This window comes from Odontesthes bonariensis, chromosome 20 (genome assembly GCF_027942865.1).
Source record: "Odontesthes bonariensis isolate fOdoBon6 chromosome 20, fOdoBon6.hap1, whole genome shotgun sequence".
Lineage (NCBI taxonomy): Eukaryota > Metazoa > Chordata > Actinopteri > Atheriniformes > Atherinopsidae > Odontesthes > Odontesthes bonariensis.
The window spans coordinates 1,710,763-1,771,710 of NC_134525.1; the positions used below are offsets into that span (position 1 = coordinate 1,710,763).

General features: G+C 38.0%; 3 protein-coding genes across 4 annotated transcripts; 1 reads left to right on the plus strand and 2 right to left on the minus strand.

Annotated features, from left to right (window-relative positions):
- Nucleotides 1–34,899: 34,899 nt before the first annotated feature.
- Nucleotides 34,900–38,232, minus strand: LOC142369761 (uncharacterized). Its single transcript, XM_075452128.1, has 6 exons — nt 38,132–38,232; nt 37,530–37,959; nt 37,132–37,205; nt 36,761–36,815; nt 36,596–36,651; nt 34,900–36,442 (listed from the first exon to the last, which is right to left on the minus strand). Exons 1-6 carry the CDS (start codon nt 38,139–38,141, stop codon nt 35,877–35,879), a joined length of 1,191 nt encoding a protein of 396 aa, XP_075308243.1. The 5' UTR covers nt 38,142–38,232; the 3' UTR covers nt 34,900–35,876.
- A 4,488-nt stretch (nt 38,233–42,720) lies between these two features.
- LOC142370250 (GTPase IMAP family member 1-like) lies at nt 42,721–45,428 on the minus strand. Of its 2 annotated transcripts, XM_075452732.1 has the most exons (5): nt 45,339–45,428; nt 44,775–45,210; nt 44,616–44,671; nt 44,405–44,455; nt 42,721–44,180 (listed from the first exon to the last, which is right to left on the minus strand). In XM_075452732.1, exons 1-5 carry the CDS (start codon nt 45,346–45,348, stop codon nt 43,615–43,617), a joined length of 1,119 nt encoding a protein of 372 aa, XP_075308847.1. In that variant the 5' UTR covers nt 45,349–45,428; the 3' UTR covers nt 42,721–43,614. The 2 variants fall into 2 exon arrangements, with proteins under 2 accessions (XP_075308847.1, XP_075308848.1); XM_075452733.1 differs by lacking the exon at nt 44,405–44,455.
- A 92-nt stretch (nt 45,429–45,520) lies between these two features.
- LOC142370096 (GTPase IMAP family member 9-like) lies at nt 45,521–46,621 on the plus strand. Its single transcript, XM_075452528.1, has 2 exons — nt 45,521–45,583; nt 45,714–46,621. Exons 1-2 carry the CDS (start codon nt 45,565–45,567, stop codon nt 46,409–46,411), a joined length of 717 nt encoding a protein of 238 aa, XP_075308643.1. The 5' UTR covers nt 45,521–45,564; the 3' UTR covers nt 46,412–46,621.
- Nucleotides 46,622–60,948: the final 14,327 nt, after the last annotated feature.

Below are 60,948 nucleotides of genomic sequence, written 5' to 3' on the forward strand. Positions count from 1 at the left end.
CAGATAACTTAAGGACAGATAACTTAAGGGCTGATAACTTAAGGGCAGATAACTTAAGGACAGATAACTTAAGGACAGATAACTTAAGGACTGATAACTTAAGGACAGATAACTTAAGGGCAGATAACTTAAGGGCAGATAACTTAAGGACAGATAACTTAAGGACAGATAACTTAAGGGCAGATAACTTAAGGGCAGATAACTTAAGGACAGATAACTTAAGGACAGATAACTTAAGGACTGATAACTTAAGGACAGATAACTTAAGGGCAGATAACTTAAGGACAGATAACTTAAGGACAGATAACTTAAGGGCTGATAACTTAAGGACAGATAACTTAAGGGCAGATAACTTAAGGGCAGATAACTTAAGGGCAGATAACTTAAGGACAGATAACTTAAGGGCAGATAACTTAAGGGCAGATAACTTAAGGACAGATAACTTAAGGACAGATAACTTAAGGACTGATAACTTAAGGACAGATAACTTAAGGGCAGATAACTTAAGGACAGATAACTTAAGGACAGATAACTTAAGGGCTGATAACTTAAGGACAGATAACTTAAGGGCAGATAACTTAAGGACAGATAACTTAAGGACAGATAACTTAAGGGCAGATAACTTAAGGACAGATAACTTAAGGACAGATAACTTAAGGACAGATAACTTAAGGACAGATAACTTAAGGGCTGATAACTTAAGGGCTGATAACTTAAGGGCAGATAACTTAAGGGCAGATAACTTAAGAACAGATAACTTAAGGGCTGATAACTTAAGGGCAGATAACTTAAGGACAGATAACTTAAGGGCTGATAACTTAAGGGCAGATAACTTAAGGACAGATAACTTAAGGGCTGATAACTTAAGGGCAGATAACTTAAGGACAGATAACTTAAGGGCAGATAACTTAAGGACAGATAACTTAAGGGCAGATAACTTAAGGGCAGATAACTTAAGGACTGATAACTTAAGGGCTGATAACTTAAGGGCTGATAACTTAAGGGCAGATAACTTAAGGACAGATAACTTAAGGGCAGATAACTTAAGGGCTGATAACTTAAGGGCTGATAACTTAAGGGCAGATAACTTAAGGACAGATAACTTAAGGGCAGATAACTTAAGGACAGATAACTTAAGGACTGATAACTTAAGGGCAGATAACTTAAGGGCTGATAACTTAAGGGCAGATAACTTAACTTAAGGGCAGATAACTTAAGGACAGATAACTTAAGGACAGATAACTTAAGGACTGATAACTTAAGGACAGATAACTTAAGGACAGATAACTTAAGGGCAGATAACTTAACTTAAGGGCAGATAACTTAAGGACAGATAACTTAAGGACTGATAACTTAAGGACAGATAACTTAACTTAAGGGCAGATAACTTAAGGACTGATAACTTAAGGACAGATAACTTAAGGACAGATAACTTAAGGACAGATAACTTAAGGACAGATAACTTAAGGACTGATAACTTAAGGACTGATAACTTAAGGACAGATAACTTAAGGACAGATAACTTAAGGACTGATAACTTAAGGACTGATAACTTAAGGACAGATAACTTAAGGGCTGATAACTTAAGGGCAGATAACTTAACTTAAGGGCAGATAACTTAACTTAAGGACAGATAACTTAAGGACAGATAACTTAAGGACAGATAACTTAAGGACTGATAACTTAAGGACTGATAACTTAAGGACAGATAACTTAAGGACAGATAACTTAAGGACTGATAACTTAAGGACAGATAACTTAAGGACAGATAACTTAAGGACAGATAACTTAAGGACAGATAACTTAAGGACTGATAACTTAAGGACAGATAACTTAAGGACAGATAACTTAAGGACTGATAACTTAAGGACAGATAACTTAAGGACAGATAACTTAAGGACAGATAACTTAAGGACAGATAACTTAAGGACTGATAACTTAAGGACAGATAACTTAAGGACAGATAACTTAAGGACTGATAACTTAAGGACAGATAACTTAAGGACAGATAACTTAAGGACTGATAACTTAAGGACTGATAACTTAAGGACAGATAACTTAAGGACAGATAACTTAAGGGCAGATAACTTAAGGGCAGATAACTTAACTTAAGGGCAGATAACTTAAGGACAGATAACTTAAGGGCAGATAACTTAAGGGCAGATAACTTAACTTAAGGACAGATAACTTAAGGGCAGATAACTTAAGGGCAGATAACTTAACTTAAGGACAGATAACTTAAGGACTGATAACTTAAGGACTGATAACTTAAGGGCAGATAACTTAAGGACAGATAACTTAAGGGCAGATAACTTAAGGACTGATAACTTAAGGACTGATAACTTAAGGACTGATAACTTAAGGACAGATAACTTAAGGACAGATAACTTAAGGGCTGATAACTTAAGGACAGATAACTTAAGGACAGATAACTTAAGGGCTGATAACTTAAGGACAGATAACTTAAGGACTGATAACTTAAGGGCAGATAACTTAAGGACAGATAACTTAAGGACTGATAACTTAAGGACAGATAACTTAAGGACTGATAACTTAAGGACTGATAACTTAAGGGCAGATAACTTAAGGGCAGATAACTTAAGGACTGATAACTTAAGGGCTGATAACTTAAGGACTGATAACTTAAGGACAGATAACTTAAGGACAGATAACTTAAGGACTGATAACTTAAGGACAGATAACTTAAGGACAGATAACTTAAGGACTGATAACTTAAGGGCAGATAACTTAAGGACAGATAACTTAAGGACTGATAACTTAAGGACAGATAACTTAAGGACTGATAACTTAAGGACAGATAACTTAAGGACAGATAACTTAAGGACTGATAACTTAAGGACAGATAACTTAAGGACAGATAACTTAAGGACAGATAACTTAAGGACAGATAACTTAAGGACAGATAACTTAAGGACAGATAACTTAAGGGCAGATAACTTAAGGACAGATAACTTAAGGGCAGATAACTTAAGGGCAGATAACTTAAGGACAGATAACTTAAGGACAGATAACTTAAGGGCAGATAACTTAAGGACAGATAACTTAAGGGCTGATAACTTAAGGACAGATAACTTAAGGACTGATAACTTAAGGGCTGATAACTTAAGGACAGATAACTTAAGGACAGATAACTTAAGGGCTGATAACTTAAGGGCTGATAACTTAAGGACAGATAACTTAAGGACAGATAACTTAAGGGCTGATAACTTAAGGACAGATAACTTAAGGACAGATAACTTAAGGACAGATAACTTAAGGGCTGATAACTTAAGGGCAGATAACTTAAGGGCTGATAACTTAAGAGCAGATAACTTAAGGACAGATAACTTAAGGGCAGATAACTTAAGGGCTGATAACTTAAGGGCAGATAACTTAAGGGCAGATAACTTAAGGACAGATAACTTAAGGACAGATAACTTAAGGACAGATAACTTAAGGACAGATAACTTAAGGGCTGATAACTTAAGGACAGATAACTTAAGGACAGATAACTTAAGGGCAGATAACTTAAGGGCTGATAACTTAAGGACAGATAACTTAAGGGCAGATAACTTAAGGGCAGATAACTTAAGGGCAGATAACTTAAGGACAGATAACTTAAGGACAGATAACTTAAGGGCAGATAACTTAAGGACAGATAACTTAAGGGCAGATAACTTAAGGGCAGATAACTTAAGGGCAGATAACTTAAGGACAGATAACTTAAGGACAGATAACTTAAGGGCAGATAACTTAAGGACAGATAACTTAAGGGCAGATAACTTAAGGGCAGATAACTTAAGGACAGATAACTTAAGGACAGATAACTTAAGGGCTGATAACTTAAGGACAGATAACTTAAGGACAGATAACTTAAGGACAGATAACTTAAGGGCTGATAACTTAAGGACAGATAACTTAAGGACAGATAACTTAAGGGCAGATAACTTAAGGACAGATAACTTAAGGACAGATAACTTAAGGACAGATAACTTAAGGACAGATAACTTAAGGACAGATAACTTAAGGGCTGATAACTTAAGGACTGATAACTTAAGGGCTGATAACTTAAGGACAGATAACTTAAGGACAGATAACTTAAGGGCAGATAACTTAAGGACAGATAACTTAAGGACAGATAACTTAAGGGCAGATAACTTAAGGACAGATAACTTAAGGGCAGATAAGGGCAGATAACTTAAGGACAGATAACTTAAGGGCAGATAAGGGCAGATAACTTAAGGACAGATAACTTAAGGACTGATAACTTAAGGACTGATAACTTAAGGGCAGATAAGGATTGATAACTTAAGGACTGATAACTTAAGGGCTGATAACTTAAGGGCAGATAAGGATTGATAACTTAAGGACTGATAACTTAAGGGCAGATAACTTAAGGGCAGATAACTTAAGGACAGATAACTTAAGGGCTGATAACTTAAGGGCAGATAACTTAAGGACAGATAACTTAAGGACAGATAACTTAAGGACTGATAACTTAAGGACTGATAACTTAAGGGCAGATAACTTAAGGACTGATAACTTAAGGACTGATAACTTAAGGGCTGATAACTTAAGGGCAGATAACTTAAGGGCAGATAACTTAAGGGCAGATAACTTAAGGACAGATAACTTAAGGACAGATAACTTAAGGACAGATAACTTAAGGACAGATAACTTAAGGGCTGATAACTTAAGGACAGATAACTTAAGGACAGATAACTTAAGGGCAGATAACTTAAGGGCAGATAACTTAAGGACAGATAACTTAAGGACAGATAACTTAAGGACAGATAACTTAAGGACTGATAACTTAAGGACTGATAACTTAAGGGCTGATAACTTAAGGACTGATAACTTAAGGGCTGATAACTTAAGGGCTGATAACTTAAGGGCAGATAACTTAAGGGCAGATAACTTAAGGGCAGATAACTTAAGGACAGATAACTTAAGGACAGATAACTTAAGGACAGATAACTTAAGGACTGATAACTTAAGGACTGATAACTTAAGGGCAGATAACTTAAGGACTGATAACTTAAGGGCAGATAACTTAAGGGCAGATAACTTAAGGGCAGATAACTTAAGGACTGATAACTTAAGGGCAGATAACTTAAGGGCAGATAACTTAAGGGCTGATAACTTAAGGGCAGATAACTTAAGGACTGATAACTTAAGGGCAGATAACTTAAGGGCAGATAACTTAAGGGCTGATAACTTAAGGGCAGATAACTTAAGGGCTGATAACTTAAGGACAGATAACTTAAGGACAGATAACTTAAGGACAGATAACTTAAGGGCAGATAACTTAAGGGCAGATAACTTAAGGGCAGATAACTTAAGGGCAGATAACTTAAGGGCAGATAACTTAAGGACTGATAACTTAAGGGCAGATAACTTAAGGGCAGATAACTTAAGGGCTGATAACTTAAGGGCAGATAACTTAAGGACAGATAACTTAAGGGCAGATAACTTAAGGGCAGATAACTTAAGGGCAGATAACTTAAGGACAGATAACTTAAGGGCAGATAACTTAAGGGCAGATAACTTAAGGACTGATAACTTAAGGGCAGATAACTTAAGGGCAGATAACTTAAGGGCTGATAACTTAAGGGCAGATAACTTAAGGACAGATAACTTAAGGGCAGATAACTTAAGGACTGATAACTTAAGGGCAGATAACTTAAGGGCAGATAACTTAAGGGCTGATAACTTAAGGACAGATAACTTAAGGACAGATAACTTAAGGACAGATAACTTAAGGGCAGATAACTTAAGGGCAGATAACTTAAGGGCAGATAACTTAAGGACAGATAACTTAAGGGCAGATAACTTAAGGGCAGATAACTTAAGGACAGATAACTTAAGGGCAGATAACTTAAGGGCAGATAACTTAAGGGCAGATAACTTAAGGACAGATAACTTAAGGACAGATAACTTAAGGGCAGATAACTTAAGGGCAGATAACTTAAGGGCAGATAACTTAAGGGCAGATAACTTAAGGACAGATAACTTAAGGGCAGATAACTTAAGGGCAGATAACTTAAGGACAGATAACTTAAGGGCAGATAACTTAAGGGCAGATAACTTAAGGGCAGATAACTTAAGGGCTGATAACTTAAGGACAGATAACTTAAGGACAGATAACTTAAGGGCAGATAACTTAAGGGCAGATAACTTAAGGGCAGATAACTTAAGGGCAGATAACTTAAGGACAGATAACTTAAGGGCAGATAACTTAAGGGCAGATAACTTAAGGACAGATAACTTAAGGGCAGATAACTTAAGGGCAGATAACTTAAGGGCAGATAACTTAAGGGCTGATAACTTAAGGGCAGATAACTTAAGGGCAGATAACTTAAGGGCAGATAACTTAAGGGCAGATAACTTAAGGGCAGATAACTTAAGGGCAGATAACTTAAGGACAGATAACTTAAGGGCAGATAACTTAAGGGCAGATAACTTAAGGGCAGATAACTTAAGGGCTGATAACTTAAGGGCAGATAACTTAAGGGCAGATAACTTAAGGGCAGATAACTTAAGGGCAGATAACTTAAGGGCAGATAACTTAAGGGCAGATAACTTAAGGACAGATAACTTAAGGGCAGATAACTTAAGGGCAGATAACTTAAGGGCAGATAACTTAAGGGCAGATAACTTAAGGGCAGATAACTTAAGGGCAGATAACTTAAGGACAGATAACTTAAGGGCAGATAACTTAAGGGCAGATAACTTAAGGGCAGATAACTTAAGGGCAGATAACTTAAGGACAGATAACTTAAGGGCAGATAACTTAAGGGCAGATAACTTAAGGACAGATAACTTAAGGGCAGATAACTTAAGGGCAGATAACTTAAGGGCAGATAACTTAAGGGCTGATAACTTAAGGACAGATAACTTAAGGGCAGATAACTTAAGGGCAGATAACTTAAGGGCTGATAACTTAAGGACAGATAACTTAAGGGCAGATAACTTAAGGGCAGATAACTTAAGGACAGATAACTTAAGGACAGATAACTTAAGGACAGATAACTTAAGGGCAGATAACTTAAGGGCAGATAACTTAAGGACAGATAACTTAAGGACTGATAACTTAAGGGCAGATAACTTAAGGGCTGATAACTTAAGGGCAGATAACTTAAGGACTGATAACTTAAGGGCAGATAACTTAAGGGCAGATAACTTAAGGACAGATAACTTAAGGACTGATAACTTAAGGGCAGATAACTTAAGGGCTGATAACTTAAGGGCAGATAACTTAAGGGCAGATAACTTAAGGACTGATAACTTAAGGACAGATAACTTAAGGACTGATAACTTAAGGGCAGATAACTTAAGGACTGATAACTTAAGGGCAGATAACTTAAGGGCAGATAACTTAAAGACAGATAACTTAAGGACAGATAACTTAAGGACTGATAACTTAAGGGCAGATAACTTAAGGACTGATAACTTAAGGGCAGATAACTTAAGGGCAGATAACTTAAGGACAGATAACTTAAGGACTGATAACTTAAGGGCAGATAACTTAAGGGCTGATAACTTAAGGGCAGATAACTTAAGGGCAGATAACTTAAGGACTGATAACTTAAGGGCAGATAACTTAAAGACAGATAACTTAAGGACAGATAACTTAAGGACAGATAACTTAAGGGCTGATAACTTAAGGGCAGATAACTTAAGGGCTGATAACTTAAGGGCAGATAACTTAAGGGCTGATAACTTAAGGGCAGATAACTTAAGGACAGATAACTTAAGGGCAGATAACTTAAGGGCAGATAACTTAAGGGCAGATAACTTAAGGACTGATAACTTAAGGGCAGATAACTTAAGGACAGATAACTTAAGGGCAGATAACTTAAGGGCAGATAACTTAAGGGCTGATAACTTAAGGGCTGATAACTTAAGGGCAGATAACTTAAGGGCAGATAACTTAAGGGCTGATAACTTAAGGGCAGATAACTTAAGGGCAGATAACTTAAGGACTGATAACTTAAGGGCTGATAACTTAAGGGCTGATAACTTAAGGGCTGATAACTTAAGGGCAGATAACTTAAGGGCAGATAACTTAAGGACAGATAACTTAAGGACTGATAACTTAAGGGCAGATAACTTAAGGGCTGATAACTTAAGGGCTGATAACTTAAGGACAGATAACTTAAGGACAGATAACTTAAGGGCTGATAACTTAAGGACAGATAACTTAAGGACAGATAACTTAAGGACAGATAACTTAAGGACAGATAACTTAAGGGCTGATAACTTAAGGACAGATAACTTAAGGACAGATAACTTAAGGACAGATAACTTAAGGACAGATAACTTAAGGGCTGATAACTTAAGGACAGATAACTTAAGGACAGATAACTTAAGGGCTGATAACTTAAGGGCTGATAACTTAAGGGCTGATAACTTAAGGACAGATAACTTAAGGACAGATAACTTAAGGGCAGATAACTTAAGGGCTGATAACTTAAGGGCTGATAACTTAAGGACAGATAACTTAAGGGCTGATAACTTAAGGGCTGATAACTTAAGGACAGATAACTTAAGGGCTGATAACTTAAGGGCTGATAACTTAAGGACAGATAACTTAAGGACAGATAACTTAAGGGCTGATAACTTAAGGGCAGATAACTTAAGGGCTGATAACTTAAGGGCAGATAACTTAAGGGCAGATAACTTAAGGGCTGATAACTTAAGGACAGATAACTTAAGGACAGATAACTTAAGGGCAGATAACTTAAGGACAGATAACTTAAGGGCAGATAACTTAAGGACAGATAACTTAAGGGCAGATAACTTAAGGGCTGATAACTTAAGAGCAGATAACTTAAGGACAGATAACTTAAGGACAGATAACTTAAGGACAGATAACTTAAGGGCTGATAACTTAAGGGCAGATAACTTAAGGACAGATAACTTAAGGACTGATAACTTAAGAGCAGATAACTTAAGGGCAGATAACTTAAGGGCAGATAACTTAAGGGCAGATAACTTAAGGACAGATAACTTAAGGACAGATAACTTAAGGACAGATAACTTAAGGGCAGATAAGGACAGATAACTTAAGGACAGATAACTTAAGGACAGATAACTTAAGGGCTGATAACTTAAGGACAGATAACTTAAGGGCAGATAAGGACAGATAACTTAAGGACAGATAACTTAAGGGCAGATAACTTAAGGGCAGATAACTTAAGGGCTGATAACTTAAGGACAGATAACTTAAGGACAGATAACTTAAGGACAGATAACTTAAGGACAGATAACTTAAGGGCAGATAACTTAAGGGCAGATAACTTAAGGACAGATAACTTAAGGGCTGATAACTTAAGGGCAGATAACTTAAGGACAGATAACTTAAGGACAGATAACTTAAGGGCTGATAACTTAAGGGCAGATAACTTAAGGGCTGATAACTTAAGGGCAGATAACTTAAGGGCAGATAACTTAAGGGCTGATAACTTAAGGACAGATAACTTAAGGACAGATAACTTAAGGGCAGATAACTTAAGGACAGATAACTTAAGGGCAGATAACTTAAGGACAGATAACTTAAGGGCAGATAACTTAAGGGCTGATAACTTAAGAGCAGATAACTTAAGGACAGATAACTTAAGGACAGATAACTTAAGGACAGATAACTTAAGGGCAGATAACTTAAGGACAGATAACTTAAGGACAGATAACTTAAGGGCAGATAACTTAAGGACAGATAACTTAAGAGCAGATAACTTAAGGACAGATAACTTAAGGGCAGATAACTTAAGGGCTGATAACTTAAGGACAGATAACTTAAGGACAGATAACTTAAGGACAGATAACTTAAGGACTGATAACTTAAGGACAGATAACTTAAGGACAGATAACTTAAGGGCTGATAACTTAAGGACAGATAACTTAAGGACAGATAACTTAAGGACAGATAACTTAAGGGCTGATAACTTAAGGGCTGATAACTTAAGGGCAGATAACTTAAGGACAGATAACTTAAGGACAGATAACTTAAGGACAGATAACTTAAGGGCTGATAACTTAAGGGCTGATAACTTAAGGGCTGATAACTTAAGGGCAGATAACTTAAGGACAGATAACTTAAGGACAGATAACTTAAGGACAGATAACTTAAGGGCTGATAACTTAAGGGCTGATAACTTAAGGGCTGATAACTTAAGGGCAGATAACTTAAGGGCAGATAACTTAAGGACAGATAACTTAAGGACAGATAACTTAAGGACAGATAACTTAAGGACAGATAACTTAAGGGCAGATAACTTAAGGGCAGATAACTTAAGGACAGATAACTTAAGGACAGATAACTTAAGGACAGATAACTTAAGGGCTGATAACTTAAGGGCTGATAACTTAAGGGCTGATAACTTAAGGGCAGATAACTTAAGGGCAGATAACTTAAGGGCAGATAACTTAAGGACAGATAACTTAAGGGCTGATAACTTAAGGACAGATAACTTAAGGGCTGATAACTTAAGGACTGATAACTTAAGGGCTGATAACTTAAGGACAGATAACTTAAGGGCTGATAACTTAAGGGCAGATAACTTAAGGACAGATAACTTAAGGGCAGATAACTTAAGGGCTGATAACTTAAGGGCAGATAACTTAAGGACAGATAACTTAAGGACAGATAACTTAAGGGCAGATAACTTAAGGACAGATAACTTAAGGACAGATAACTTAAGGGCAGATAACTTAAGGACAGATAACTTAAGGGCAGATAACTTAAGGACAGATAACTTAAGGACAGATAACTTAAGGGCTGATAACTTAAGGGCAGATAACTTAAGGACAGATAACTTAAGGGCTGATAACTTAAGGGCAGATAACTTAAGGACAGATAACTTAAGGGCTGATAACTTAAGGACAGATAACTTAAGGACAGATAACTTAAGGGCTGATAACTTAAGGGCAGATAACTTAAGGACAGATAACTTAAGGGCAGATAACTTAAGGACAGATAACTTAAGGGCTGATAACTTAAGGGCAGATAACTTAAGGACAGATAACTTAAGGGCAGATAACTTAAGGACAGATAACTTAAGGACAGATAACTTAAGGGCAGATAACTTAAGGACAGATAACTTAAGGACAGATAACTTAAGGGCTGATAACTTAAGGGCAGATAACTTAAGGACAGATAACTTAAGGGCTGATAACTTAAGGGCAGATAACTTAAGGACAGATAACTTAAGGGCTGATAACTTAAGGGCAGATAACTTAAGGACAGATAACTTAAGGGCTGATAACTTAAGGGCAGATAACTTAAGGACAGATAACTTAAGGGCAGATAACTTAAGGGCTGATAACTTAAGGGCAGATAACTTAAGGACAGATAACTTAAGGGCTGATAACTTAAGGGCAGATAACTTAAGGACTGATAACTTAAGGGCTGATAACTTAAGGGCTGATAACTTAAGGGCAGATAACTTAAGGACAGATAACTTAAGGGCAGATAACTTAAGGACAGATAACTTAAGGGCAGATAACTTAAGGACAGATAACTTAAGGACTGATAACTTAAGGGCAGATAACTTAAGGGCTGATAACTTAAGGGCAGATAACTTAACTTAAGGGCAGATAACTTAAGGACAGATAACTTAAGGACAGATAACTTAAGGACTGATAACTTAAGGACAGATAACTTAAGGACAGATAACTTAAGGGCAGATAACTTAACTTAAGGGCAGATAACTTAAGGACAGATAACTTAAGGACAGATAACTTAAGGACAGATAACTTAAGGACAGATAACTTAACTTAAGGGCAGATAACTTAAGGACAGATAACTTAAGGACAGATAACTTAAGGACAGATAACTTAACTTAAGGACAGATAACTTAAGGGCAGATAACTTAACTTAAGGGCAGATAACTTAAGGACAGATAACTTAAGGACAGATAACTTAAGGACTGATAACTTAAGGACAGATAACTTAAGGACAGATAACTTAAGGACAGATAACTTAACTTAAGGGCAGATAACTTAAGGGCAGATAACTTAAGGACAGATAACTTAAGGACAGATAACTTAACTTAAGGACAGATAACTTAAGGACAGATAACTTAAGGACAGATAACTTAACTTAAGGGCAGATAACTTAAGGGCAGATAACTTAAGGACAGATAACTTAAGGACAGATAACTTAAGGACAGATAACTTAAGGACAGATAACTTAAGGACAGATAACTTAAGGACAGATAACTTAAGGGCAGATAACTTAAGGACAGATAACTTAAGGACAGATAACTTAAGGACAGATAACTTAACTTAAGGGCAGATAACTTAAGGGCAGATAACTTAAGGACAGATAACTTAAGGACAGATAACTTAAGGACAGATAACTTAAGGACAGATAACTTAAGGACAGATAACTTAAGGACAGATAACTTAACTTAAGGGCAGATAACTTAAGGGCAGATAACTTAAGGGCAGATAACTTAAGGACAGATAACTTAAGGGCAGATAACTTAAGGACAGATAACTTAAGGACAGATAACTTAACTTAAGGGCAGATAACTTAAGGGCAGATAACTTAAGGACAGATAACTTAAGGACAGATAACTTAAGGACAGATAACTTAAGGACAGATAACTTAACTTAAGGGCAGATAACTTAAGGGCAGATAACTTAAGGGCAGATAACTTAAGGGCAGATAACTTAAGGGCAGATAACTTAAGGACAGATAACTTAACTTAAGGGCAGATAACTTAAGGACAGATAACTTAAGGACAGATAACTTAAGGACAGATAACTTAAGGACTGATAACTTAAGGACAGATAACTTAAGGACAGATAACTTAAGGGCAGATAACTTAACTTAAGGGCAGATAACTTAAGGACAGATAACTTAAGGACAGATAACTTAAGGGCAGATAACTTAACTTAAGGGCAGATAACTTAAGGACAGATAACTTAAGGACAGATAACTTAAGGGCAGATAACTTAACTTAAGGGCAGATAACTTAAGGACTGATAACTTAAGGGCAGATAACTTAAGGACAGATAACTTAAGGACAGATAACTTAAGGGCAGATAACTTAAGGACAGATAACTTAAGGGCAGATAACTTAAGGACAGATAACTTAAGGACAGATAACTTAAGGACAGATAACTTAAGGGCTGATAACTTAAGGACAGATAACTTAAGGACAGATAACTTAAGGACAGATAACTTAAGGACAGATAACTTAAGGGCAGATAACTTAAGGGCAGATAACTTAAGGGCAGATAACTTAAGGGCAGATAACTTAACTTAAGGGCTGATAACTTAAGGACAGATAACTTAAGGGCTGATAACTTAAGGACAGATAACTTAAGGACAGATAACTTAAGGACAGATAACTTAAGGACAGATAACTTAAGGACAGATAACTTAAGGGCAGATAACTTAAGGGCAGATAACTTAAGGGCTGATAACTTAAGGGCTGATAACTTAAGGGCTGATAACTTAAGGGCAGATAACTTAAGGACAGATAACTTAAGGACAGATAACTTAAGGACAGATAACTTAACTTAAGGGCTGATAACTTAAGGACAGATAACTTAAGGACAGATAACTTAAGGACAGATAACTTAAGGGCTGATAACTTAAGGGCAGATAACTTAACTTAAGGGCTGATAACTTAAGGACAGATAACTTAAGGACAGATAACTTAAGGACAGATAACTTAAGGGCTGATAACTTAAGGGCTGATAACTTAAGGACAGATAACTTAAGGGCAGATAACTTAAGGGCTGATAACTTAAGGGCAGATAACTTAAGGGCAGATAACTTAAGGACAGATAACTTAAGGGCAGATAACTTAAGGACAGATAACTTAAGGGCTGATAACTTAAGGGCAGATAACTTAAGGGCAGATAACTTAAGGGCTGATAACTTAAGGGCAGATAACTTAAGGGCTGATAACTTAAGGACAGATAACTTAAGGGCAGATAACTTAAGGACAGATAACTTAAGGGCAGATAACTTAAGGGCTGATAACTTAAGGGCAGATAACTTAAGGACAGATAACTTAAGGGCAGATAACTTAAGGGCAGATAACTTAAGGACAGATAACTTAAGGACAGATAACTTAAGGGCAGATAACTTAAGGGCAGATAACTTAAGGGCAGATAACTTAAGGACAGATAACTTAAGGACAGATAACTTAAGGGCAGATAACTTAAGGGCTGATAACTTAAGGGCAGATAACTTAAGGGCTGATAACTTAAGGACAGATAACTTAAGGGCAGATAACTTAAGGGCAGATAACTTAAGGGCTGATAACTTAAGGGCAGATAACTTAAGGACAGATAACTTAAGGGCAGATAACTTAAGGGCTGATAACTTAAGGGCTGATAACTTAAGGACAGATAACTTAAGGACAGATAACTTAAGGGCAGATAACTTAAGGGCAGATAACTTAAGGGCAGATAACTTAAGGACAGATAACTTAAGGGCAGATAACTTAAGGGCAGATAACTTAAGGGCTGATAACTTAAGGGCAGATAACTTAAGGGCTGATAACTTAAGGACAGATAACTTAAGGGCAGATAACTTAAGGGCTGATAACTTAAGGGCTGATAACTTAAGGACAGATAACTTAAGGACAGATAACTTAAGGGCAGATAACTTAAGGACAGATAACTTAAGGACAGATAACTTAAGGGCAGATAACTTAAGGGCTGATAACTTAAGGGCAGATAACTTAAGGACTGATAACTTAAGGGCAGATAACTTAAGGACAGATAACTTAAGGGCTGATAACTTAAGGACAGATAACTTAAGGACAGATAACTTAAGGACAGATAACTTAAGGACAGATAACTTAAGGGCAGATAACTTAAGGACAGATAACTTAAGGGCAGATAACTTAAGGACAGATAACTTAAGGGCTGATAACTTAAGGACAGATAACTTAAGGACAGATAACTTAAGGGCAGATAACTTAAGGACAGATAACTTAAGGACTGATAACTTAAGGACAGATAACTTAAGGACAGATAACTTAAGGACTGATAACTTAAGGGCAGATAACTTAAGGGCAGATAACTTAAGGACAGATAACTTAAGGGCAGATAACTTAAGGACAGATAACTTAAGGACAGATAACTTAAGGGCTGATAACTTAAGGACAGATAACTTAAGGGCAGATAACTTAAGGGCAGATAACTTAAGGGCTGATAACTTAAGGGCTGATAACTTAAGGACTGATAACTTAAGGGCAGATAACTTAAGGACAGATAACTTAAGGACAGATAACTTAAGGGCAGATAACTTAAGGGCTGATAACTTAAGGGCTGATAACTTAAGGACAGATAACTTAAGGGCAGATAACTTAAGGGCTGATAACTTAAGGACAGATAACTTAAGGGCAGATAACTTAAGGGCAGATAACTTAAGGGCTGATAACTTAAGGGCAGATAACTTAAGGGCTGATAACTTAAGGACAGATAACTTAAGGGCAGATAACTTAAGGGCTGATAACTTAAGGGCTGATAACTTAAGGACAGATAACTTAAGGACAGATAACTTAAGGGCAGATAACTTAAGGACAGATAACTTAAGGACAGATAACTTAAGGGCAGATAACTTAAGGGCTGATAACTTAAGGGCAGATAACTTAAGGACTGATAACTTAAGGGCAGATAACTTAAGGACAGATAACTTAAGGGCTGATAACTTAAGGACAGATAACTTAAGGACAGATAACTTAAGGACAGATAACTTAAGGACAGATAACTTAAGGGCAGATAACTTAAGGACAGATAACTTAAGGGCAGATAACTTAAGGACAGATAACTTAAGGGCTGATAACTTAAGGACAGATAACTTAAGGACAGATAACTTAAGGACAGATAACTTAAGGGCAGATAACTTAAGGACAGATAACTTAAGGACAGATAACTTAAGGACTGATAACTTAAGGGCAGATAACTTAAGGACAGATAACTTAAGGGCTGATAACTTAAGGACAGATAACTTAAGGACAGATAACTTAAGGACAGATAACTTAAGGGCAGATAACTTAAGGGCAGATAACTTAAGGACAGATAACTTAAGGACTGATAACTTAAGGACAGATAACTTAAGGACAGATAACTTAAGGACTGATAACTTAAGGGCAGATAACTTAAGGGCAGATAACTTAAGGACAGATAACTTAAGGGCAGATAACTTAAGGACAGATAACTTAAGGACAGATAACTTAAGGGCTGATAACTTAAGGACAGATAACTTAAGGGCAGATAACTTAAGGGCAGATAACTTAAGGGCTGATAACTTAAGGGCTGATAACTTAAGGACTGATAACTTAAGGGCAGATAACTTAAGGACAGATAACTTAAGGACAGATAACTTAAGGGCAGATAACTTAAGGGCTGATAACTTAAGGGCAGATAACTTAAGGACAGATAACTTAAGGACAGATAACTTAAGGGCAGATAACTTAAGGACAGATAACTTAAGGACAGATAACTTAAGGGCAGATAACTTAAGGGCTGATAACTTAAGGGCAGATAACTTAAGGACAGATAACTTAAGGGCAGATAACTTAAGGGCTGATAACTTAAGGACAGATAACTTAAGGGCAGATAACTTAAGGGCTGATAACTTAAGGACAGATAACTTAAGGGCTGATAACTTAAGGGCTGATAACTTAAGGACAGATAACTTAAGGGCAGATAACTTAAGGACAGATAACTTAAGGGCAGATAACTTAAGGACTGATAACTTAAGGACAGATAACTTAAGGGCAGATAACTTAAGGACAGATAACTTAAGGACTGATAACTTAAGGGCAGATAACTTAAGGGCAGATAACTTAAGGACAGATAACTTAAGGGCAGATAACTTAAGGACTGATAACTTAAGGGCAGATAACTTAAGGGCAGATAACTTAAGGGCAGATAACTTAAGGGCAGATAACTTAAGGACAGATAACTTAAGGACAGATAACTTAAGGGCAGATAACTTAAGGGCAGATAACTTAAGGACAGATAACTTAAGGACAGATAACTTAAGGGCTGATAACTTAAGGACAGATAACTTAAGGGCAGATAACTTAAGGGCTGATAACTTAAGGGCAGATAACTTAAGGACAGATAACTTAAGAGCAGATAACTTAAGGACAGATAACTTAAGGGCAGATAACTTAAGGACAGATAACTTAAGGACTGATAACTTAAGGGCAGATAACTTAAGGGCTGATAACTTAAGAGCAGATAACTTAAGGACAGATAACTTAAGGGCTGATAACTTAAGGGCAGATAACTTAAGGGCTGATAACTTAAGAGCAGATAACTTAAGGACAGATAACTTAAGGGCAGATAACTTAAGGGCTGATAACTTAAGGGCAGATAACTTAAGGACAGATAACTTAAGGGCAGATAACTTAAGGGCTGATAACTTAAGGGCAGATAACTTAAGGACAGATAACTTAAGAGCAGATAACTTAAGGACAGATAACTTAAGGACAGATAACTTAAGGGCAGATAACTTAAGGACTGATAACTTAAGAGCAGATAACTTAAGGACAGATAACTTAAGGACAGATAACTTAAGGGCAGATAACTTAAGGACAGATAACTTAAGGACAGATAACTTAAGGACAGATAACTTAAGGGCAGATAACTTAAGGACAGATAACTTAAGGACAGATAACTTAAGGGCAGATAACTTAAGGACAGATAACTTAAGGACAGATAACTTAAGAGCAGATAACTTAAGGACAGATAACTTAAGGACAGATAACTTAAGGACAGATAACTTAAGGGCAGATAACTTAAGGACAGATAACTTAAGGACAGATAACTTAAGGACAGATAACTTAAGGACAGATAACTTAAGGGCTGATAACTTAAGGGCAGATAACTTAAGGACAGATAACTTAAGGACAGATAACTTAAGGACAGATAACTTAAGGGCTGATAACTTAAGGGCAGATAACTTAAGGACAGATAACTTAAGGACAGATAACTTAAGGACTGATAACTTAAGGACAGATAACTTAAGGACTGATAACTTAAGGACAGATAACTTAAGGGCAGATAACTTAAGGGCAGATAACTTAAGGACAGATAACTTAAGGACAGATAACTTAAGGGCAGATAACTTAAGGGCAGATAACTTAAGGACAGATAACTTAAGGACAGATAACTTAAGGACTGATAACTTAAGGACAGATAACTTAAGGGCAGATAACTTAAGGACAGATAACTTAAGGACAGATAACTTAAGGGCTGATAACTTAAGGACAGATAACTTAAGGGCAGATAACTTAAGGGCAGATAACTTAAGGGCAGATAACTTAAGGACAGATAACTTAAGGGCAGATAACTTAAGGGCAGATAACTTAAGGACAGATAACTTAAGGACAGATAACTTAAGGACTGATAACTTAAGGACAGATAACTTAAGGGCAGATAACTTAAGGACAGATAACTTAAGGACAGATAACTTAAGGGCTGATAACTTAAGGACAGATAACTTAAGGGCAGATAACTTAAGGACAGATAACTTAAGGACAGATAACTTAAGGGCAGATAACTTAAGGACAGATAACTTAAGGACAGATAACTTAAGGACAGATAACTTAAGGACAGATAACTTAAGGGCTGATAACTTAAGGGCTGATAACTTAAGGGCAGATAACTTAAGGGCAGATAACTTAAGAACAGATAACTTAAGGGCTGATAACTTAAGGGCAGATAACTTAAGGACAGATAACTTAAGGGCTGATAACTTAAGGGCAGATAACTTAAGGACAGATAACTTAAGGGCTGATAACTTAAGGGCAGATAACTTAAGGACAGATAACTTAAGGGCAGATAACTTAAGGACAGATAACTTAAGGGCAGATAACTTAAGGGCAGATAACTTAAGGACTGATAACTTAAGGGCTGATAACTTAAGGGCTGATAACTTAAGGGCAGATAACTTAAGGACAGATAACTTAAGGGCAGATAACTTAAGGGCTGATAACTTAAGGGCTGATAACTTAAGGGCAGATAACTTAAGGACAGATAACTTAAGGGCAGATAACTTAAGGACAGATAACTTAAGGACTGATAACTTAAGGGCAGATAACTTAAGGGCTGATAACTTAAGGGCAGATAACTTAACTTAAGGGCAGATAACTTAAGGACAGATAACTTAAGGACAGATAACTTAAGGACTGATAACTTAAGGACAGATAACTTAAGGACAGATAACTTAAGGGCAGATAACTTAACTTAAGGGCAGATAACTTAAGGACAGATAACTTAAGGACTGATAACTTAAGGACAGATAACTTAACTTAAGGGCAGATAACTTAAGGACTGATAACTTAAGGACAGATAACTTAAGGACAGATAACTTAAGGACAGATAACTTAAGGACAGATAACTTAAGGACTGATAACTTAAGGACTGATAACTTAAGGACAGATAACTTAAGGACAGATAACTTAAGGACTGATAACTTAAGGACTGATAACTTAAGGACAGATAACTTAAGGGCTGATAACTTAAGGGCAGATAACTTAACTTAAGGGCAGATAACTTAACTTAAGGACAGATAACTTAAGGACAGATAACTTAAGGACAGATAACTTAAGGACTGATAACTTAAGGACTGATAACTTAAGGACAGATAACTTAAGGACAGATAACTTAAGGACTGATAACTTAAGGACAGATAACTTAAGGACAGATAACTTAAGGACAGATAACTTAAGGACAGATAACTTAAGGACTGATAACTTAAGGACAGATAACTTAAGGACAGATAACTTAAGGACTGATAACTTAAGGACAGATAACTTAAGGACAGATAACTTAAGGACAGATAACTTAAGGACAGATAACTTAAGGACTGATAACTTAAGGACAGATAACTTAAGGACAGATAACTTAAGGACTGATAACTTAAGGACAGATAACTTAAGGACAGATAACTTAAGGACTGATAACTTAAGGACTGATAACTTAAGGACAGATAACTTAAGGACAGATAACTTAAGGGCAGATAACTTAAGGGCAGATAACTTAACTTAAGGGCAGATAACTTAAGGACAGATAACTTAAGGGCAGATAACTTAAGGGCAGATAACTTAACTTAAGGACAGATAACTTAAGGGCAGATAACTTAAGGGCAGATAACTTAACTTAAGGACAGATAACTTAAGGACTGATAACTTAAGGACTGATAACTTAAGGGCAGATAACTTAAGGACAGATAACTTAAGGGCAGATAACTTAAGGACTGATAACTTAAGGACTGATAACTTAAGGACTGATAACTTAAGGACAGATAACTTAAGGGCAGATAACTTAAGGACTGATAACTTAAGGACAGATAACTTAAGGACAGATAACTTAAGGACAGATAACTTAAGGACAGATAACTTAAGGACAGATAACTTAAGGGCTGATAACTTAAGGACAGATAACTTAAGGACTGATAACTTAAGGGCAGATAACTTAAGGACAGATAACTTAAGGACTGATAACTTAAGGACTGATAACTTAAGGGCAGATAACTTAAGGACAGATAACTTAAGGGCAGATAACTTAAGGACTGATAACTTAAGGACTGATAACTTAAGGACTGATAACTTAAGGACAGATAACTTAAGGGCAGATAACTTAAGGACTGATAACTTAAGGACAGATAACTTAAGGACAGATAACTTAAGGACAGATAACTTAAGGACAGATAACTTAAGGACAGATAACTTAAGGGCTGATAACTTAAGGACAGATAACTTAAGGACTGATAACTTAAGGGCAGATAACTTAAGGACAGATAACTTAAGGACTGATAACTTAAGGACAGATAACTTAAGGGCAGATAACTTAAGGACTGATAACTTAAGGGCAGATAACTTAAGGACTGATAACTTAAGGGCTGATAACTTAAGGACTGATAACTTAAGGACAGATAACTTAAGGACAGATAACTTAAGGACTGATAACTTAAGGACAGATAACTTAAGGACAGATAACTTAAGGACTGATAACTTAAGGGCAGATAACTTAAGGACAGATAACTTAAGGACTGATAACTTAAGGACAGATAACTTAAGGACTGATAACTTAAGGACAGATAACTTAAGGACAGATAACTTAAGGACTGATAACTTAAGGACAGATAACTTAAGGACAGATAACTTAAGGACAGATAACTTAAGGACAGATAACTTAAGGACAGATAACTTAAGGACAGATAACTTAAGGGCAGATAACTTAAGGACAGATAACTTAAGGGCAGATAACTTAAGGGCAGATAACTTAAGGACAGATAACTTAAGGACAGATAACTTAAGGGCAGATAACTTAAGGACAGATAACTTAAGGGCTGATAACTTAAGGACAGATAACTTAAGGACTGATAACTTAAGGGCTGATAACTTAAGGACAGATAACTTAAGGACAGATAACTTAAGGGCTGATAACTTAAGGGCTGATAACTTAAGGACAGATAACTTAAGGACAGATAACTTAAGGGCTGATAACTTAAGGACAGATAACTTAAGGACAGATAACTTAAGGACAGATAACTTAAGGGCTGATAACTTAAGGGCAGATAACTTAAGGGCTGATAACTTAAGAGCAGATAACTTAAGGACAGATAACTTAAGGGCAGATAACTTAAGGGCTGATAACTTAAGGGCAGATAACTTAAGGGCAGATAACTTAAGGACAGATAACTTAAGGACAGATAACTTAAGGACAGATAACTTAAGGACAGATAACTTAAGGGCTGATAACTTAAGGACAGATAACTTAAGGACAGATAACTTAAGGGCTGATAACTTAAGGGCTGATAACTTAAGGACAGATAACTTAAGGACAGATAACTTAAGGACAGATAACTTAAGGACAGATAACTTAAGGACAGATAACTTAAGGACAGATAACTTAAGGACAGATAACTTAAGGACAGATAACTTAAGGGCAGATAACTTAAGGGCTGATAACTTAAGGACAGATAACTTAAGGGCAGATAACTTAAGGGCAGATAACTTAAGGGCAGATAACTTAAGGACAGATAACTTAAGGACAGATAACTTAAGGGCAGATAACTTAAGGACAGATAACTTAAGGGCAGATAACTTAAGGGCAGATAACTTAAGGGCAGATAACTTAAGGACAGATAACTTAAGGACAGATAACTTAAGGGCAGATAACTTAAGGACAGATAACTTAAGGGCAGATAACTTAAGGGCAGATAACTTAAGGACAGATAACTTAAGGACAGATAACTTAAGGGCTGATAACTTAAGGACAGATAACTTAAGGACAGATAACTTAAGGACAGATAACTTAAGGGCTGATAACTTAAGGACAGATAACTTAAGGACAGATAACTTAAGGGCAGATAACTTAAGGACAGATAACTTAAGGACAGATAACTTAAGGACAGATAACTTAAGGACAGATAACTTAAGGACAGATAACTTAAGGGCTGATAACTTAAGGACTGATAACTTAAGGGCTGATAACTTAAGGACAGATAACTTAAGGACAGATAACTTAAGGGCAGATAACTTAAGGACAGATAACTTAAGGACAGATAACTTAAGGGCAGATAACTTAAGGACAGATAACTTAAGGGCAGATAAGGGCAGATAACTTAAGGACAGATAACTTAAGGGCAGATAAGGGCAGATAACTTAAGGACAGATAACTTAAGGACTGATAACTTAAGGACAGATAACTTAAGGGCAGATAAGGATTGATAACTTAAGGACTGATAACTTAAGGGCTGATAACTTAAGGGCAGATAAGGATTGATAACTTAAGGACTGATAACTTAAGGGCAGATAACTTAAGGGCAGATAACTTAAGGACAGATAACTTAAGGGCTGATAACTTAAGGGCAGATAACTTAAGGACAGATAACTTAAGGACAGATAACTTAAGGGCAGATAACTTAAGGGCAGATAACTTAAGGACAGATAACTTAAGGACAGATAACTTAAGGACAGATAACTTAAGGACTGATAACTTAAGGACAGATAACTTAAGGACAGATAACTTAAGGGCAGATAACTTAAGGGCTGATAACTTAAGGACAGATAACTTAAGGACAGATAACTTAAGGGCAGATAACTTAAGGGCAGATAACTTAAGGACAGATAACTTAAGGACAGATAACTTAAGGACAGATAACTTAAGGACTGATAACTTAAGGACTGATAACTTAAGGGCTGATAACTTAAGGACTGATAACTTAAGGGCTGATAACTTAAGGGCTGATAACTTAAGGGCAGATAACTTAAGGGCAGATAACTTAAGGGCAGATAACTTAAGGACAGATAACTTAAGGACAGATAACTTAAGGACAGATAACTTAAGGACTGATAACTTAAGGACTGATAACTTAAGGGCAGATAACTTAAGGACTGATAACTTAAGGACAGATAACTTAAGGGCAGATAACTTAAGGGCAGATAACTTAAGGACTGATAACTTAAGGGCAGATAACTTAAGGGCAGATAACTTAAGGGCTGATAACTTAAGGGCAGATAACTTAAGGGCTGATAACTTAAGGACAGATAACTTAAGGACAGATAACTTAAGGACAGATAACTTAAGGGCAGATAACTTAAGGGCAGATAACTTAAGGGCAGATAACTTAAGGGCAGATAACTTAAGGGCAGATAACTTAAGGACTGATAACTTAAGGGCAGATAACTTAAGGGCAGATAACTTAAGGGCTGATAACTTAAGGGCAGATAACTTAAGGACAGATAACTTAAGGGCAGATAACTTAAGGGCAGATAACTTAAGGGCAGATAACTTAAGGACAGATAACTTAAGGGCAGATAACTTAAGGGCAGATAACTTAAGGACTGATAACTTAAGGGCAGATAACTTAAGGGCAGATAACTTAAGGGCTGATAACTTAAGGGCAGATAACTTAAGGACAGATAACTTAAGGGCAGATAACTTAAGGACTGATAACTTAAGGGCAGATAACTTAAGGGCAGATAACTTAAGGGCTGATAACTTAAGGACAGATAACTTAAGGACAGATAACTTAAGGACAGATAACTTAAGGGCAGATAACTTAAGGGCAGATAACTTAAGGGCAGATAACTTAAGGACAGATAACTTAAGGGCAGATAACTTAAGGGCAGATAACTTAAGGACAGATAACTTAAGGGCAGATAACTTAAGGGCAGATAACTTAAGGGCAGATAACTTAAGGACAGATAACTTAAGGACAGATAACTTAAGGGCAGATAACTTAAGGGCAGATAACTTAAGGACAGATAACTTAAGGGCAGATAACTTAAGGGCAGATAACTTAAGGGCAGATAACTTAAGGGCAGATAACTTAAGGACAGATAACTTAAGGGCAGATAACTTAAGGGCAGATAACTTAAGGACAGATAACTTAAGGGCAGATAACTTAAGGGCAGATAACTTAAGGGCAGATAACTTAAGGGCTGATAACTTAAGGACAGATAACTTAAGGGCAGATAACTTAAGGGCAGATAACTTAAGGGCTGATAACTTAAGGACAGATAACTTAAGGGCAGATAACTTAAGGGCAGATAACTTAAGGACTGATAACTTAAGGACAGATAACTTAAGGGCAGATAACTTAAGGGCAGATAACTTAAGGGCAGATAACTTAAGGACAGATAACTTAAGGGCAGATAACTTAAGGACTGATAACTTAAGGGCAGATAACTTAAGGACAGATAACTTAAGGGCAGATAACTTAAGGACAGATAACTTAAGGGCAGATAACTTAAGGACTGATAACTTAAGGGCAGATAACTTAAGGACAGATAACTTAAGGGCAGATAACTTAAGGACTGATAACTTAAGGGCAGATAACTTAAGGGCAGATAACTTAAGGACAGATAACTTAAGGACTGATAACTTAAGGGCAGATAACTTAAGGGCTGATAACTTAAGGGCAGATAACTTAAGGGCAGATAACTTAAGGACTGATAACTTAAGGGCAGATAACTTAAAGACAGATAACTTAAGGACAGATAACTTAAGGACAGATAACTTAAGGGCTGATAACTTAAGGGCAGATAACTTAAGGGCTGATAACTTAAGGGCAGATAACTTAAGGGCTGATAACTTAAGGGCAGATAACTTAAGGACAGATAACTTAAGGGCAGATAACTTAAGGGCAGATAACTTAAGGGCAGATAACTTAAGGACTGATAACTTAAGGGCAGATAACTTAAGGGCTGATAACTTAAGGACAGATAACTTAAGGGCAGATAACTTAAGGGCAGATAACTTAAGGGCTGATAACTTAAGGGCAGATAACTTAAGGACAGATAACTTAAGGGCAGATAACTTAAGGACTGATAACTTAAGGGCAGATAACTTAAGGGCAGATAACTTAAGGGCTGATAACTTAAGGGCTGATAACTTAAGGACTGATAACTTAAGGACAGATAACTTAAGGACAGATAACTTAAGGACAGATAACTTAAGGACAGATAACTTAAGGGCAGATAACTTAAGGGCTGATAACTTAAGGGCAGATAACTTAACTTAAGGGCTGATAACTTAAGGACAGATAACTTAAGGACAGATAACTTAAGGACAGATAACTTAAGGGCTGATAACTTAAGGACTGATAACTTAAGGACAGATAACTTAAGGGCAGATAACTTAAGGGCTGATAACTTAAGGGCAGATAACTTAAGGGCAGATAACTTAAGGACAGATAACTTAAGGACAGATAACTTAAGGGCAGATAACTTAAGGGCTGATAACTTAAGGGCAGATAACTTAAGGGCAGATAACTTAAGGGCAGATAACTTAAGGGCAGATAACTTAAGGGCTGATAACTTAAGGGCAGATAACTTAAGGGCAGATAACTTAAGGACTGATAACTTAAGGGCTGATAACTTAAGGGCTGATAACTTAAGGGCAGATAACTTAAGGACTGATAACTTAAGGGCTGATAACTTAAGGACAGATAACTTAAGGGCAGATAACTTAAGGGCTGATAACTTAAGGGCAGATAACTTAAGGGCAGATAACTTAAGGACTGATAACTTAAGGGCTGATAACTTAAGGGCTGATAACTTAAGGGCAGATAACTTAAGGGCTGATAACTTAAGGGCTGATAACTTAAGGACAGATAACTTAAGGACAGATAACTTAAGGGCAGATAACTTAAGGGCTGATAACTTAAGGGCTGATAACTTAAGGACAGATAACTTAAGGACAGATAACTTAAGGGCAGATAACTTAAGGGCAGATAACTTAAGGACTGATAACTTAAGGGCTGATAACTTAAGGACAGATAACTTAAGGACAGATAACTTAAGGGCAGATAACTTAAGGGCAGATAACTTAAGGGCAGATAACTTAAGGACAGATAACTTAAGGGCAGATAACTTAAGGACAGATAACTTAAGGGCAGATAACTTAAGGGCTGATAACTTAAGGGCAGATAACTTAAGGGCAGATAACTTAAGGACAGATAACTTAAGGACAGATAACTTAAGGGCAGATAACTTAAGGACAGATAACTTAAGAGCAGATAACTTAAGGACAGATAACTTAAGGACAGATAACTTAAGGACAGATAACTTAAGGGCAGATAACTTAAGGGCTGATAACTTAAGGGCAGATAACTTAAGGACAGATAACTTAAGGGCAGATAACTTAAGGGCAGATAACTTAAGGACAGATAACTTAAGGGCAGATAACTTAAGGACAGATAACTTAAGGACAGATAACTTAAGAGCAGATAACTTAAGGACAGATAACTTAAGGACAGATAACTTAAGGACAGATAACTTAAGGGTGTTGTGGAGAAATTAGAGTCGAATCCCGCGTTGGTCAGCCGTCCATTGGGGAGTTTATTGAACAAACCGTCACAGCAAAACGTGCATTCAGAATGTACAAAATGTCCGCCGTCTTCCTTCTGTGATCTCTCTTTATGCTGGTCCTTATCAAAACAAGCGTACGTGGCACTCTCTGGAGGTGCCTAATGTGAAACAACTCATTCTAACTATCAACAATATTCTGAACCAGTCAACAAGGCCCAGGATGTAACTAGGCCAGAAGTCATGAGCATGTCATGACATCCTTCTCCCACATAGTCCCCCCTGAAATCACTTATCAGTGATTTAATAAAGAAATAATCTAAAATAAAAGAAAATCATCCCACATAGTTAATTAAGAATTAATTAACATAATCAACACTAAATTATTCTAATAATTCTACAATATCAATCAACGGAACCATTTTGAATACATGAAAAGGAATATATATATATGTGTCTACTCGAATCATATTAAATGATTAAATTAAATTACACGATATTGATTTCAACAACACTACAAGTTTTACATTGCCATCACACTTGTCCACTGTTCGCAGTGCATAGGTGCGAAAAACCCACCGGCTGCTACTTTCGTAACTCATGTTCTTATCTTGGGAAAATTCACCTACGGCCCCCCCCACTGGCGACCGACCACTTTACCGAGGTCGCACTCCGAACAGTTGACTGACACAATTGGCAATGGACATATCAGTGATCAGTTTTGATTGATAATACACATAGACTGAATACACCACCTTCAAATCAGTTAATCACCGTTTTGTATCAAGTACAATACATAAAATTATGGATTATCACACAACAACAGTAATAAAATGCAATGTAATGCAGCTCCTCCAGTCCCGTCCCATCTCCTGTGCTCTGGTGTCATCTGCTCCTGGCCGAACATCCGTCCGGCTGGGTCTGGCACTGCTAAGCTAACTCTGGGAGGAGAGGTCACCAGTACATCACTCCCAATCAAAGAGATCTTCAGCATCTCTTCTCCCTGTCAGACTATACTTGGTTCCACCCTCGAAGAAAGAAACTTGTGAACTGTCCGTTGATAACCTTCATTCGTTGACCTGCTCTCCCATGCGTTGGACCTCAGACCTGGTCTCGCATGGTCATCTGCCTCCTGATTCCTTCCACTGTTTGTTTGAACATCACTTGCAGCAAACACCTTCTCAGAATGGGTATAATGCAACACACCAATAGGGAGACCATCCTCACTATCAACAATATTGGTATTCCCGCCTTAACTGTCATCGCTCCCCCTTCTCCCAAAATCCCAAACAGACCAGTCCACCACCGTTCACCTCCACCAGCATCACGTATTAGCTCCTCTCTCCGTTCTCTGAACTCCTTCACGGCCGTTGTAAACGTTCTATCAGCTGCAGTGTTCCCGGGTGTAAATGTACAACATTTTCCCAACCATCTGGCACACACCATTTTCCCTTCTAATATACATTCTAAAACTTGTCTGTTCTACCAAGCCATCATACTCGTCTCATGTAGTTGTTCTCCAAAGCCTGCAAACCCTTCACTCGTGTAGCTAAGAATTCCCTGTCGGTTGTATTATATGTAATTAGTCCATTCCCCATTTTGTTAAATATGATCCACGGCAAAATAGACTCAAATCCAGCTGCAATCTCCCTGCGTGCTTTGAGCTCAAAGGGAATCCCTCTCGGCTGTAATATAGCATCCAAGTAAACGTGCTTATCCCTGATGTAGCCATCACTAGATCTTTTAACTCTCCCTTTTTCCACATCCAACCCTCGCATCTCGTTTACCTTGTCATACACTAACACAACTGATGTGTTCCTCCTCACCAGTGCCCAAAGACCTATCCACCTGTTGGGTAGCACATTTAACAAAACATCATCTCCACACATCCAGTAACTCTCAGCTATCGGGTGTGTCTGATCCCCAAAAAGATATAGAGTTAAAATGATCATTTCTATATTTTCACAATTTGATCCAAATAAATAAATCCTAATAAATCTTGTTTTCATTTAACAGTAGTACTACCTACGCGAGTTCCAAAAGCATCCAAACTCACCATCGTAATCTGCTCTATAATCAGTGGGAGGCCCATCCTGTGATGTACTCAGATTAAATTCAGCACAAGAAGACTCCAATTTGTGGCCCTCCCTTATTTTGAAAACAATTCCGTAATTTATTTGGCCCAAACATCAATCTGCATTTAATACCACACATAGGAAACAATAACCATTTATCCTCTGCCGATGTGAACCTACCTTCTCTGCATTCCCGTTGCTGGACCACCGCACAGTCCCTGAAGGTGTGTGGCTCTGGAACAACAACAGGCAATGCCCCCGGAGCGTCTGCGCATATGAGACACTCCGTCGCTGTCAGTTCCCTCGTAGTGTATCATGCCCATCTATACCACATATTCTGTGCTGCCTTAACCCATCTCCCACAGTTACACTGTTTTCCCGACTTTACCTGTGCATGTACACTCCGTCTGTTCTTGGATTAACATGATTATTCTGTCCTGTAGTGCTAATGGTATCAAGTCCCCCTAGTCTTCCCCAAAAAAAAATCTTTCTATTCTTACAACCATTGTGAACAACTCCTTCTGACCCGATCTGACATGATCTTACCAGATTGCCCCTTTGTCGTGGCGTCCAGAGGCGGTGATTTGGTCGTCTCCTCCACCGGACCCATGATCCACACTTCCTCAAATCGTTTATTCCATGACCTTAAATTCAAGCTTAGCAGATACCTCTTCACGACTAGCTCTAGTGTGTATTGCTGGCAAACTTCGTGGCGTGGCATGGTCTGAGTGGGTGTGTATTGTTGCATCATACTCATCTGACCCAGGCTGGCTACTTCCCTGCGGGGTGGCTTCATCACGGGACCCTTCCAGCCTCTCCTGTCTGCGGGATCCCGTCCAACATCTCCAGGCTTCGTTCTCCTGAGCCCATGCTGTCGGCCAACACCCACACCTGGATGCTCACAGTGTCAGAAATCTTAACCTCTTCCTTTCGTTCATCCTTTCCCTCGGACTTAACTCCGTCTGTGTCTTTAGTCCGAACCTTAGTGCAGTGATTCAAATGGTACCATGTGTTGCCACCTTCCACTTGAACTGCTGTTGACGTTGCTCGCACCATTGTGTACGGTCCTTTCCGTCTTGGCTCAAGCCACTTCCTCCGGAACACTTTGATGTGCACCTGGTCGCCCGGCACCACTGGCCTCTCAACCAGCTGTTCGAGACTCAAGTCTCTGAACTCCTCCTGTAGATAGATTGTTCTGTGGACTGCAGTTAGTTGCTTCATGTAAGCTGTCCACTCTGTTTGCACCTACTCAAGTGGGAACTGAGGTGCCGGCCTGGGTCGACCCGTTAGCATTTTATGCGGTGTTAGTGCCTGACTCTATGAGTCTGCATACGAAAGCTCATTAGTGCAAGCGGCAAAGCATCTAGTTATTTTAGTTGAAGCACAGATTCAATTCAATTTCACTTTCCAGGTTCCTTTGATCCTCTCAACCATCCCCTGACTCTGTGGACGATAAACGGCCCCACAGCGCTGCTTGATTCGCAGCTGCTGCAGAATGCCTCTTGCACTTTTATAAACAAACACTTAACCATTATTTGAGCTAATCTCTGATGGAATGATAAACAGATGAATCAATTCTCTTACCAAAAAAAATTTACGACTATTTATCCAATATGTATAACCAATATCCTTGTGATGGCGCGACCTCTGGCTCCAGTAACACCATTGGTGCCAAAACAGCAAGCTGGCACTTTGATGCTACTTTCGCTGCTTCATCAGCCGCGTTATTACCTTTACCAACCATTTTGTTACCTTTACGATTATTTGACACTGTATCACTGCCAATTTTCAATTTTCATGACTGCAATCCGCTCCTTCATTTGGACCTCCTGTCGCGCTGGACTTCCGTCTGACCTCCTGAACCCTCTCTGCTTCCAAACTGCTTCAAACAAATAGCAAATATCATGAGTCTATGCAGAATCTGTGTATACATTCGTAACCTTACCTTTCACCAGTCAACATGCTTCCATTAGTGCCTTCAGTTCAGCCAACTGTGCCGAACATGGCCGTTCACACTTCTCAGCTTCCACCGTCACAAAGTTTCCACCTTCCTGTTTCACAACTGCAAAACCTGCATGATCACCCAAATGATCTCACAACATGATCCATACACAACATAAGTGACATCAGCCTGCACAAGTGAAGTTACTACTAAGTCAGGTCTCAGTCTAATGTATCTCACAGCTTCTGACACACGCCCATGTGGTTCTCCTTCGAACTCACGTGGAATGACATCCGCAGGATCCGATGTAGTACACTTCTGTATTCTCACATCTGGACGTGTCAAAAGGTGCACAACCTGCAAACATCCTGCCCGAGTCACAACATACCTACTCTGATTTATTAGTTCTGAAATCTTATGGTTTTTATTGGAGACATATAAGAAAAAATGGCTTCTCATAGACTAATGTTGGCCGTTTTGGATGACTTTTGCTAATTTCGTTTCAAATTTTCAAAGGCTAACTTAGCCTCGGTTGTCCTCTCCAGTTGTGCTTTCAACCTTCGATCTTTGGATTCTTCATAATTCCTTCCAGAGGAAGCGCATTTTATTGCATAATCCTCCCAAAAGAAGATCATACTTGTTGTATTTTAATTTTATTTATTTATTCATTAGTTATTTATTTATTTATTTTGGACATGGCGCTTTTCTTACTCCCTCCAAGTGGGATGGAGAGATATCAGTAATTCCCTATGGGCTAAATAGATACTCTAATTCAGACTATCAATGCTAAAATTTAAATTAGAAACTTCTTCCGTTCAAATTTTAGAACTTCGTAATAGTGGCACATTTAATTTTAAATTGAGAAACTTTGTTTTGTTGTGTCCTAGTAACAGTGACCTATTTAAATTCAAGTTTTAGAAACTTAGTAGTCGTGACACATTTAACTTAAAAACTTTGTTTTGTTTTGTAATGATGACGCACCTGAGGGCGTTTTTTAAACCCTTTTGAGTACGTCTGGTGTAAGTGTACTTCTTACCTCTATATGTCAATGTAAACCAATACTGGGATTCCTCTGCCAGAGGAACGCCTTGGACCTGCCGGGCCACTTGCTCCGCCCCGCAGGGACTGGCCACGGTCCTGCCGAACACTCGGGTTTCTCGGTGCTCTCGGACAGCTGTAAACAAAGTGTCCCCTCTCGCCACAGGCCCAACATGCCCCCGAGGACCTTCGTCCTCCAGGTGCACCTCTTCTTGACCTTTGACAGTGTCGACGATGGACTTGCCCCTGTGATGGCTGTTCAGCGGCCCCCGCTGTCATGGCCTCATTTCGTACCTCTTGCTTCGCTTGCAGTTCTTCTAACTGCAACCGTGCGAGTTCCCTTTGCATATCCTCCTCCTGCTCATTCCGTTTCAGTTCTTTTCTGTATTTGTTTACTGCATGCACCACGTGGTCTCGGAATCGTCCATGTGACATTGAATTCAGCCCCACCACATCCTCCAGCCTCCCCTGAACTGGGGCAGGCAGAGCCTCTTTGATGGAAACTCTGAACAATGTCACCCAAGCTGGGCTCTTCTCGATTTCTCCCTCAGACTCTTGTCTCCATTTCTTCAATTGTTGTGCAATGTACACAGCTGGACTCTCTGTTCCTGACAGTGGTTCCCCTTTAATGCTTCGAGGTCCACTCCCACAGGAAACTCAGCTCGTAACGCTCTCCAGAGTGCAGCTCGATATGCATTAAAGTCAGTTCCATCAGCTCGGTGGCTTAACATCCAGTCATTCTCACTGTCTCTCAAAATGCCCTCCATGGTAGAAGTTCCAAAACACAGTGCCCACACTGCCTTAATGTGTCCAACAGACAACAGTTTATGCACAGTCTCTTGTTCAAAAGCTCTTATCCATCTACTTGCACCTGTGTGAATGTCCGGCAATCGAGCAACCAGCCTTGCTAGGTCGAGCGTCTGCCACGGCACATACTGTCCCTGCGTCATTTCTATCAAACTCGGTGCTGACGCTGTTGGACTCTTATGTTCTTCAGAAGATGCCTTTTGAACTGGAGGTGCCAGTTCTGGTGATTTTTGGTATTGTGGGAGCTGTCCCCTTGCCTGATCTGAATTACAGACGGCGTCTGGCTCAGGAGCTCCATGACTGCTTGATGTAGCTATTTGTGGTTCTGGACGTTCATGAGATATTTTATGATCTTTTATTTCAGAATCTCCTTGTATGTTTGCTGCTCCTGGCAGTGTTGGATATAGCTCTGCATTTTCAAAGAAATGTAAAACTTTTAATTCAAGCTCTCTCTTTTCCTGTCTCTTTTTGCTTTTGTCCTTTGGTTTGTAAGCTTGAAGTTTGTAAGGAATGTTCAGGATGTTTGGCGCTGATGGTTATTGTTGGTGTTACATCCATTGTTTCAACTAGTTAGTTCCCTTCTATTGACTTTTGACTTTCTTTTTCTTTACTTATCTATTTTCTAAATTTTCCTTATTTATTATTCGTATTCCCGCTTTTTTTTTTTTGGAAAGTCAATTTAAATTAACTAATTTTTTAACTCTAATCAATGCTAATTTAATGCTCGGCTAAATTTTGGTGTCATCAGAGACAAACAAACTAAGGATATGGATTGCTGGAACCATGTCCTGTGATCTGATGACACCAAGATGAACAAATTTGCTTTCGATGGTGTCAAGCCTGTGTGGTGGTAAAAAGTGATTTGTACAAAGAAAAGTGCCCCATGCTTAAAGTCAAGCATAGTAGTGGGAGTGACATGGTTTGGGGCTGTATGGATGCCATCAACAGTAGGAAGCTGAATTTCACCAAAAGAAACATGCTTGTCAACATGTACTGTGACTACTGAAGCAGATCATGATACTCTCCATAGGATTTCAGTCAAATCTCACACACGTCTCTTTTAGCCTGGTGCAGACTCAAAATGTAAAATTTCAAAGTAAGGCAAGGATGAAACGCACAACGATGACCTCCCTTTTAATGCCTTTTCATTTCATGACATTTCGGGCCAACACGGCCCATTCTCAGGGAGTTTAACATAGGGGTGTACTCACTTTTGCACCAGCATAATTTCACAAAAATGGACAAATAGGTCATTTAAGTTATATTATTGACCTTTCTTTTCTGTTGTAAGCTCAACAGATGTTGTATTAAACTTACTCTATGCACGTTTTGGGAATAACTTGTGTGTGTATTAAAATATTGTTCAAAATGTTACTTTTCAACAGGGGTGTACTCATTTTCACTGTGCACTGTAAAATGATATAAACATATATACTGTTATAAATTGGCTTTATTCTTAGACTTTATGTATTCATATTCTGTAGTTCTCTAGATAATCTATGTTCCTAGTTTGTACGTTACACTCTGCTCATACAACGCAAATGTATGTCCAACACTTTAAGATGACGTAGCGGGATAAAATAACTGGGTCAGATAAAGCGGCTCTTAGGACAGACGGGTCTGGTGCAGTAGATGCACGCCTGAAACAACACTCACACACACACATCGCTTATCACATCCAAACAACATGACAAAGACGGTGGATGGCCTGCTCACAGCATGAGTAAATATTCAATGATGCGTCATCAAATGTAGGTACAACCTCTGAGATAAAGGTGAACATAAATATGAAATGTTTCCAGATCTCGGGACTTGGTCGGACGGATTTCATGCGAGAACTCTGTCTCTCTGAGTCCAGCGCTGATACTTGACCTGTGACCTCCAATAAATACTTTGTTTAACTTAAGACTGCTCCAATTGGTTCTTGGGCTTCCAATATAAAGAATCGGATCTAACAATACTTAAAATGTGCTCCTCATAGAACTGGATTTTTTCATTTCAGAGTTTTTTTTGAAAGCCTGATTGATTCAATCGTTGAACTTTAATGTTCGCCAGTCAATCAATTATCAGTATTCGTTTTACTCCTTGACTAGTGAAAATAATTTTCACGTATGTTTAATGAGTCTAGTGTACCCCGTACTCCCGTCAGTGTTCCTCCCCCCAGTGCATTGAAGGATGGCTGATAGGATGCAAGAGGTACTATTGGTGATTGCTCAACAACCTACCCGCTTCTTTACAGCTATTAATTAATCCAGTTTGAATTCATCCGATTCACAATTGGCCGGAGCGCAGCGACTAGTCCTTCTTAATTACCAACAAAAAAAATACAATACAACCACACAAGCCAGACCAACTGACCACAGCTGTCTGCTTTACAACTCACATCAGCTGCTGTTTACCCAATTTTTATCCCAATTCACACATATGGCACCTCTTGGCCCAAAATTTCAACAATTACAATTTCAGCAGCCCCCCTGCGCAGAAGTAACAATGAAATGCTTAGGATCCGTCTCTCTCCTGTGTTCTTTTAAATTTGGGGAAGCCGGAAGAAACCGTCAGCTGTGCTCCACTAACAGAGATCAACTGTAATGGTAGGAACAAAATCCCACCTGCCGGCTTGTTACAGCTGATGTCGGTTGTCGGGGTACAGAGGACACGCTCCGCCGGGATCCAGATGCAAACTCTCACGAATTCGTGGTCACCATTATGTTGTGGAGAAATTAGAGTCGAATCCCGCGTTGGTCAGCCATCCATTGGGGAGTTTATTGAACAAACCGTCACAGCAAATGTGCATACAGAATGTACAAAATGTCCGACGAGCTCATTTTGTGCCACCCTTTTATACCGTTTTATCATAACAAGTGTACGTGGCCCTCTCTGGAGGCGCCTAGCTTTCGCCGTTTATCATAAACACGCTCATTCTAACTATCAACAATATTCATATGAACCAGTCAGCAAGGCACAGGATGTAACTAGGCCAGAAGTCATGAGCATGTCATGACATCCTTCTCCCACACTTTCTAAATAATGATAATATGACATAGAAATGACACAAACCCCTTGAAAGAACAATGGTTAAGAAAAAAATAGAATACAAATGGTTTAATTCATATATTTAGAGTAGTACGATCAGTGTTACTTGTATCTTTACAAAAAGATATCATACCCCAGCACTTTATGGATATGATCTGTGACATTTACTTATTTTTATTGTTTTAAGATTCTTTTCACTTGTGCCATAAGCTTTTCAACCTGATCTGAATGTGAGCTGCTGTTCTCAAACAGAACACACCTTCTACCACACTTGTCAACAATATTTTTCAGGTTTGGATCACAGGCACCCAAAAACGATTCCAAGCTCATTCCTGCACGGTGCAGGTCGTCACCACGAGTGAACACGATGATGGTTTGTTCTTTAACTCCGCTCCCAAAAACTTGTTCTAACTTTGTCAGGATGTCTCTTTCTCCATCTGTAAATCTGCTAACATGCATCACAAGTAGGTACACACAAGGACCTGACTCACAGAGCTGTTTGCACTTTTTCACATTTTCCTTTTTAACAGATGATTCAATGTCATCACCAAAGATATCTGGTGTATCAATCACTCGCACGTTTATCCCATTTATCTGTTTTTCTGCCATCTGACACTCTGTTGTAACCGACTTTGAACTGACTCTTGAAGTGAAGCATTTAGATCTCAGGATTGTGTTTCCACATGCACTCTTTCCAGTTCCAGCCATTCCCTGCAGAACAAGGTTCACAGCCGCCTCTCCTTCAGAAACAAAGCAAAAGATGATGGGGGAAATTTAAAACAAGTTTTTTCTTCCTTTTTTTGGCTGTATCAAAGAGAATGTCCATACATACACACATACACACGCACAAAAATAAGGTGGTGAACTACCTACTGAGGTGAGTTGTTTCTCACCTGTCACTTTCTTATCAGTCTCTTGTGACTTTTGTGACTCAGGAAGATCATCAGACCTAAAATGTAGAATTAAAACCATACAAAGTGAAAAGAGAGAGGTTTTTGTTGTGTTGTCTGTCTTACTTAAAATGATAAATGGTAAATCTACAAATCTTTCACTCTTACCTTTTGTTGTATGTCTGTCTGTACTCAGCCGGCTTCTTTGATTCTTTTTTGTTTCCTACATTGATGTAACACAAAAGAGATTTTTTGTTTTGAAAAAAGAAAAGTTTTATGAACTAAACTAATTTCTTAAACAAAACTACCACTCATTATTGCATTAAAACACAGAAAATTCTGATTAGTGCATATTTGTAATTAGTATTGGCTATAATGTAGTAATGCCACTTTGTTGCATTTTAAGCGTTTTGGGGGGAATAGAAAAGCTCTGAGTAATTAGATTCAATTCAGTTTTATTCATATAGCGCTAAATCACAACAAATGTCTTCTCAAAAGATACAGTCCAATTAGAGTCCAATTCAATGTATGAAACTTACTTGTCTTTGAGTGGCTCCCAGTATGGGGTTGTTTGTGCCCAAAGCAACTGGTGTAACACTGTAAAGATGATGGTCTGCAAAATGAGTAATTATAACATGTCAAAGCATTATCCATTAATGGCCTGATATTTATTTTTGTCATCTTAGATTGTTGTGTTGACATAGTTTGTGACTTAGAAAGGAACTTATAATACATGATCAAGAGGTCATATTGACGTAATAGGAAAGTGTTTTTGCTGATGTGTAAGTTTTAGTTTTTATCCTTACAGTGCATTAATAAGTTAAATTTATTAGTTTATGTGCAAAATACTTCACGTGTAATATTGTGAATCATTGAAGAGATATTCCTTGTAATATTTTACATGAAGTCATTTCAAATGCTCAAACTCTTCCTTTACCTCATTCTGGCTGACTTCAGCTCTTTCAGTTTTTTCATCAGTTCGTCGAAGGTGTAGGTTTTGATGGGGTAAAACTGTGTGGTTGTATGTCCAGGTGGCAGCACAACTCTGAAGTCATTTGCAGGTTTCCTTGTTTTGTCTCTTAAATGATCTATTTGCCTCCTCACATCTTCTGGTGAACTCCCCCTTTCTACCACCAACAGGCACATGTCAGGATGTGGATTCATAGAAAATAATTCTCTCATCTCCTCAGATTCTACATTCAGATCTGGTGTACATATAAACTGATGTGTATCATCTTCGTATGAGCAGGTGTTTTTCAGAATATTTCTTCTGGTTAGTGCAGATATATCTTTTCCTAGAATGTTGCTTATTAGGGCTTCCTTAAAAGATCTGCCATTTCCAAAGATGAAGAGTGAAATCTTCTTATCTGTGTAAACAAATAAACAATTTATCATTCTTATCTGATGTAATATGTGTTTTTAATAATCAATAAATTGTCTCAATATTCATTTTCAGTAGTTTTTAACAATACTTCATAGAAAATAATATTACAAGCAGTCAGCAGTTTTGCAAAATAGAAAGTTGAAGGCAAAACTTACTATGAGACATGGCTCTATAATCCAGAGCAGCAAAAAGCAGGAAATAGGCTTTGTGTCAAGTGCAGGCTGGGCTGGTTTCTGCTGTTGTTATATTGACCTGCTTTGCAAGCGTAGGGGTGTGTCAGCTGTAGCTGTCATTACAAACAGAGTCTTAACACGGATGCATTAACATTTATCTTTCTCAGTCATTAGTCTCCTCCTGTGACTACAAGAAAGAAAAAAAATGGCTTAATCCCAATCCAGTATGATTTGAAGAAAACAGATTAATTAATTGAAAGTAAGAATAATCAATGTGCTCAAATTCACTAAATAACTTTTTCCAGCTTATGATAAACTTTCTGAGTAAACAGAAGTTTGATGGAAATTAAGAGAATTCACACATTTTGTTTCAAAACCACAGCCTTTAAATACTTCAACATCTACTGAAAACAATGTGGAAACATTTTCAGATAACTGCAGAGGAAATAGTTCCCTACCAATGACTGCAGTACATGTGCAGGCTGTGAGCAAAAACTCACAGAACAAGGGCTTTCCTTTCTCAGGCACATGAAGAAAAACATCTTAGTATTCTGATGTGTTAGAAGCAGGAAAATGGGCAAGCAAAGGCTGGCTTATGTGGTCCAATCCATCAGATGAGCTACTGTAGCTCAAATTGCTGAAGAGGTTAATGCTGGTTCTGATAGAAAGGTGTTAGACAACACAGTGCATTGCAGTTTGTGGTGTAAGGTCTGCACAGCTGCAGACCAGTCAGGGTGCCCATGCTGATGTCAGAGTTGGTGGGTGTGAGGCATGGAAGGACACGGATGTGGACTTCAGAGGTAGAAGAAAACTTGGTTTATTTTCTAAAACAAGGTTAACATAAAGCGCAGCTGAGCCGGATAACGAGAACTAAACTATAAAAACAAAACATGACCATGACTGAGACAAAAACAAAAGGACTTAGCTTAGCTTAGCTTAGATTAGCTTGACTTGGCGTGGTGTGGCGTGTATGGCGTGAAGGGTGAATGGATGCAGCTGAGAAAATCTACAGGTGAAGTGCATGAACTAATAACCTGGACATGGGGACTGAGGAAACAGAAACTGTGGGGAAAACAGTGGCAAAACTAAAGAACTAAACATAAAATTAAAACTAAGACATGACATCAACTAAAACATGATGAAACACAAAAGAACTAAAAACATGGGAAAACTCCATGGACGTGACAGCTGACTCTTGTGTGAGGCATTGGGCAATGTTCTGCTGGGAAATCTTGGATCATGCCATCCATGGATGTTACTTTGAGACATAACACCTACCTAAGCAGTATTGTAGACCATGTATAACCTTTAATGAAAACTTAAAACAGTATTCCCTGATAACTGCGGTTTCTTTCATCACAAAGCAAAAATTATTCAGGAAAGATTTGATGAGTACAACAACAAATTTAAGGTGTTGCCTTGGCTTCCAAATACCAAAGAATATTCAATTCTCAATACAATCAAGCGCCATGTGCTGTACAAAGAAATCCGATGACCATCGTATCTTAAAATGTATCTCAACCTGGCTCCTCTAATACCAGGAAATAGATGACAAAGCGTGAGAGCTCGCTGCTTCTCAAAGGGACAAAGGCGTGTTTAGATGAGTTACAATCAAATATTACAGACAGTTGGACACTGATAGGAAAACATCTCTGACGCCTGTCAGTCTGGACTGCAAATGTGTCCACCGTTGCGTGTGTAGAAATCTCCTGCTAAACCACAAATATGTAAGATGGTTTGTTTTCAGCCACTTGTGTTTTTACACAAAGGTTGTCGGACGAGATTGTTTAGTTTCATCAAATGTTTTCACCGTTCTTATCTCATCAGATAAATGTGTGTCAGGAATCACAACATGACCTTCCAATGGTGGATGCTTCTTATACTTCCTGAGCTACAGCCACTGCAGCTCCTCAGAACATTTTATACATTTAGAGAAGGTGAGAAGTACAACATCTCCTCTCTGATGACACAGGCTGAACTTTCAGAGCAGTAGTTGACTTGAACTGCCTACTTCTTTGTCCCACTGCACCTGAGGGACCTAAGTACAGAAAGACTCGTGAAGGCAGTGAAAACATGGATTGAGTCATGAGGGTACAGTAAGGACTGCAGGCATGGATCTGGTTCCTGGCATTAATTGTGTGATGTGAAAGGTCCAGTCCTGAGAATATGTTGCATGTCTCCGTGTTGACTGTGTTTCTTTGCTTTTAAACAAGTTTCCAGTCCAAACTAAAGTGATTCCTTATCATCATGTCGGTGAGGAACTAACCTCCTGTAATTAAGCTAGACTTTGTCACAATCATTGTTCTTTCAGGTAGATTTATCCTGGAAATGACAGATTTTTCTGCCTCAAAAATGCTTTGCTGGCTTCTTCTTCTATGAGTGAACATGTGCACAACAGGAGGCAAAAAGTGGCCAGAACAGCTTTGCTCATTAACAGAAGAATTGTCTTAAATAATGTGGTTGTTCTTTGGTGCGTATGACAAAATAATCAACTTATTCTCAATAAATGTTGTTATACCATCGTATCTTAAAATGTATCTCAACCTGGCTCCTCTAATACCAGGAAATAAATAGCAAAGCGTGAGAGCTCGCTGCTTCTCAAAGGGACAAAGGCGTGTTTAGATGAGTTACAATCAAATATTACAGACAGTCGGACACTGATAGGAAAACATCTCTGACGCCTGTCAGTCTGGACTGCAAATGTGTCCACCGTTCCGTGTGTAGAAATCTCCTGCTAAACCACAAATATGTAAGATGGTTTGTTTTCAGCCACTTGTGTTTTTACCCAAAAGTTGTCGGACGAGATTGTTTAGTTTCATCAAATGTTTTCATCGTTCTTCTCTCATCAGATAAATGTGTGTCAGGAATCACAACATGACCTTCCAATGGTGGATGCTTCTTATACTTCCTGAGCTACAGCCACTGCAGCTCCTCAGAACATTTTATACATTTAGAGAAGGTGAGAAGTACAACATCTCCTCTCTGATGACACAGGCTGAACTTTCAGAGCAGTAGTTGACTTGAACTGCCTACTTCTTTGTCCCACTGCACCTGAGGGACCTAAGTACAGAAAGACTCGTGAAGGCAGTGAAAACATGGATTGAGTCATGGGGGTACAGTAAGGACTGCAGGCATGGATCTGGTTCCTGGCATTAATTGTGTGATGTGAAAGGTCCAGTCCTGAGAATATGTTGCATGTCTCCGTGTTGACTGTGTTTCTTTGCTTTTAAACAAGTTTCCAGTCCAAACTAAAGTGATTCCTTATCATCATGTCGGTGAGGAACTAACCTCCTGTAATTAAGCTAGACTTTGTCACAATCATTGTTCTTTCAGGTAGATTTATCCTGGAAATGACAGATTTTTCTGCCTCAAAAATGCTTTGCTGGCTTCTTCTTCTATGATTGAACATGTGCACAACAGGAGGCAAAAAGTGGCCAGAACAGCTTTGCTCATTAACAGAAGAATTGTCTTAAATAATGTGGTTGTTCTTTGGCGCGTGTGACAAAATAATCAACTTATTCTCAATAAATGTTGTTATACCATCGTATCTTAAAATGTATCTTAACCTGGCTCCTCTAATACCAGGAAATAAATAGCAAAGCGTGAGAGCTCGCTGCTTCTCAAAGGGACAAAGGCGTGTTTAGATGAGTTACAATCAAATATTACAGACAGTTGGACACTGATAGGAAAACATCTCTGACGCCTGTCAGTCTGGACTGCAAATGTGTCCACCGTTCCGTGTGTAGAAATCTTCTGATAAACCACAAATATGTAAGATGGTTTGTTTTCAGCCACTTGTGTTTTTACCCAAAAGTTGTCGGACGAGATTGTTTAGATTCATCAAATGTTTTCACCGTTCTTCTCTCATCAGATAAATGTGTCAGGAATCACAACATGACCTTCCAATGGTGGATGCTTCCTATACTTCCTGAGCTACAGCCACTGCAGCTCCTCAGAACATTTTATACATTTAGAGAAGGTGAGAAGTACAACATCTCCTCTCTGATGACACAGGCTGAACTTTCAGAGCAGTAGTTGACTTGAACTGCCTACTTCTTTGTCCCACTGCACCTGAGGGACCTAAGTACAGAAAGACTCGTGAAGGCAGTGAAAACATGGATTGAGTCATGAGGGTACAGTAAGGACTGCAGGCATGGATCTGGTTCCTGGCATTAATTGTGTGATGTGAAAGCTCCAGTCCTGAGAATATGTTGCATGTCTCCATGCTGACTGTGTTTCTTTGCTTTTAAACAAGTTTCCAGTCCAAACTAAAGTGATTCCTTATCATCATGTCGGTGAGGAACTAACCTCCTGTAATTAAGCTAGACTTTGTCACAGTCCTTGTTCTTTCAGGTAGATTTATCCTGGAAATGACAGATTTATCTATTACATTATATGCTGTAAATGTGTAAATCTATGGTCTAAAAGATACTTTAACACATATACATGAAAACAACTCACTGCTTTTACCTTATACAAGTGTGAATGGCCTCTTATTTATCTATCACTGTAAATGTCCACCTTCAGTGTTAACTATCATCTGGAAGGAATAAACTTCATTACTAGATGGATTGTTTCATGTCACTTATTTTATTGTAAATATGTTAGCAGTAATTTAGCAGAACATAAAAACCTGCATTTGACTGTAAGTTAATGTGAACAGTAGCAACACACAAATCTTACAGAGAAAATGATTTGAATGGGAAGAGGAAGAGTGAAGGAGCCAAAAGAAAGTATCAGTGAAATAATGACATAACGTTACATATAAATGACACAAACCCCTTGAAAGAACAATGGTCAAGAAAAAAAAATTGAATAAAAATGGTTTAATTCATCTTTCCACTGTCCAAAAACCTGCATGTCTGGTGTCTCTAAAATTGTCCTTAGGAGTGAGTGTGAGCGTGTGTGTGGTTGTTTGTCTTGTTTGTCTCGTTTGTCTCTGTGTGGCCCTGTGATGGACTGGCGGCCTGTCCAGGGTGAACCCCGCCTCTTGCCCGATGACTGCCTGGATAGGCTCCAGCCCCCCCGCGACCCGACCGACGGATTCAGCGGTGTATAGATAATGGATGGATGGATGGTTTAATTCATATATTTAGAGAAGTTTGTTCAATGTGGTAAATGGATGTGTTTGAAACTCCATCCATCTTTGGTCAGATATTAAATAAACAAGCAAGTTAAAAGCAAGAATATCTACTAATTGTGATATCTAAGATCATCATTTTATTATAACTGACAAAGGTAACCAAAGGAAGAAGGTAAATGCATCAATTTTACACAGACAATGAATAACAATTTAAATCATTAGAAATATATCACCCTCCTACTTAATGCTGATTAGAAGAAGACAAATGTTAAACTATAGAGTTTGAGTGTGAATTAGTTCTTGGTCAGTGTTACTTGTATCTTTACAAAAATAAATCATACCCCAGCACTTTATGGATATGATCTGTGACATTTACTTATTTTTATTGTTCTAACATGCTGAGCACTCGTGCCATAAGCTTTTCAACCTGACCTGAATGTGAGCTGCTGTTCTCAAACAGAACACACCTTCTACCACACTTGTCAACAATATTTTTCAGGTTTGGATCACAGGTACCCAAAAAAGATTCCAAGCTCATTCCTGCACGGTGCAGGTCGTCACCACGAGTGAACACGATGATGGTTTGTTCTTTAACTCTGCTCCCAAAAGCTCGTTCTAACTTTGTCAGGATGTCTCTTTCTCCATCTGTAAATCTGCTAACATGCATCACAAGTAGGTACACACAAGGACCTGACTCACAGAGCTGTTTGCACTTTTTCACATTTTCCTTTTTAACAGATGATTCAATGTCATCATCAAAGATATCTGGTGTATCAATCACTCGCACGTTTATCCCATTTATCTGTTTTTCTGCCATCTGACACTCTGTTGTAACCGGCTTTGAACTGACTCTTGAAGTGAAGCGGTTATCCATCAGGATTGTGTTTCCACATGCACTCTTTCCGGTTCCGGCCATTCCCAGCAGAACAAGGTTCACAGCCGCCTCTCCTTCAGAAACAAAGCAAAAGATGATGAGGGAAATTTAAAACAAGTTTATGCCTCCCTTATTTGGCTGTTTTAAAATGATGCATGCGTTGTATCAAAGAGAATGTGCACACATACACGTACATACACATGCATACATTAACATCTATTACACATTACACAACAGATTTGCAGTTTTGTTTCATGCATTTAAATATTCAGACACATCTTTAAGCCACAGATCTCACTTTTTTGACGCTTCTTGGGACGAGTGAAGTTTTCTTTTCTATTTCTGCAACCTGAATAAAAATAGTTTTTGTAAGCTTCTATAAAACCTATGGTTTCTGTTTAATGAACTACCCTCCTCTACACACACACACACACACACACACACACACACACACACACACACACAGAAATAAGATGGTGAAATGCCTACTGAGGTGAGTTGTTTCTTACCTGTCACTTCCTTATCAGTCTCTTCTGCCGTTTGTGACTCAGGAAGGTCATCAGACCTAAAATGTGGAATCACAAAGTGACAAGAAAGATGTTGTTTGTGTTGTCTGTCTGTCTTACTTAAAATGTTAAATAGTAAATCTACAAATCTTTCGCTCTTACTTTTTGTTGTTTGCCTCCAATTGTCTGTACTCAGCCAGTTTCCTGAGTAGCTCCTCCCTGGTGTAGGATTTAAATATGTAACAGTTGCATGTTTGTCCTTGTGGAAGCACAACTATGAACTCCTCTGTAGGTTTTCCAGTTGTTTTGCTCATATTTTCAATTTGGTTCCACACTTCTTCTTCACGAAACCCCTCTTTTACCAGGACCAAGCACATGTCAGGGTTGGGATTCTCAGAAAACATTTCTCTTATCTCATCATCTTCTTCCTTTGATTTTGTTGTATATGTAAACTCATACATATCATTTTCAAATATCTTGTGATTTTTCACATTTTCTTTTTTGGACATTGCAGAAATGTCTTTCCCTATTACAAATGATATCAGGTTTTGTTTCAAATACTCTTCATTTCCCAGGATGATGACTGAAATCTTCTGGTCTGTTAAAACAATGAAACAAAACATTTTCTTTTTCACAGGTAGTACATAAAGGGGAAAACATTCAAGATCACAGAGTAAAGAAAACATTTCTAGTAGTATCAAAGAGTAAGTCATTGACTGAACTTACTGTTCGACATGGCTCTTCAATCCAGGGCAGCAAAAAGCAGGAAACAGGCTGTGTGAAGGCTGAGAGGTAACTGCAGTGCTGTTCTCTGCATGTTTTATATAGACCTGTTATGCAGGAAATTTATCATAGGCGTGTCATACTTCTGTCCATATAAACGCGCGCGTTGGACAGATTTTGTTTTAACATCCATCTTTGTCTTCTGTTTTGTGACCACAATAAAGACAAAATGGCATCACCTCAGTCAGGTAAGATTTCCTCCATCTGTATAAGTCATTTGTATTTTAAAATAATGAACTAACATTCAATCAGGTATTTATACAAGAACCGAGTTACACTGTGAGAGAATTTAAACTGAGTTTGTCAATTGTCTTGCAGGTCTTGATTTGAGAATTGTGATGATTGGAAAAACTGGTGTGGGCAAAAGTGCAGTTGGAAACACCATTCTTGGAGAAACGAAATTCAAATCTAGTCCTACTGCAAGTTCAGTGACAGAAGTCTGTGAAAAAGGAGTCACTCTCTGGGGTAACAGAGTAGTTAGTGTGGTTGACACGCCAGGGATCCTGGACACTTCCAAAACGAAAGATTTCATAAAAAGAGAAATAGTGAAATGTGTCAAAGTCTCCTGTCCTGGTCCACATGTCTTCCTGCTGGTGATCCAAGTTGGCCGATTCACCAAAGAAGAGAAGAACTCTGTGGAAGCACTACAGGAGCTGTTTGGTCCAAAAGCCAACCAGTTCATGATTGTGCTGTTTACCCGTGGTGGTGATCTTGGAGCCATGACCATACAGGAATATGTACGTGAAGGTGACCCGGGGCTTCAACGAGTTATCCAACGTTGTGGCGGAAGGTTCCTAGTCTTTGACAACATGAGCAAGGACAGAAAACAGGTAACGCAACTTCTGGAGATGGTCGACAACGTGGTGGCAGCAAACGGGGGGACACATTACACAGATGCAATGTATAAAGAGGTAGAGTTAGCTCAGAAAATGGGGCGAGGTGACATGGATGAAGAATTCATGAAGGCTCTGATACAACGCATCTTACTTTTTCATTTGATTCTTGCAAGAGAATAAGTGACCATGGTGGATTGTCTAGACTCATAATCAAGACCTGGAAAGATTTTGTTTGCTACCTTTGTAAGCAAACAGAGGAGGTTCGGCAAAGTTATAACACACTGTGTAGACAGAGGGGGAGTACAGCATTGCTTTAAATCATTTATTAGTCAAAATTGAGGAAACCTTGAGCTGTTGATTGTTATGGGGGAAATATGTGGTATCTATTATACTGAGAGTGTGATATGCTGATAATAAAACATAGTTTAGTTCTGGTAGATATAATGTTAATTTGATAAGAAGCCAATAATCATGGCGGTTTCTCGTATTTTATAATCATGGTATTCAATATGTTAGGATTTAGCTTTGTGGTGTAGAAAATGACTTGTTGATAGAATGTATTCCTTACAAAGTAATACATGATGATGGTGATAGAAAAGTATGTACTATTAATGTTTCTTGTTATTAAATTGAACTGACAAAGTCACAAAAGCAATTAGATCTGATCTAACTGTCTTTCTTTTCCCATATGTTATTATTTTATCATGCATTCAGCAATTAGAGTAATTCTGAAGTTCTTACTACACGTGTGTAATATGTAGATGCAAGTGATGTCTAAGCTAGCAGCTTTTTTAATACGTTGGCTCTGAGCAATTTAAATAATGATCCTTTTTTTAAAAAATTAGCGAATGCTGTGGCAGACGTCACAAACTTTCACCGGGAAGGAAGCGACCAGAAGTGTCTCCTCCATAGTGATTTATCCACCTCACATTACTGAGCTTAATCCAACCAACTTAAAGGAGAAGATTTGTGCTTAGCATTGCATTTGAAAATCCTTAAATTTAAAAGACCTTTTAAAGATCAATAAGATAAAATTATTCTTTTTTTAAATTGCATGATAAACTACAGAGAGTATTTTATGAATGCACTTGCATGCACATATACACAGCACAGTGGGATTACACTGATTTTGTTGTTTCTGCTGAGAAACATGTTTATTTTGTTGTACTCACGATTCTGTGATTATTAAAGTCATGTCTGATTTACCTGCTTGTTCTTTACCTTTAAACTAAATAAATGTGAGTGAATATTCAGCTCTCCTACTTCATTTTCTTTATTTACAGTAAGACACATCATTGCACTTGTTCATCAGAGAAACCAGTTGAACATGAATTAATTAACTGTTTTGTTTAGAGAACTTTGACATAAACACAGTTATGCTTTACTTTATGGGTATTTATTAATGATATATTTTGAATTAAATCTTAAGAGCATTATTTAAAAAAAGATATCTCATAAATTTCTCTGTTTCATGTATTATTGTCTTTCACAATATCATCTACACACTCCACACTGAAATAAAATTATATGGCTACAAGCAGGGTGACACCTTTGTTTTTATTGATGTATAATTTTTTGAAGAATAGAACTTTATTATTTATTATTTATTTAGATTTCCATGTCATTACTTTGGAGACTAGAGGGGGATGTCTATTAATGTCTATTTAATAATAATAATAATAATAATAATAATAATACCCAATTAATCCAATTCAGGGTTGCCTATCCCAGCTGTCATTGGGTGAGAGGCAGAGTACACTCTGGACAGGTTGCCAGTCCAGGGTCACACTCACACTCACTGCCAGGAAGCCAGAGAACCCACGCTTACACAGGGAGAACATGCAAACTCCACACAGAAAGGTCCAAGCTGGGAATCAAACCTTTCTGTGGCTTTTGTTTGTTCTGCTTGGAAACCCTTATTATTGAAATATCAAAGCCAATGCTGCCATCTACTGGCTAACAAAACATTGACATGAAAAAGGCAGAAAAAATCTCAGCAGGTGATTTTGTTATTTAGAAAAGCATCTCCATTAATAATCTGATCATTATTAAATAATAATAATAATAATAATCGTAATAACACAAGCAAACTATCATAAAACAAATACAAACAATCTTAACCTAAAAGTGCCAAAGGTATGACATCATCTTGAGGTGCAATTGAATTAATAAGATTTTTGTGTCACAAACGGTTTATTGTTTTGATGTTTACAATTTAATATCGGCAAACAACTATTTCATAAACATTCTTTATCAACAATAATGTAATATTTTGTAATATATGACACATATTATATGTTATGTAATGCAAATTTGCCGCTGCACATTTGAAAGTGATCAGTGTAAACAACAAACTCTCTCATCTGTCCATCTTCCCACACACTTGATCAAATTCAGGGTTACTATGGTGCTGGTGCATGTTGCAGCTAACACTGGCCGATCTAAATGAATTCAAACTTCATTTCTAATAGTCCTAATATATCAGTCCTTATATTTGTAACAGCTCCCACAGTGAAGTTTAAACATTAGCTAAAGAGAGCAATCACCTACAGACTGAAAGTTCACAGAAAAAGACTCAGTAAGTTTCAGTCTTAGTCGTTTTAATAGCATTTATTTAATTATGACACTTGACATGAAGATGTTGCCCAGATAAGTAGAAATTCTGTGCTTTGTCTTATAAATCAATAAACTCTCCACATCAAACAATGATTTACTGACTAAATTATCTTTATGATCCAGGAATAAATGCCCAGACAACGTTTGACCTCATGGAAAATCCTGGAAAAGCTCATTTATGTTAATGGTGGACACTACAGGAAGTCGCTCTTACCTAAACTATCTTTGGCGTCGTATTAAAGGACACAGAGTAGTGATTTCATTGAGAGAAAAAAACAACCAGTTTTCAAGCATTGGTAACAATAACCACACCAACTCCTTTTTACAGGCTTTGTGGTGCAACTTTAATGCCCTTTTTACTTAAATAGTTCTGGGAACTAAATTAGAAACCTGATATGTTTCTATAGGCACAGTTCTCCAGTTGCTCTGACTCTGAAGAACTGCATTAATAACTCAACATTAATCAACTTTAACAAACATGAACACTTCTTCTCCTTTGCGGCGTCCGGTATTTATTTGTTTCCTGGCAGCATGAAGGTGTGGTCATATCAGTATGAAGCCACAGTGAATCTGCACTGTATTTATGCTGTTTGACGGAGTGACAGAGAGTCGAAAATCGAGAAGGCTGTCAATGATCATTAACTGTTTCTCATTAACTTGTCTTCTCCTTTTACATTTGTTTAACCATCCCTGCAGGTGTAGAAACTGCTCAGCTAAATGACATGGTTTACAGACAATTTTAAGAGCGAGCCAAAGAGGTTTTTATGTTGAAAAGATTCACCATTGGGAGGAGAGAAAAAAAAAAAACTCAGGGAAAACAGACAGATTAGTACTGACTAATGTTACTCACCACTTCCTGTTGGGTCAAATATACAGCATTAAACATAAATGCAGATCAATTTGGGTTTATTACTGTCCTATGTCATCAGTCATGGGTGTTTGTGCCATGTTCAGGGACTGTCAGGCCCAGAGAATGGAGGACGCAGATGCAGGAGGTTTAAATCCAAGACTTTTATTTTGAGGCAGCAGAGCGACCAGTCCCTCGTGAGAGAAGCTAAGGAAGGCTATGAAATATTATTCTAAGATCATATAAAAATTATCAAAACTCAAAATCACTCCACTAGTGGAGGGAAAACAAAAGACTATGAAACTTTTACAATTAACTATAAGTCTCTCCTACTAAGGCGGAAAAGAAAAACCTCTCCTAAAAATTGGAGGAAATAAACTATGAACGTATTTACCAAACAAAAGAACCACTCCACCCAGGAGGGAAAACAAAAGACTATAAGCAAACTTAACTATGTATTTCTTACAGGATCTATAATATAAAACTTATTCTAGGAAAAAGAAAATCACTCTCACGAGGATAATTACCACTGGGAACCAGGAACTCGGAAACAGGCTAATGAAACAGGTTTGGAAGGTACGCGAGGATGATGCACTATACGGGGACAGATACAACACACTGGCACAAGACAGGGGAAGACGCAGACTCTTAAGCACACGGGGTAATGGGAAACAGGTGGAATCACTCATACGACAATCAGACTGGAACACGAGAGGAAGAGCAAGTGACTTGGAACGAGAGGGAAGTTAGTCTTTCAAAATAAAACAGGAAATGACGAGACAGGACAAAAACCCAACTTAACCTCACCACGGTGTGACAGGGACAATATACCCACCCACAAGCTGTCATTTGGGGTTTTTTCATCATTTGAGTATGTGTCATTCAAAATGGAGATAAAACAATCTTCCATACTTTATATCACCATTTATAAACCACCACAGAATTGTTTTATTGATGATTTTACTGAACTACTTTCAATTGTGTGCACTGCTTTTGACTGTTTAGTCATAACAGGGGACTTGAATGTGCATGTGGACGTAGCGCATAACAAGGGAGCTAAAGAGCTCACTGCTGTCCTTGAAATGTTTGGTCTAACTCAGCATGTGACTGAGCCCACCCACAACAGAGGGCACACTCTAGATGTGCTCATTTCAAGAGGTGTTGTTATTTCAAACGTGAATGTCGTTGATGTTGCTTTATCTGATCATTTCTGTGTTTTCTTCAACCTATCTACTTTACCTTAAACACCAGCTGGGTCTGCAGTTGTTGGGGGAAGACTCATAAATGACAGAACAGGGACACAGTTTGTGGAAATGATTATGTTTGAGAACACCCTGTGTTCTGATGTTGATGATCTGTTGAACTCTTACACATCAAGTCTCTTAAATGTTTTGGATACCATTGCTCCTGTCAAGGTTAGAATGGTTAAAAGTAGGCAAAGGGCGCCATGGAGGAAAGAAGAGTCGGTCAGGGCACTGAAAAGGGAGTGCCGGAGAGCCGAACGGAAATGGCGCAAGTCAAAGCTCCAGGTTCATTATGAGACTTACAAAGAAAAGCTATGTGTGTTCAACCAGACTTTGCGTAGAACAAGGGAGAGTTATTTTTCTGAAATCATCAAAAACTGCAGTAACAACTCTCGTGTCCTGTTTGCTACAGTAAACAGATTAACAAACCCTCCAGTTTCACTGCCTTTAGAACTCATTTCTACATCCAAGTGCAATGAGTTTGCAATAGTCTTTAATGACAAAGTTCAAGGCATTAAAAATGCAATAATTTCCACAACACAAATAACTACTCTGCAGCCAGCTAGACACCTAGAGCTGACACATTTCACACCTGTTACTGACAAAACAGTCGAAGAGACCATCTGCAGTCTGAGTTCATCAACGTGCTGCCTTCATGAGTTTCTCACTAGATTCCTAAAGTCTGTGCTGAGCAGTTTTTTACCACAACTCGCTCATCTAGTCAACATCTCACTCCAGACTGGAACATTTCCAAAGGCCTTAAAAAATGCTGTCATTAATCCCTTTCTAAAGAAGAGCAATCTTGATGCCACAGTACTGAACAACTACCGGCCCATATCAAACCTGCCATTCTTAGGTAAAGTCCTAGAAAAAGTTGTATACCAACAGCTTAGTGACTTTCTCCTGTCTAACAATGCTTTTGATACTTTCCAATCAGGCTTTAGGCCCCACCACAGCACTGAGACAGCTCTGATCAAGGTGACAAATGACATCCGCCTGAACACAGATGCAAGTAAAGTCACAGTCTTGGTTCTGCTGGACCTGAGTGCTGCCTTTGACACAGTTGACCATGCGACCTTATTACAGAGGTTAGAAGACTGGATGGGAATCTCTGGTCGTGCTTTAAACTGGTTCAAGTCCTATCTGGAGGACAGGAAATATTTTATTGAAATCGGTAACTGTGTCTCAGACCAAATGGCTATGACCTGTGGGGTTCCCCAGGGGTCAATCCTGGGACCCGTATTGTTCAATCTGTAAATGCTTCCACTAGGCCAGCTAATACGCAGCTATAATGTGTCCTACCACAATTATGCATATGACACTCAGATCTACGTGTCACTGACGGCAGGAGAACACGGGCCTGTAGATACACTGTGTCGCTGCATCGAACAGATCAGTGTGTGGATGCAAAACAATTTCCTCCAGCTAAACTCAGACAAAACTGAAATCATTGTCTGTGGCCCACAGAAACAAAGAGAAAGTGTTATCAGTCACCTTGAGACTCTCTCTCTAAAACCTAACCATCAAGTTAGAAATCTCGGGGTAATATTGGACTCAGACCTGAACTTTAACAGCCACATTAAATCAGTAACAGTAATCAGCAGCTTTTTACCATCTAAAAAACATTGCCAGAATCAAAGGAATAGTGTCTAAACCAGACTTAGAGAGACTGATCCATGCGTTTGTCTCCAGCAGGTTAGACTACTGTAACGGCCTGCTCACTGGGCTCTAAACGGGCTGTAAGACAGCTGCAGTACATCCAGAACGCTGCTGCTCGAGTCCTGACTAGAACCAGGAAATACGACCATATTAGTCCAGTGCTCAGGTCTCTGCACTGGCTTCCTGTCGCTCAGAGAATAGACTTTAAAACAGCTCTGCTTGTGTTCAAGTGTCTTCATGGTCAAGCGCCAAAGTACATCTCTGACATGTTAGAGCCATATGAACCAACTCGGGCTCTGAGAACCCCAGGGAGGGGTCTCCTGCCCCAGGGAGGGGTCTCCTGCTGGTGCCCAGAGTCAGGACTAAACAAGGTGAGGCTGCGTTTCAGCTTTATGCTCCTAAAATCTGGAACAGTCTTCCAGAAGATGTGAGACAGGCCTCAACTCTGACAATGTTTAAATCCAGGCTGAAAACAGTTCTGTTTAGCTGTGCATATGACACCTGAAAGTATTTTATCTGCACTCTTCACTTTTTAATTACTTGATGATTATTTTAATGGGTTTTAAATTTCTTTCTTTTTTAATTTCTTTCTTTTATTTTTCTTATTCCTTTTTAATGGTTTTATTGCCTTCTTGTGATTTTATGTAGCTGTAAAGCACTTTGAATTGCCCTGTGTATGAATTATGCTCCACAAATAAAATTGCCTTGCCTTGCCTTGCCTTGCCATTAAAGTCATCGACCACATTTTTAGCAGGAACATGATTTATTTTAGGCTGCTGAGAAGTTCATCTCTGTTTTTTTTAGAAGAGCAGCAACCTTTTAAGGCCAGAAACTGATTTTGCAGGATAATTCCAGCGCTGGTTCGTCCCTGTGAAATGTAGATTCATCCGCTGGGATCTTTACAAGGAAATACTCCCCAGAGAGTTTCTGAAATACCTACAGATTATCAGAGTCACTGTCGGGGTTCAGAAACCCCTCATGAAGATGTTGAGAGCCATTTATACTTTGTGAGTTTGCATTCCAGTGTTAGCGTGATGAGTCTGAAATACAGCCGCTCCTCTGGGTTTCCTCCAAAATCCAAAGAATGCCCATTCTGAAATCAGTCATTTTAAGGCAATGCTGTGATCCTTTTACGAAAAAATAAAATAAAAAAATCCTAATGAGACTTTTCTATTTCTCAGAAACTTGCAGTTCCTCATAAGTGAGTTTTGTTAGTCCCTTGTTAGTTAAGGTGTTACAGGTTGTTGTGCCTGATAGTGCTCAGTGTGATCGAGTGCCAGTGAGGAGGAATGAGCGTCCATCGGTGCTGCAGACGGCCAAACATGGGCTCTCGTGCAGGTTACTGTCCTGCTGCTGCATCTGAAACATGGCGAAAATGTTTAGCATTAGAGGATGAGACACAGAGGCCATAAAGTTCAACAGGAAAATGAATTAAATAAGAACTTTTAACAACCCCATTCCAAAAAGATTGGGATGCTGCGTAAAATGTCAATAAAAATAAATAAAACAAGCTTTTTGTGACATTTGAAGAGGTTTTTAAGCTAATTTCAAGATCACTTTTTATCCCAAAAGTCCTAAATATCACATCTTATTTCAAGAAATCTTTACAAGCCGATTTTCACTAGTTCCATTTGCAGATTTTTTTGATTATTTCAAGCAAAAACTTCTTGTATTTGTTGTTTTCTTTTACTTATTTTTGGAGGGGCATTTTTTCCAGCGCAGTTTAAACAAACTATAATTCAACAGTCATATGATAAAAGCCTTTCTGTTATTTGTTTTCTATGTTTTCAAAGGTTGGGCTTGTAAACAGTTTATCAGGAGCTAGCAGAAGTGAACCTCTGGCTCCATCTGGTGTCTGTTTTTATCAGCGCATGTGATGTTTAGTTTTGATGACCAACCTTTGACCAGGTTCAGCTCCGTTACCTCTTCTGGGTCGTTTCTGGGCTTCGAGGTTCTTCCTGCAGATGGAGAGAGCCATTTTGTGATTGAACCTTTTCATTAAATGCCAGCCTTAAGTAGAAATCAGCCAGAAAACAAGGGGGACCAGAAACAAACAGTGTGACTTGTACATGTGTGTTGCAACTGTACAATTGAAAATCTTTTCTCTCAACATCTTTTACCTCTCAGCTTTAGGTAGGTCAGCATTCCTGCCAGAGGTACAACCAGCAGTGCAGCCACCAGACCGATGACCCACCAATAAGAGGTTTCCTCTGATGCTCTTTGCTGATCAGCAAAAGATAACAAACACACACACACAGACTTCTAAGAAAAAATGCACTCTCCATCCAAAGGTATATTTCTGTTGTAGCATAAACATCCCCAGAAGCAGGGCTAAATCTCACCAGACTTTCAACTATTCTACTCGGCAGCTCAGTCCAGAACCATTTGGATTATTAAGAAAAAAGCCATGGATAGAGCTGAGCATTGAAGCTGTTCTTATATACTCCTGTCATAATCTAAAGAAAAATGTTAAACTCTAAAATTTGATATGAAATCAGTGTGAAGTCTCTCAGTATACAAATGTCAATTTCAATTGTTTGCTGCCTGCATAAAGACTGCTTCAGCAGAGGTTTAGAAGAACCGTAATCACTTCACATCCTTCAAACAGACCAGATCCACTTCTGGGTTTCCCTTTGTACTTAATTAAATACGTATCTGTAATTTAGAGATTATATAGCAGTCCAACAAGAGTTCAATCACGCAGAGAAATTTCTGATTTTTATTGTGATGCAAGAAAAGCGCAATCCCAAAGGTTTTCTGTCCTTTGAATCTGCTGAGAATGTCAAAGAAAATGAAGCTCCTCATATGCTGGAAAAAATGCCCCTCCAAAAGTAAGTTAAAAAACAGCAAATAAAAGACGTTTTTGCTTGAAATAAGCAAAATAAATCTGCCAATGGAACTAGTGAAAATCGGCTTGTGAAGATTTCTTGAAATAAGATGTGAAATTTAGGACTTTTGAGATAAAAGTGATCTTGAAATGAGCTTAAAAACCTCTTCAAATGTCACAAAAAGCTTGTTTCATATGATATGTGACACAAAACTATTTGTTTTCAAGACCTTTTCATTTAACAAGATATTCAAAATGTATTGTCTTCAAACAAGTCCCTATATCTGGCTGAAATAGAACTTGTTAGGCAGTTGCATCTTATATTTAGTGTAACTAGAAAGAGCTGTTCCTGCAAAACAGTTGTGAGAATGCATGAGCTGAATTACCTTGTTAAAAAATCTTAAGAAGCTAAAAAATTTGAACATTTTAAGATTTGAATGGTGTCTCTAACTGAAAGTATCCTGAAGTAGTTAACAATTGAAAGGATTTGAAGGATTTGAAAGGATTTGAAGATAAACTTAATTTTCACATTTTTTAAACTGTCATATTTAAAAATTGGCCAGACATATTTAAAAGCTGATACATTTGGTAATAGCTGAATGTCTTATGGACATTTTAAAATTTGAGTGGTGTCTCTAACTGAAAGACTCCTGAAGTAGTTAAGATTTGAAAGGATTTTAAAGGATTTGAAGGATTTGAAAGGATTTGAAAGGATTTGAAGATGAACTTAATTTTCATATTTTTTAAACTGTCATATTTAAAAATTGGCCTAATATTTTTAAAAGCTGAAACAAATGGTAATAGCTGAATGTTTTATGAACATTTTAAAATTTGAATGGTGTCTAGCTGGAAGTATGCTGAAGCAGTTACGATTTGAAAGGATTTGAAAGGATTTGAAGATTTACCATTACATTTAATGGGGGAAAAAGTTGAACAAAAAGCTTAATATCTTAAAAAGTTGAAAAGTTAGAAACACCAAAAAATAATAGCAGGAAAGAGCTGAAAGAGCTGAACATTTTGATACCAAATTTGTCGAAATAGCTGAAAGTATGCTGGAGTAGTTGAATGCCGAAAAACGGTGGAATAATAATAATAACTAGAAAGAGCTGTTCCTGCGAAACAGCTGTGAGAATGCATGAGCTGAATTACCTTGCTAAAAAAAGAAGCTAAAAGATTTGAACATGAAAGGATTTGAAGGATTTGAAGGATTTGAAAGGATTTGAAGGATTTTAAAGGATTTGAAGGATTTGAAGGATTTGAAGGATTTGAAAGGATTTGAAGGATTTGAAAGGATTTGAAAGGATTTGAAGGATTTGAAGGATTTGAAAGGATTTGAAAGTATTTTAAGGATTTGAAGGATTTGAAAGATTTGAAAGGATTTGAAGGATTTTAAAGGATTTTAAAGGATTTGAAGGATTTGAAGGATTTGAAAGATTTGAAAGGATTTGAAGGATTTGAAAGATTTGAAAGGATTTGAAGGATTTGAAAGGATTTGAAAGGATTTGAAGGATTTGAAGGATTTGAAAGATTTGAAAGGATTTGAAAGGATTTTAAAGGATTTGAAGGATTTGAAGGATTTGAAAGATTTGAAAGGATTTGAAGGATTTGAAAGGATTTTAAAGGATTTGAAGCATTTGAAAGGATTTGAAAGGATTTGAAAGGATTTGAAGATAAACTTAAGCTAGAAACAATTGAAATGGCTGAAAGTATGCTTAAATAGTTATAAAAAAAAAAATTAAAAATGTTGTCTGACATGATGGGGATTGAACCCAGGCCACCTGCACAAAACGCTGTCAGTGTTACCATTAGGCCATTTCGTTCTGTTAAACTGCTTCTGTTATGGGATCAGCAGCAGCCACTCAGATCATAGTTTCACATGTACAGCTGAAAAAAGGGGACTCTGGACACTACAGCAGTAAAAATAGAGCGAATCCTTTAACATGTTTGCGTTTTTGGGTTCATGACCCCACCTTCAGGACCGTGGATGGTCACTTCACTGCGTTCGGTGTGTGAGCTGTACGGCACGGAGAACTCGCATGTGTAGCTGCCCGTGTGCTCCAAGTGTTTGGGGTCCATCAGTCGTAGGGCGCCGTCTCCAAACGGGACCCTGAAGTTGTCCAGCTCTAATGTAGTTGTCCCATGGTGGCGTGGAGATGCTGCACCCCGACCGGCTGTCGTAAGTGATGATGCGGGAAAACTCCTCGCTATTGGAGAAGGTCCACTGGAGGGAGGGATTGTTCAGGTAAGTAGGAGCACTGCAGGGGATGGTCAGATCTTTCCCTTGAGTTCCTCTTATTTCTGACAGGGAGCAAAGGTAGCAGCATATTCAGCACATATGAATGAGGAGTTCTTTTACTGGACTGTATTAGCAATAAAACTACACTATGGTTACATTTGTATAACAAATTTGCATGGACCTACCTAATAAAGCTTCCTAAGAAACAAAACCAATGACGAAAAAGTCTGAATATTTTTTGCAGTGATGCAGGTTCATCAAACCCTTCAGAAAATTGGAAAAGATGACTGCAAATTCTTTCTTATTGTAAGCATTCTCACTTCAGCATACTTTCAGCTATTTCAACAAATTTGGTATCAAAATGTTCAGCTTTTGGTGTTTCTAACTTTTCAACTTTTTAAGATATTAAGCGTTTTGTTCAAATTTTTCTCCCTTTAAAAGTAATGGTAAATCTTCAAATCCTTTCAAATTCTTCAAATCCTTTCAAATCCTTTCAAATCCTTTCAAATCTTAACTACTTCAGCTAGAGACACCATTCAAATTTTAAAATGTTCATAAGACATTCGGCTATTACCAAATGTTTCAGCTTTTAAAATTATTCGGCCAATTTTGAAAAATGACAGTTTAAAAATATGAAAATTAAGTTCTTCAAATCCCGATCTTCAAATCCTTCAAATCCTTTCAAATCCTTTCAAATCTTAACTACTTCAGCATACTTTCAGCTAGAGACACCATTCAAATTTAAAAAATATTTGGCCAATTTTGAACCATGACAGTTTAAAAAATATGAAAACTAAGTTCCTTCTTTGATTTTAGAGTGGGACATTCAGCAGTGCTGATAAGTTTCAACTTTTCAAACAAATTACTATAACTTTCATACAGTTTAACTGAGAGAAACAAATTATACCTTAAAATGTAGGAAAACTTGTCCTCTTTCAGCCAATGTGACTCCTAAAGAGCTCACATGGACATATTTTGAACTATGAGCCTTTAAGCTTGAACAAAATCTCAAATTCTGACGAAATCTGCCATTTTTGAGTCCTCAAAAATCAGCTTCAAGTGTTTTCAAACTGCTTCGATTTAAATATAGTTCACTCCACAGATGTAAAACTACTTTGCTAGCTTCCTCTAAGCCTTCTGCTTCTAACGGTGTTGAAATTATTTTTCTAGCTGGTCAACTTTTGTCACAGGATGTCATAGTATGGAGACTTGCGCTTCAGCTTTCGCCCGGCGCAGGACCTCTGTGTGTGTGTCATGTCTCTATATATGTTGTGTGTGTTCAAACTTGTTCGATTTAAATATATTTCACTCCACAGATGTAAAACTACTTTGCTAAGTTCCTCTAAGCCTTCTGCTTCTAACGGTGTTAATATTACTTTTCTAGCTGGTCAACTTTTGTCACAGGACGTGTCAGAAGACAGTCTGCGCCTCAGATTTGTCCCGCGGCTGCAGCAGCTTTGCTCTGTGTCTGTCTGTGTAGCCTTATAGGTTGTATGCACATCCAGTTCAACAGGACGAAATGGGCTAATGGTAACACTAACACCCATTCATGCGGGTGGCCCGCCCGGGTTTGATCCCCAGCATGTCAGATCATTTTTTTTATAACTATTTAAGCATACTTTCAGCCATTTCAACTGTTTCTAGCTTGAAATTATTACACTTTTGTCTTTTAAATGTCATTTCAACTTCAAACTTTTTTCTCAGCCTTTTTTAACTTCTTATGCTAACTTCTAACTCTAACTCTTTAGCTCCTTCAGCTGTTAGCTTATTCAGCTCCTTTAGCTTTAGCTTCTTCAGCTGTTAGCTTCTTCAGCCGTTTTAGCTTTAGCTCCTTCAGCTGTTAGCTTCTTCAGCTGTTTTAGCTTATTTTAGCCTCTTCAGCTGTTTTAGCTTCTTTTAGCTTCTTTAGCTTCTTCAGCTGTTTTAGCTTCTTTAGCTTTTAGCTTCTTCAGCTCATTCAGCTTTAGCTTCTGCAGCTCCTTTAGCTTTAGCTTCTTCAGTTCCTTTAGCTTTAGCTTCTTCAGCTACTTCAGCTTTAGCTTCTTCAGCTGTTTTAGCTTTTTTTTAGCTTCTTAAGATTTTTTAGTATGGTTGTTCAGCTCTTGCATTCTCACAGCTGTTTCGCAGGAACAGCTCTTTCTAGTTTCCACTCATTTTCATTTCTGAGACAGAAACAATTAACCCTCCTGTTGTCTTGCGGGTCAAAAGTGACCCACTACCATGTTTAGCTGTAGAAAAAATACCTTAATCTATCTTTTTCCAACTTGAAATGTTTCCTAGACTTTTCCTAAAGGGACTCCATCATTAAAAAAAAGTCATACTTTATTTTTGTTTATGTTTACATGTGGGCTGTACACCACTAGGGTACAAAGATTGTCTTATGGGTCATTTTTGACCCATGAATCATAAAAACATTTAAACACCAGAAAAAAAGTTCATTTTTTTTCCCTTTCAATATAATTAATTCAGAAGTAATTACTTCAAATTTATATAATAGCAATAATAAACCTTTATTATGTCAAAGAAAACTGAGAAAACAAGAAAATTGTTGGTCCAACTGACAGTTGGTTTGTGGTAAAAAAAAAAAAAAGTGTAATCCTGAAAACTGGTAATTGTCTTTTTGTATTGCGTAACAAAAAATACATGATACAAAATGTATTGAATTGAGTTGAATGGATAAATAACAGGTGGTTTCAACATACAATATAGATTTTGGATTTAAATTCAATTAAGTTGCTTTATTTTGGGGCTTTGGTAGGGCGGGTCAACAGAATGTTAAGACCGCACAAGGGTTAAATGAATAAGAGCTCAATCCCTTAACAAAAGCCATGTAAAAAGCATGACCAAAAAGTATATTTCATGTATGTTTTTTGTATTAACGTGAGGAGGGGTTTTCTAAGAGCTGCACGCACATCTGGTGTTTTCATCTTCCACAAAAGGAGGATATACATATATAAATAAAACAGCTGGATAGAGGCACACATACAATCCACAGAGATTTTACTGAGTAAATCTATCAGAAAAGCAATGCAGCTATTCTGATCCTCACATCCACAAACTTTTCAACACATGAAACCATCACAACTGGAAACATTTGTACCTCTCTCCCTGAGTGAGGCGGTCCAGGCCGGACCACCATATGAAGTGGTCACTTTACAGATGTAGATGAGTTCAGGTTAGCCGCTTCAGCCAGCTGTCAACCGTGTACAGGCCCTTCTTGTCAGCCAGCATGCGCCAGAGTCTGGCTGCAGACCAGAGAGTCTCTGGCTGTGTTCGAAACCGCCTACT

Bases quoted from the DNA above. Each gene is read 5' to 3' on its own strand.
- LOC142369761 (XM_075452128.1), bottom strand. The intron at 36,652-36,760 runs GTAAGAGTGAAA...TCTACATTTTAG, and splicing joins AGACAGACATACAACAAAAG to GTCTGATGATCTTCCTGAGT. The intron at 36,443-36,595 runs GTGAGAAACAAC...TTGTTTCTGAAG, and splicing joins GACTGATAAGAAAGTGACAG to GAGAGGCGGCTGTGAACCTT.
- LOC142370250 (XM_075452732.1), bottom strand. The intron at 44,456-44,615 runs GTAAGAAACAAC...ATTTTTATTCAG, and splicing joins GACTGATAAGGAAGTGACAG to GTTGCAGAAATAGAAAAGAA. The intron at 44,181-44,404 runs GTGAGATCTGTG...TTGTTTCTGAAG, and splicing joins TCCCAAGAAGCGTCAAAAAA to GAGAGGCGGCTGTGAACCTT.